This window comes from Ostrinia nubilalis, chromosome 24, assembly GCF_963855985.1.
Source record: "Ostrinia nubilalis chromosome 24, ilOstNubi1.1, whole genome shotgun sequence".
In the NCBI taxonomy this organism is placed as follows: domain Eukaryota; kingdom Metazoa; phylum Arthropoda; class Insecta; order Lepidoptera; family Crambidae; genus Ostrinia; species Ostrinia nubilalis.
This window is the reverse complement of record NC_087111.1, coordinates 7,907,974-7,968,921: the sequence shown is the minus strand read 5'-3', so window position 1 is coordinate 7,968,921 and position 60,948 is coordinate 7,907,974. Positions and strand designations below refer to the sequence as shown.

The 60,948-nt window shown below is 37.9% G+C and overlaps 2 protein-coding genes across 2 annotated transcripts; one reads left to right on the top strand and one right to left on the bottom strand.

The window, feature by feature from the left end:
* The first annotated feature begins 842 nt into the window (after window positions 1–842).
* Window positions 843–49,859, top strand: LOC135083753 (equilibrative nucleoside transporter 1). The gene is made up of 10 exons (XM_063978493.1): window positions 843–996; window positions 11,638–11,803; window positions 25,153–25,263; window positions 32,644–32,884; window positions 38,918–39,063; window positions 40,920–41,149; window positions 43,237–43,429; window positions 44,189–44,304; window positions 44,972–45,168; window positions 46,860–49,859. The coding sequence occupies exons 2-10, from the start codon at window positions 11,710–11,712 to the stop codon at window positions 46,990–46,992; spliced, it is 1,461 nt and encodes a 486-aa protein (XP_063834563.1). The 5' UTR covers window positions 843–996; window positions 11,638–11,709; the 3' UTR covers window positions 46,993–49,859.
* A 5,904-nt stretch (window positions 49,860–55,763) lies between these two features.
* On the bottom strand, window positions 55,764–57,166 carry LOC135083740 (uncharacterized). Its single transcript, XM_063978476.1, has 3 exons — window positions 56,692–57,166; window positions 56,429–56,617; window positions 55,764–56,191 (listed from the first exon to the last, which is right to left on the bottom strand). The coding sequence occupies exons 1-3, from the start codon at window positions 57,083–57,085 to the stop codon at window positions 55,896–55,898; spliced, it is 879 nt and encodes a 292-aa protein (XP_063834546.1). The 5' UTR covers window positions 57,086–57,166; the 3' UTR covers window positions 55,764–55,895.
* Window positions 57,167–60,948: the final 3,782 nt, after the last annotated feature.

Genomic DNA, 60,948 nt, shown 5'->3' with positions numbered 1-60,948 from the left:
GCATTTGCAAGGACAACATCAGTGTGCACCAGATGTATTCGATCCTTAGCACCACGACTTGCCAGATGAGCAGATACAGAACACCAATCATAGAGGGAACTGTTAGCAGCACCGAGAACATCACTGGCACATCTGAAAATAATGGTACGTTATATTAGTTTCATTTTCTTATGAAAACACTTTTAGGTATGTATAGAATAAATTTTTGTGAGTAAGAAAATATGTGAGTCATGAAAAATATTACATTGATAAACTAAAATTTAATAACTTACCTCTCTCACTGAGACTGCCCTTTCTGCCTAATATTAATCTGATCGCCTCGATCACAAACAAACCCAATAAAACACCGTAATCTTGGCCTAGTTTGGTTGGATCCTTGTCGACTCCATACTTCTCTATAATCAATACGGATTTCAGGATCAGCGTTCCTAGTTCACATGTTGCGAATAGACCGAAATAAAACGAATTTATGTAAAGTAGAATTTCGTATGCTAAACTTGCGTTCACCATTTTATTCAGTGGTCACTACAAAATTAATTACGAACAAATTAAAACAAATGAAAGAAAATGAGAAAAAAAATATTTTAAAAATAGAACCGGAAGGGACTGGGCAAGGCAATGACATTTGAAGTGAATGTTACCACATGTAAATAGTTTTTCTTCTATACAAAATCAAACTTCTCCTCCCTCCCCATAGTCATAATACATCCGTATATGTTCAGAATACATTAATTATATTCTGAATATTATATCAACTATTTTAATTGAGATGGTTTTCTTTTAGGGGCAATATTAATCATTAATTAATATTGACACATGACAACACCGAAATTGAAGTGCAATGAACGACGCGGAAGGGGGAGGACGTGTTGCACGTGTTTTTAATTTTTTACTCCAATGCAGGGTCTTCAATGAAACAAAAGTTTAATTTCGCGCTCTAACTTTCCTGTTATGAACATCAGTGGATATTTTTTATGATCATTGGACTATGATTTGGTGAGTGTTGAGTTTTTATTACATTGTTTAGTTGGTGCAGCGGCCACGCGCTCTTGCGAGCACGAGTTTTTTTGTAATTTAACCTTATTTCTGATAATAGTGTGCTTTCGTATTTGGTACCATCTGTTTTTATATTACTATTCGATTTATTGTGAAGGTGCGGGAGCGGGGCTACACAAAATTTTATTCACTTTTTTCTTATCACATGGCTACTTCCTACATTGGAATGTGGTCCGGTATTCCGGTGGTTCTAGTAACCCGTATCTTCACTCCAAGCAAAGAGCTATGATTAATAAAACCTCATTGTGGTTTAGAGATTGGAACTGGAATTTATGTTATTAACAGTGTATAATGAACCCAAATAGTAAGTCATAAATGAATAATAACATTTATTGATGTACTTACTAAGTATTTGAATACTTAGGAAAAACATTTGTACAGATTCTTTACAATATATTGGGTCCTTCCTTGATAAAAGTTTAGAGTACCTTATTTATTTATTTATTTAAAATCTTTATTGCACACATAAAAATACAGTGGTACAACAGGCGAGCTTAATGCCATGTGGCATTCTCTTCCAGCTAACCAGAAAATTAAACAAAACAGAGAATTTAAGTATTATTTACATTTACATAGTTTACTTACCTTTCTACACATAGGGAATTAGTTAATCTTAATTTTATATTTTCCTTTGCTTTTGTTTATCTCCATATTTTTTTTACTTTTTTGTTTTCTTTGTTGTAGCACATAATGTATTATTTTTTATTTATTTAAAAGAACTAATAACTGTTAAGTATTGGACAATTAATACTTTACACAACACTAACACATACAAACAGTAGCATCAATCAATGCAGATTCTGAGAGAGTAGTGCGATCAAAAAGAAATGAAAAGAGTTTCGAACAAAGAAGTTCATATCATTTATGCGGTGTCATGGTCATATGAGCATCCTGCCCTTTGTACGGAGAAGTGACTCATTGTAAATGCTTTCCTTTCTTTATTATTTGTTGTAACATTACTTTAAATGGCTCTGTACAATTGCTATTCAGTTTTATTGAACTTACTTAAATGACATTACTTACCTTTTTATTATTACTTTCTTTTATTATAACAATAAAAAACTGGCAGTATAAAAAATATAGATGCTTATTTGGCACTTGCACACTGACCAATTAACTAATTTAAAAAAATAACAAAACAATTGATAATATTAATTGCAAGCAATTTTTGTGTTCAATGGAGCCTTTAAAAAAAGACAAATGACAAAAAGGTTTAAAAAACAAACTTAAACCCATTTTATATTAATATATTTTTTTCATGCTCAAGGCATCTTGAATAGATACATCTGTTTATCTATTTGATACCCATCCATATCTCTTTGCTATGTCCTTACAGAGGTAGATTTCAGATATTTTATCTTAGTTGAATTTTGATAGTATGTTGTATGTGTTCGTTCGTCGATATCGACGAACACCCCGAATACGAATAGGTATCTATTACAAAAACTTTACGAAGGTACCTACCTACAATCTAGAAGCGATGGTCGGGTCGTCACAAAAAAGTCATTATCGCATGTCCTTCGGCAGCGTAGATATTGTCGGGTCGGTCGGTAGTCGTACTAAACATAGTATGTAGGTAGGTACCTATCTACCCGTGGACTTGGTATCTAAATGAACTTTATGTAGGTAACTAGCTTTCCGCCCGCGGCTTCGCCCGCGTTAAATTTTGTCTGTCACAGAAAAACTTCATCGCGCGCCTCCCTGTTTCAAAAACTGCGACAAAAACTATCCTATGTCCTTTCCCGGGACTCTATGACAAATTTAATCAAAATCGGTTCAGTGGTTTAGGCGTGATAGCGACACAGACAGACAGTTACTTTCGTATTTATAATATTAGTAGGGATGAAATGTCTTTATTATAGCCTACATTTATGTGCGTGCCATTAGTATAAGATAACATCGTGAAGTTACATGAAGATCCGGTCCTTACTTACCTACTTTGGCGATCATCATACTTATACGATTTTGAATTAGGTTGGGTATTTTAATTAGGTATTTTAACCTACAAACGATACGAAATTGTTTCGATTCAAGCTTCGATCTCCTAGCCAGTAATGTCTTTTTCAATGCTCTTGAAGAGTTAACCTACTTGTTGAACTATCATAAATCATAACAGCGATGCAACGCCCGCCTGCGCAATCTGCCTCTAATCGCTGGCAGGTCAGCATTCAATTGGAGGTAATTCAATCAACAAAACATGCTATACCAGCTATATTAAATTTTGCTGATACGACTTGTCATTGCTAGATGGACTCATTACGAGTATGATGACAAATTACATAGTCAGGCCACTTTTTTAAAATTATTTAACTGTAATTTAACTCTCCGTTAAATACGGAAGCCTAGAAAGAATATTCTCAGACGTGATACCACAACTTTATTCTAGGTTCATGGCGTGTCAAGTACCATACTCATTAGTTCCCAACTTCCCACTAGGTGAGAATATGACCACTCAACTTTAGTGAAAAGACCAAGATTTAAAACGCTCTGTCAGCCTAGGCCTGAGGCCTAGGCGCAGGCCACCGAATTTTAGTTGGCCGATAGTTGGGCCCGATTCTAATTTGTATGAAGAATCGATCGATACCAAATCGGTGTAATGTACGCACTTCCATACATCTCCATACTGATCAACAGCCCGACCCAACTATCGGCCAACTAAAAATCGGTCTGTGCCTAGGCTTACTAAATATTATTCAAAAAACCGACTCCAAAAAACCTACACTAAAACGTAGAAAAATAATTACTAATTACCTACTTATTTATTAGGACGAATTATTAATATTTATGTAGGTATACCATGATTGATACTTCTGGAGTCGGTGCCAAGATTATGAAACATGTAAAGTTTGCCTGCACCGACTCCAAAAGTATCAATCATGGTATACCTACATAAATATTAATAATTCGTCCTAATAAATAAGTAGGTAATTAGTAATTATTTTTCTACGTTTTAGTGTAGGTTTTTTGGAGTCGGTTTTATTTTTTTTTTATAAAATTTTACTTATTTCTTGCTTTTTAGTTAACTAATTATTACCTTGATGTTACCACTGAAGGTAGGCAGTACATTGAGACCAAAAAAAATTGGTTCATAATCGGCGGAGATATTGCGTATAAAAAAGTTCATCCCCAATTTTCCACCCTTGGTGGTGAAATATTTTCTTCAAATTCGCATGAAACCACCCTTTTGATAATACCTATTCAACAAAAAAATAATCGTTCAAATTGGTTTATAATCGGCGGAGATATTGCGTATAAAAAAGTTCATCCCCAATTTTCCACCCTTGGGGGTTGTTTTTTTTATTATTAAATTTAAATGGGACCACCCTTGAGGTATTACCTATACGCCGAAAAAAGATTTGTTCAAATCGGTTCATAATTGGCGGAGTTATCGCGTAACAAACATAGAAAAAAAAAAAAAAAAAAAAAAAAAAAAAACATACGGGTCGAATTGAGAACCTCCTCCTTTTTTGAAGTCGGTTGAAAAGATAGTCTGTCTAGTAGGATTATGCTGAAGTCGATATCGAGTCGACCTTCCCATTGTTTCCAAACACCTGTATAAATAATCCTATAGTTACTTGTTACAAAGACCCAAAGTACACATATCAACGTTACTACGCTTGCCTTAAATTGAACAATGGAGTTGTAACTTAATTAATTATCGTTCATAATGGAAAGAATGTGTGTCAATGACATTAGCCCGGCTTCACTGGGCTTAGTGAAATGTGTCTCGTCGATCGGAGCCTGTGATACAACAGCTAATTTTATCTCCAAGCTTCGTATACCTGATGTATTCAGCAAGGAGCTCCGTCCAATCATAGACAAATAGTTTTCTATGGTTTAACTTCGTTGTCTTTGAAGGTTGATTTAATGGTTACGACTTACGACGTTACGCATTCCATTAAAAATCTGTATCTGTGTCTGTAGGACTCTCCTACCCAATTTTATTCTCATGGTTTGATCACAGCTTTAAAATATTCAAAAGGCGGTACAAAAATGTTGGAATAAATCCTACTAACTAACATAAAATGCGGACTGCATGTAACGCCTTCCTACACTCACACCATTAGATTTAATTCTGGTTTCGTCAATAAATACAAAGATCTTTAACTTTTTCGTTCAAAGCAGCGTCCTTTTTGAAGCATCTGACTTTCAATTCGTTTATGAATTCGCGCTATGTAATAAAGAGAAATGGTTAAAAAATACTTCTACTTAGATATATTCGCGAGGGGTTTATGTTATTTAATACAGAAGCATAATTTATTATTAATTTTTATATCTACATATACTTATGCAGTTTGTCAATATTTACCTACTTCCTTGATAACGAAAAAAATACGTGGTCATATTATAACACCTAATTAAAACTCGCTTGTTTGTTCAATGTTGATAGCATACATACACAGTAGATCATATATATACTGTGATACATACACGTAAACTGCAAATGTTGACTAGCCACGTTTTAGCAAGGTTTCATTTTACACATATTGTTTTCTGGTTAAGTTTTGTGTTGGTTTTGACCTCCTTGTTCTCTTCTAGCTCATCATCATCTCAGCTATAGGACGTCCACTGCTGGACATAGGCCCTCCGCAAATGTTATCCATTCCATTCGTCGGTCTACCTTGTGGGTGGACGTTCTACGCTGCGTTTTCCGGTACGCGGCCTCCCCTCCACCAGAAACTTGCCGCCCCATCTGCCCCATCTGCCCGTCGTTTCTGTGTACAGTTGACAGCACATCAAGCTATACATTTTCGTTGCAAACTCGCCCCTATCGCAACTATGTAAGATACCGCAGTGTTTACGTTGACGTGCTGTCGACCGTACATTCTTCTAGCTACAGTAATGGGTTTTGGAAGTCTCACAGGTTTTCTTTTGTCTAAAAAACTAACTTTTACTCGTGACTTGTACTTCGTGGATTTCAGTTTGTCTTACATAATCCTGCGTTCAACACTATCCAACACTTTTCTTATCAAAAGTTTCGGAAAACTATTAATTAATTTGTGGTTTAATTAAACTTTATCATCAAACAGACTGGCATTGTTTGTCTGCTTTAAAACAAAGGATCATAAATTATCTTTGCGTAACGCTGAATTCTTGAAATGCAGAATCAAACCTTAGGGGTTCTGCCAGGAAGTATCACGTGTATCTTTAGGTAGTATTAATTGAAGGGAGGTAGGTAATACAGCAAATTTGTAGATTATCAAATTGTTGATAGCTCGATAAGACAACAGTTTTATAATTTCAGTAAGTCACGATAACTAAGACTATTATTGCCGACAATGATTAGATAATCGAGGACTTCCAAGATTAATAGTATTTGCTTAGAAACAGCGCGCAGGTACACCGGGGCAATTCCCAAAAACGTAATCCGAAGATCGAATGTTTCCATCCCTCCCACACAAAGCGAGATACCAGCATGAGCGACAGTGACAGATACATCCGAAACTACGTAAACGGCGTTTCGGAGTAGCCATACTGAACTAGATACGTGCTTAGAAAACTTATGCCGTTTCTCATCAACTAACCGAGCAAACGTAGCATAATCTTTGTTGTTTGTTTAGTTGCCTTATTCATACGTGATTTATCTTTGTTAAAAACTTTCCATCTCTGCAACTTACAGGACCTACAGCTACTGCTGCTCGAACAATAAAAACCCAACCAGATAAGGATAAGCTAATCCAAGGGAAAGTTAAACTATGATTGAACTCGCCACTAAGAAAATCTTCAATTCTGAATTTTTCTTTTAGGAATAGATACCTACTTGTTATGGCACTTTTCTCCAAAAGGAAAGGACTACTTTGTGCGTGGTGGATGCTGCCTAATTGACTTAAATGCACCCCACGCTCCTGATCCATTTAGTTCCTTCCTCCTTAATACACATAAGGTCAGTTATCCTATACAAATACCAGATTGAAGATGTCGAGGAAAAGGGCAAATGCCTTTACTCTGCAGATATCCTCGCATTCGGAAGTTTCGTAATCAAGTTACAAGCAGTTTGGGAACCCTTCTGTTATCGAGTTATCTGATCAACGAACTAACTCGTAATAACCTGGTACTGGTAGGGTTGAATTTATCTCTTTAGTTGGGGATATCACGCTTTCGATTGTTAACGTGGGTTGTGTTTTGTTTTGGGAAGCAGGCAACGACGATGTAAAAAGGTTGAAAGCAGCTGACTATTGAAAAATAACGTAGGATAATAAAGCATTCCACTTAATAGGTTTTGTGCATCAGACTACTGGAGAACTTCAGGAATTTCAGGCTTGCCTAGTTAGTATTTTTGAAGGACTTACTTTAGAGAATTCTAAATTTTTATGGTCGCTGCCATTAGTGAATATGACCAAAATACTTCCAAAATATCATTGATGCTTGCATCTTTATTTTTAAATGCTCCATGTTTCTGTGTGACCTCATCTTTTATGTGCATGTCATCGATATAATTACGTCGTATTCAATTTGTCTATACCTACTCAAATTAATTCAAAAGCCGTAACGATTGTTTTTTTGTATGTCTGGCATTACCGGTAGGTAGGTACTTGACAAGTTAAACTTCCTAATCAGTAACCACTATCATGTTTATCATCTTACACAAACAATGGTAGCAAGATGCTAATACCAAAACGGGTGCGATTCTTATCAGAATTTCATAAGCTGGTGTACCGTTTACTGACGCACGCGCGGTCTATTGGTATTCTAACTTAAATTGTATTCTGTATAGCTTAATGTTAATCATTGAATGAAGCGTACAAAATTACCTCATGGCTATCTTCATTTTGAACACACATGATGATGTAACGGCATGCATATCGTTCACTTGTTGACATTATAAGATTTATGGTTCAAAAACGAACCCGGATGGCACACCGTAAACAAAGATTACGGAAAACTTTCAGAATATTAATTGGCAATTCCTTTTCATCTTTTAAAAAGTAAAAGTTATGTTACATCTACGCCCGTATAGGCGTATATCACAAACGATGCTTGCTTAAGTGAAGCAGTAAATCGAACGCACAGCGTTGAATAGAGCTCTGTGATTGGTTCGTGTGTCACCCTGTGCGTCCACGCGCACTGTGAGACCTCATAGTAATTTTTGTGAATACGGGCGTTAGATTTTTCTCTTAGTGAGTTACCTAATTTATTAAAATAAATGATTGATGACTGACTATACTATCAGAATAAGGTTCCTTTTGTTAATAAATCCCGCCATTCCCCGACGGAACCATCCTGGTATCTACAGTGTTTGAAAATACATTTAAACAGCAAATCGATGCATGAGTGTATGTTTGTTCTAACAATCATTAGCCAGATTGTAATGCGAGACGAACATTCCACATTGACATGGCTCGCTGGTGCGTCATCGATGTTTGCGATTATCTCATCCTGCCTTTTTGGTTTTTTTAAATTATGTGCTTCAAAGATCAAAAGCTATCGGTTCACCAACCTTTGGTGTAAAATTGAATCTTTTTTTAACCCAACCCACCCAAAAACGAACAAAGTGAGTCAATTTAGTTGAAACCTAACTTTGAAACATATTTATTGCTTTGTTACTATTTAAAGCACTTTGTTGACGATATCCTCGATACGCTATTTATTTAGGATAGTCATAAATATTCCAACACCGTTATAAGACATGTAAGAAAGACGAATAACCTATAAATAAAGAACACATTTAAATCATAAATAGTCAAAATAAGTTCTCACTTATGGAAGTTTGGATCAAATCTTCGCTTCGACGGGTCATAAGAATGGTGTTGTCCATCAGATAATGTAATCCCTTAAAGAACTGTAAGAATCGAGGGAAACGCTTTATGGCACTTATAAACAACAATAAACGTGAAGGTATCGCGTTTGTTGCTAAGCGAGATTACCGGCGATAAGTAATGCCTTGAACTTGCCGAATGACAGCATTGGCACAGTCAAAGAAGGTGCAGTAAGTCGTGCGATAGCATAATCTTATTTTAATCATGTTTGTTGCAAAATAACTCCTATTATTTATCTGTAAGATGCCCCATTGCACTTATTGATGTTTGCACATCTTTCATGATAACATAAACGTTCCAATCAACATCATCATAGGATCAAACTAGTAATTCATGTCTAAAACAAATCATTAGTCAGATTCGCAACAAAAAGGCTTTGAGGAACTTTCTTCATAATATCAATTATCCATTTCATTTAATTATAATAAAAGAAACTTATCTATTGAGACGTATAATCGAATTTTGCTTCGATAACCTCGTGAAAAACGTGCGTCATTTGTGTCGCGAAGGACTACTTCACTTGTGTTGTGGCATTACAGCTACAAAGACCGACTGTCCACTGATCGAATCTCGGAGTCAAATGATTGTCCATTTGTATTTCGGAGACCGGCCGTACCGCTCGCGTCGTATCACCGGAACCCATATTTCTTGGTCGGTCAGAAAACCCTCTAACTCGACTTAAAGTAACTAAAGTTTTCAAGTGTCAGACAAGTTGCCCGTGAACTTTAGTGAAGTGTTTTCCTTGGTGTTAAGGATATCTTGTCGCGAAGATAAAAGGCAGCGTGACTAAAATGTACGTATTTCGGTTGAAGTTTTAAGTGCCTTCCTGCCTAGATAATCTTAAAACGATGTTTGTCGACGATTTTATTTTAATTTTAGTGAAAAGTAATTGAACACTCATCATGAATTTTCTTTACACACGTCGAAAAAGATTTTAAAATCACACCTTTTGTCGAATTTAAATTACTTTCGCTTTCAAACCAAAGCCGTTGCGAATTGATCGATCGAAAACGATCTTAGTTTTTGTACGGACGGCAGCACATCAAGCTGTGCCTACATTAATTTGTGTAGCAAAAGCCCACTTATTACGTCTGCTTATGATGCAACAACGTTTTGCTTCACAAGCAATGGCTTATAGCTTTGTGTTGTAGGCACGAAATAAAATTGCCTGCCTAGATCATCAGAATCGAACTATCAACGTGGAAAGTCGCTTAGCCAAATCGATTTCAACGCTTTACATAACGTACATTTGAGTACGATATCGACGGAATTGATATTCGATTCACATTTTCACGTATCGAGTAGCTATTTAATTCATGTGTGGGAAATATTCTGCGGTCGGCATTTCTATTATGAATAAATAATGATGTAAGTTATTGCAAGGCTATAATATTCATGACTGTACGACTGAAGGTACATACCCACGTGAATGTTGTAGACTACAGCACATCAAGCTAAATTCTCATCATCATCATCATATCAGCCTAGACGGGCTGCTTGCCTCCTGGGGGGATCTGGGGTGGTTGAAGTAGGAAGATAAACCACAAATCGCGTACAATGGCCCAATCATGAGGCTAAGTGCGGTATTCGATTGCCCTGCAAAACTAACTATCAGCCATAGTACGTCCACTGCTGGACATAGGCCTCCCCCAATTATTTCCATATAATCGGTTGGTAGCGGTCTGCATCCAGCGCCTTCCTGCTACCATTATAATCTAAACTCGGTGGACTTTTAAACATGCGCTTGCAATATGGGCGAATTTGCATTAAAAAAAGTTCAGTCTGATGTACTTCATACATTTTATTATGTTGGTAAAGAACGCAGACAACTGTAGTAATCTTGATCCTGTCGCAACATCAATCTCCATATTCTTAGCCCTGAGTGACAGCCCAAGGAACTTGTAATATAAACCCTCATGCTTCTACATTGCCTTCTGTATTGTGTATGATTTATTCCTTGTCTTATAATACCCATCACATGTGTCTGTTGGATTGTTATTTGTTGGAGTCAAATTAATCTGGTATAATAATGCCTATTACATTCATTTCCTACTAAATACGCGTTGTTTCATTATCACCTACAAGTTAAGTCCGTTAGCTAGCCCACTGCTGGACCTCCACTAAAAGGAAATCAAACAGCTGTCAAAGCCACATTTAGCTACAAGTAATATAATCCGTCAAGACCAAACCCCGGTTATAAATTTTACAATCGCTACTGTCTACGCTACATCTTAATCTTGCTGGGGGGCCCCCCACGCTGCGTTTGAATCGCAGTTACTCAAGAACTAAGAAATTTTCTAAACTTAGCAATGTTACTCTATTATAGTCCTCGTAAACTATAGACTTTTGTCTGTCGATAGTTTAATTGATTTTTTAATCAGAAAAAGTTGCACATTGCACTGTTTTTATATCGATTTCCCATACAATATTAGAAGCCGACTAAACTTTTTATTGGTCGATAAAAGTCTGTATTCTGCGAGGTCTTACACGTCACTATTTGTCCCAACTTGAGATTTTTTATACTAACTGTGATGATAGTATTCTATCCATCCATATCATGCCAGCTCAAACCCCAAGTGATTCTTTTATGGAAGAATTTTCCTAAACCCTTTATGGTGCGTTTCTGACAGCGGTTGCGGGAAATCAGATAACGCGACAATGGAAGATTACCTTCCTGTCCTGTGTTCCACTTTACAATACCTTTTACTAGTGACACATTTTTTGAAAGAAAGGAAGATTTTTTTTTATTTAGTCCAAATATCCGTAGTCTTACAAGACTTTAGCCTTTTTTCCCCAAAATAACCCAAGTTTTCTTTGTCTCCAGACACGCGCCCACTCGGCCACGAAGACCACAGATGTCCGTGAGCAGGTTATGATATTGGTGCACGCGTGAGCCATGGAGATGTCTCATCAAGGAGGGGCGGAGGCCGAGAGCCTCCTCAGGCCCGATCAGCGCCCGGTCGTCATGCCTCAAGGGAACAGGGCTATTGGTGAGTAGTTTTCTGTTTTGTTGCCTTTTTTTATGCATTAAAAGGTGAGATGCAGTCTAGGGTGGCATATACCTTCCCAGATTATAATTTTATACCATATTTTCCGGTTCAGGCATTGTTTTCCGCAATCATACTTTGCTAATAGGCGTGTAAGGATGGGCAAGTTTTTCTGTTTATCAAATAAATTTTACTTCTCTATTTAACAGCAGAATGAAGAGAGTATCATCTAGATATCTAATACATTTGAATGGTTAATGTTTATATGGGGCATGCCATGTTCTTGTTTTTATGTTACTTACCCAGGATCATATTATAATCTTCAGCTTGAGCAGTTAAACTCATACAATTTCAAAAATCAATCTCATTTTCTAGGATAAACGAAGTCTTGATTGAATTGGTTAACAAGTTCAACTTTCTACTTACCATACTAGTGTGGTTTTTTATCAAGTTTGAATTAAAAAGCGATAATTGGATTAGGTAGGCAAGGAGAACTAATTAGCAGTTCACACGAAAAGTTTTATTAGTTTAAGCAATCTGATGTTTAGCGGTGGCGGTGGCACAAGAAAAGTTGAGGCGAACAAATACACTGCTGTAATATTTGAATACAGAACACACATCAGTTAGAATACGTAAAATGTCAGCGTGACAAGCGTATACAGTGGGTCTAGACAAAGTGCAAATTATAATCGCAAACCAGTCGAAAAGTGGTCGAAAGCCCCTTTTTTGTATGGAGTTTTGACGGATGCGATTTTCGATTCGATCGACTATTCGACTTTTGTGATCTCAACACTCTCAAATTTCGTTTTTTTTTTTTTTTTTTTTTTTTTTTTTATCCACAACGAGGAAGCTCTTGGCCTGTATCTCACCTCGTTCTATGTTCGTTACGCGAACTTTATAGCCTGACCAGGAACATAAAAACCCTGGCATAGAGGCGCATCAATTGCATTTGATAGTGCAACACTGAGTACAGTCGTACCTGTGTTAAATTAATAGGCTAACTTTATGTATCAGGATTCAGGATTACGGACTAATTTAATATTTTCATAAATTAACGAAAACATATTATTATAGGTAACCTGGTTTAAATAAATTAAATGAAACCATCAATCGAGCTAGTAGGATTTATTTTATTATTCATCAATAATCAAATTCAGAACTTGAATATTCAACTGCAATGTCTGCTCATGAACGCTTCAAACTCGGTACTTCTTTCCCAATTCCATAAAATTCAACACTTAGAAAGTGACAAAAAACTTTAAAATAGGTAGTTGAAACAAACCACAGCTAATTTTCATAGTGGACTGTACTATACGATAAACATGTCAGTCAATTTGACAACCTTTGTTGGAAACATTATTCAATGAAAATATTGTCCGAACCCTTGGTATTTCTCTTCGACAAATACTTTAACACATTGTGAACCACTTTTCTTTCACGACTATAAAAAGATTTTAGCAATTTCATGCACAAAATCAATTGCGCACATTTAAAATAAAGTTTGTTTACACTTTGACAGCAATAGACTGACATGCAAGGTGACATGTCAATGAAGTTTTTAGTTATTGTTGCCATTAAAAGAAATTAGTACCATTAGATTTCCGCAACATGGCGAGGGTTTTTATGTTCCTGGTCAGGCTATAATAATTATATTTTTATACAGTTCTTTCGAAATGTAACCTTCACGTATATGAAACCTTTGTCTTAAGTCAAAGTCTTGTTATTGAATAAAATGTCAAGTTTTGTCAAAAAGTCGCGGAAAATAATCGCGAAAGTTTCACGCATTGGAAAATGCGAATATAGTGTTTCATGTTTAAAAATAAATTCAAAGCAGTGAAACCAATAATTGTAACTTACTAGTTAATGAGTGTAAAAGAAACTATTTTAAGTGCTCACATTGCAAGAGAAAAGCTGGTTAGTTGTTCGGCGAATTTCACAATAGTTGATTGTATTGTTATACATGTTGAATAGAAATATAATTATTATTCTAACATAATGCGGGTCGTACATACGTCGTAAGCACTTGTATTGTAGCTTTTTCGGTCCCTGTACTGTACAGTTTGAAACTTTGAACTTACATGGCATACCGTAATAGCTGTAGCTTCACCAGTAGACGTAGAATAAAACTTGCCTTATTTGTTTAGGATTTGTATATTAGTGTTGATACATAGAATGACTAGGGTGTTAATACCTACGCCAGGTGTTATAGGGTTTTCCATGAAGAAACGCCAGTAAATAAACAGCAAACCTCAATCCACTCATTCATTCACTTAAGGAAGTTTGTTCCTTAAAACCTTTACGGTATACTATTCTATTAGACATTCTGCGGTATAGACTTATAACTGTTAGGGGGCGTCCATAAATTACGTGAGACAATTTTGGCTATTTTTCGACCCCCCCGCCCCCCTTGGTGAGATTTAGTGAGATTTTGCCTGACCCCCTCCCCCACCCCCCTAATCTTACGTGATATTTAATAAAATTACTATTTTGCAATGTCTATGCTTCGCGAGTCTATTAGATTTAAATATGAAAAAAATCAGTAACCCAGTGTCGTGCCACGCGCAGTGCAGGGTTCCGTAGCTTCCCGTCGTTTAGTAAGATAAGCAATTGCTTCAACCTAGAACCAGTTTTTTGATTAATAGTTATAATAACTAATTGTTAAATTTTGCTACTAATGGTTAAATATTAATAAAATGTAAACTAATAGTAAAAAAATGTACTGAAAGTCAAGTTAAACATTGTTATAAAAACATTTTTTTCTGTTATTTAACCACTTTTCATTTGACATCTGTCAAATTTGACTATTGGTTACTTTAACTACGAATACATAATATTTTCATACGTATGTAATGTCATTTTTTAGGGTTCCGTAGTCCTGACAAGGAACCCTTATAGTTTCGATATGTCTGTCTGTCTGTCCGAGGTTTCGCTTGCAAACTATTGGCACTGGGGAGCTGTAATTTTGTGGAGGTATGTATATTAATCACACCGACAAAACGGTAAAATAAAATTTTGAAAAAAAAAATTTTTCTAGTGTAGCTCCCCTGCATGTAAAGTGGGGATGATTTTTTTCAAGGAAAACTATAACGGTTAAGATACATTACTTAGTTTAAGAGTAGTAATAGTCATTTGAACATGTATTATACAATATCTTAACCAGTAAAAATTCCTTAGAAGAAAATATGAAAAGTGACTTTAGATGAAGTAATTGCTTGCTTCTGAAATATATTGTGGTAACGACAGACAACTACGGAACCCTACACTGCGCGTGGCACGACAGCACTTGGCCAATTTTTTACGCAATAGCGAAGCCGATGGCGCTTTTTTTTTTAAATTCGAATTTTCTTAATTTCGACATTTATTCTGCATCTTTAGTGTTCACAAATGCAGATGGAGGCATTTTTAGTTTAATTTGATTAGACGGTTTAGAATAAATTGTCATTATCATCATAAAAAAAAACTTTTTTTTTACTTCAATAACCCAGTTTTCTGGCAATTTTACTCTATTTCTTGCGGGAAAAATTACGTGATAATTTCCGAGACCCCCCCTCTCCCCCACGTGAGATTTAGTGAGGTTTTCGTTGACCCCCTCCCCCCCCTAAAAGTCTCACGTAATTTATGGACGCCCCCTTACATTAACAGTATAAATTAGCAAACAATGATAACTATTTATCACAAGAGAAAGTGCGTGGGAGATTCTGTAACATTGATCAATGTTAAGTAGTGTTAATTATGAAAAATCTAAAACGTTAAAATAACGGTATCGTTGTGGCCAATGAGATGCTGTCATAGTGACATTGACAATACGTCAATGTCACGCTAGCATCAAACGTCAGAATAGAGGGACGCGCGGAGACGACTCCGCGCTCTTCTGTGCTAAGTGATGAATTGTATCTAAAATAAGGCAATATAATGTACAAGATGAGTATCCAGTGTTTTATTTATGAGAATAGATCGACCGGCCTCTAATAGTAGGTACATACTTACTTCATTTTATACCGGTTATTCGAAGTGATTTACAGAGCCATTGTTACTTTATAATCTACTGAAAGATAATTATTATTATTGACGGAATTGCTACCATGTACAGTCACGAAATGAAAAGGTTCGTCAGTTTTCAAATTGGTTCCTTCAACGAATCGCGAGCACTTATTACCTTTTGAAACTATGTTACAGAATAATCTCGAGTTAGAGAAAATAATCTTTAACTGTTCGTCAGTAAAGTTCAAAAGTTTTCAGATCAAAGTTGTTTGACGATTTATCTTGTGAAGAAGATTATTATGATTGATAAACTAAAACCTTCTTGTTGGTTCAACCTGCCATTATTATTTCTATTAAATAAAAAAAACTATTGTCAATTGGTCAATGTCATCATTGCATTGCACTGATGGGATAGAAAAATAAACAAGCAAAACCTTATTCGTTAGCAAACGTCATATTTATTTAAATGTTAGCAGCACTGTTTCTTGCACTGTTATGTTGGCAGGTTTGACTCTTACAGTACAAGCGAAAACCGACACTAAGGTGACGAACCTTTTCATTCCGCGACTGTACTTAATTTTGAGTTTTCGATATTTCGGCACTGTTGCAAGCTTGCAACAATTATGTAAGTGAGTTTAGTGACCATGAAAGTTTAAAACAATCTACTGAAAGATGTTCAAAAGTTAGTTGTATTATACACGTATTTACATCCAAAAGGTAATATTGAGATCCAGGTAGTAGAAATAATTTTGGTTTCTCTCAAAAACTTCTTACATTTCTACAGCCGCGCCCATTACGCATTGCAGGAGAAAACTTCCGCAAAGAACATTTTTGCCTTATTAATTTTGTGTTAGTCCTACCTGTTTGCAGCGGTGGACTGTCCAAGGCAAAATCGTAACTGTATAGATTTTTTATTTTAGTTGTTAATCTACAAACATGTAAGATGAGTCATCGACAACACGCAATAGAGTCACCCTGAAACGACATTAGTATGGCTAAGGGGTCACAAAAAGTGCGCAAATGTCATTTAGGTATTGGCACTGATTAAAAAGCAAGCAATGTATTTTCACAGATTTGTGTAAGTTAATAGAGTATGTGAATTTTAATTCAGAGATTGCAAAATGCACCTTCTGTCCTCCTAGACCAAGTAACAATGCTGATGGTGACAGAATCAGCTTCGCGATCGTTTCACGGAGCAAGAAATAGACGGAGCGAAGCGATTTTTAATAATAATTAAAAAAAAATAACCGTCCAGTTATGCCCATTTTCACCATCAATCCCTAATTTTTAAGTGACCCCTATGGTGTCAAATAACAGGAATTTTGTTTTACTTCTTACAGGGATACTAATAGTCCAGTTATGCCCATTTTCACCGTCCAGTTATGCCCATTTTCACCATCAATACCTATTTTTTAAGTGACCCCTATGCAAACAAACAAAATTCCTGTTATTTGACACCATATGGGTCACTTAAAAATTAGGGATTGATGGTGAAAACGGGCATTAGTATCCTCATTTCCCTGACCACTTAAAAACACACGAAAGATTCGGAACCAGTTTCGTTCGCTGCATGTGTCAGCACTATGGACTTCGACATGTTGATTTCGATAGACAGATCCTTGGGAGATAAATGTGCTTTTAAAAGCAGCGTTTACATTCTTAATACATTTTAGTTCGAAGATCTCTCATTATAATTTCGAACTCGCATTTTGTGTGAAACAAACATTAGCATTAGCTTAGCCATCAGTCAAACTCAGAAAATTTCCTTTTGGAATAACTGAATTCTCTTGGGAATGCTAAGATGAAACGAAATCAATCACAAGCAAATCTCTCCCATGAGTTCTAAGTATTTACATAATAAACTGAGGGATTACTATGTTAGTACCATTCCCATAGATTTGTTGCATATTTTGAAGATTTATTCATTTTAAATTTTCAGTATTGCAGTTTCAGAAATTGAATGCAATTATTGGAATTTAAAAAGTAAATCGCGTGTATATATATCGTGTACCGTATTAATATTTTATTAGACTGGATGATCAAATGTAGTCATTGGGAAAATTGGAAAAATAAAATAGTGGCGGCAGCTTTATTACCATCGATTTCCTAAAAAGCTATTAATTATAGTAATTCAATTTTATTAATGCTGTAGATTTGGATATCATATCAGAATGTTCTGTTTTTACTAGTCTGTCTGTTGTTTCAGCTAACCTTGTTTTAACTGCACCGTACGATATCACAAACTGTTAACACGGTGCATTTGAAATTAAAATGTCACTTGGCGACACAAACACTCGTAGAAACGTAAAAAGAATTGAGGTCAACGTATTTTCCCCTCGCGCTAAACTTGTTCAAGCTACATCTGCCTAAGACAGCTTGTGAACACCCCTCCTTACCTTTATGAAGCTTTGTACTATCTTCGCTCGTGAACTGGGTAAATAGGCCGTCGTAAATAAACTAGTGGTGGATAAGCAGTTATCGATATGCATTGGGACTCTAATCGATGGGTAACTAGTTCAGGGCGGCTAAATCTGGTTAAGACAGCTTTGATTGTGGACGCTAGATAAAAATGGGTTATTGTGTTACGTTTCTATGTACTTACGTAATATCGTTGTACAGTTAAAAATTTTAGTTATCAAACAAATAAACAAAACTTATATCCTAGTCCTTCATCTCCGGCTTTAAACAAAACAGCAGTATCGTAATATAAAGAAGTCAATAATGTTGTTCTTATGGTATACTATTACTTATTAATTGAGTCAGTTATTATTGTAATCAACGAATTCCGATAAAAAAATATTTTTTTATATCGCTACCAGTTATCTGTCGATAAAAAACCTATCGATAAATCTCCATGGCAGCACTACAAATCTAGTAATAGTTTTATCGCATAATATTTTCGCTAAGATTTTATTATTCTAAGAACAAACATTCACAAAACTGTTATGCAATCTGGTGCAGACAGAATGTAGTATCTCGAAACTTCATTGTAATTACTTTTTCCGTATTTATGAGTTAGATTTAGAACCCCTGGAGTAAGTTGGGATGTGAGGATTTGTGGGCTCTGTAATCTCCTGTACATTCGTAAAGATTTGCTTGAGAAAATATCAAATTATGTAGTATATTAGGACTTGCCTGGCAGCTGAAATTGATTCCGAAAATCAATTTGCTTGCAATGCGATTTGGCACTTTTGGCGACCATTTCAACTTTGTAAAATTTATTAATGAACTTTAACCAATTACTGTTCGTCAAACATTTCGCTCTTGAAATACCCTAAAACAAAAGAACGCAGCTCAATGCATGCATCCCCAAGATTTAAAATTCCTCCACAATGGTTTCAAGTTTCAATCCAAAGAACTTGTTCTTATAACTCGTTCGTTCTAATAACGTCATTCAAAACAACATTAGCATTTATTTGCCGATTCAAACAACGTGGTTGAATTTGCATTGCTTTCAAATAACTTTTCATTACATTGCAGACACAGTTATTACTTTAATATGGCGTTTTCCCGCGGCTTTGTGCACTGCGGTCTGTCGCAGAGGGATTATGACACATCCCTTGGGAAACTGGTTAAATTCCAGGCTTGGAAAGTATGGAATTTAACGCATTTGGAATTTGGGAAGCTTCTAAATTGGCGAATGAATTACCAAAGTAAAATTAGTTGTTCTGGAGAACATGTTTACTATAATTGGTGTAACAATAGGGGGATGCTGATGATGCTTTTGCAAGAACCACATAATTTGTAGGTGTGGCTAAGATGGGATATTTAATTCCAATACGTTGGTCAGTTGACATCAAGAAAAGTGAGGTCATAAACCGGTATTTCCAATTTCCATAGACCATAAAATTACGTTAATTCTAGGTTTGACATGCCTATTCTCCGATTAAGATTAAAGTTACATAAAACAATAATTTATTTCGTCATTCTTTAGTAGAAGTAGATAATTGAGTATGCATTTTATCATAGTACGGTCAGTCCGGATTGTATTGTGAAACATCTGGCTTGACCTCAATGGATAAATCATTCGTGTGCCATTCAAAGTCGAATTAATTCATACAGTTTAGCCATTTTTACTTTATGGGATGGTACACAAAAACACAAGAGGTCAGAGAGAATCTTATTATGCCCGTATTTTACACCGACACTCAAGCATGACAAGTAAATTCAAATACTGCTTGAGGAGCGTATGTTTAAGATACTCAGGTGAGATGCAGGCCATGAGCTTCCTCAACATCATCATTTCAGCCATAGGACGTCCACTGCTGAACATAGGCCTCCCCCAATGATTTCCACAAAGACCGCTTGGTAGCGGCCTGCATCCAGCGCCTTCCTTTCCTCCTTCGCCTTCAGCTTCCTCGGTGTGGATAAAAAAAACTATGTTCAAAACTATTCAAGATCATGCATTGATTTCAGCATGTGATTGGTTTTTCAATATCTATTCTTGAGCATTCGTGCCTATTTCAAAGTCGTTTCAGAATACATAACACACATTTCCTTTATGTATTTTCCGAACAAACGGAAATTAGTTTAGAAACAAAGATTTACTTAAAAAACTAGCAGTGTATATGTCTACAATGAATATTGATGATAATACAATTTATTAAGTCCATAATTTATTACTAACTACTAGGTAGATAACCTTCGTAACGGTATTTAAAAGTATCTCCACTTGGGTTTCCACAGAATTCGATAATGAGCTACATACTTTGTTTGTTGTTGCCCCAAGATAAATTTATCTAGCGGTGGCAGTCGTAACGCAAGATAAACACGTATTGTCCAGTGACCTATCCTTTAGTTCAAGTCAATTTGACGATAACGACGTCAAAGTTGTAGTCAAGAGTTGTTCTTTCGTTCTTTGTGGAAATTACAATGGTTCCCGGGAACCCCCAGAAGTACATAGAGCAGACTGACCTCGATAAAATTATACACGAAGAAAATAGATACATCTGTAACATTAATGTATAATCTAGACAAGTATGACGACATAATCACAAGGCGCTATGTACACATTACACTATGAGTGTTGATTCGTACAACATAATTTTATCCCAACCTCGTTTGTCATTTTCCTTTTTTGCGATATAAATCTGAAGTAGTACCACCTTTTCTGTTTCATAGAATTAATTATCTATGTTATAGTGGGGGACGCGTTTAGAACGTTATCGGGATATGCAAATTCCTGTCTCTTGCTTGGGAGAATAAACATATCATCTAAGCAAAGCAACTCCCAAACAATACACGCTCAAAGATGAAATTCCAGCTTTGACTCACTGTGCCGAGTAACGTAATAGGATTTAAACTGGGGAGACTTGAGGCTGCTACTACATAAGTAGTTGTGTTTATTGTTTGTATGTTTTTATCTATCTCTTTCACTCCACTTGGTGGGCTGAGATGAATCATTAAAGAGCCGGATAAAGAAGATGTATCAGTTCTTTGAGAATACGCGTTGAGGAAGTCTTGTTTTTTTGCAGGGTGATTTTCATGGGTACTGACATACCCTTTAAATTCAACTTTGTAAGAAATGAGTTTTGAAAATGGTTTCATCCTTACGTATAGTACTTTTAATCTTAACTTCTATCTGGTGAGATGCAGGCCAAGATCTTCATCGTTGTGGATAAAAAGTTTCCTCATAATTTCATTAAATGTTTTATTAGTAAACTTCTCTCCATGATGGCATACTTTTCTAAGGCCTGATAGGTCATCGTTGTCAACCTTTGCTATGATAACACGTACTTTCGCTGGCGAGTCACTATCACAATATTTACTTTTCCTTTAAACATTCCCACGTCTATTATAATATCTAATTTTACGAGTATCGGTAGTGATTAATATTCGGTTAGGTTTCGAACATGTTTGGTTGTCAGTTGCAACTTTTTATAAGCCAGCTTAACCTGTTGCTGACAGGATTGTGTTCAGTGTGCTATTGGCCTTAGCGTTGGTCTACCGCAAGGAGGGCCAATGTCACTCTCATTAGTAATCCTTCGATTGATTAGTAAACAGAGATTTGTGGAGCTCAGTAGAGTTAGAAGTGACAGCAACTGACTATGGCCGACTACGGTACATTTGAACGTAAAAATGGTGAGTTCTACCAGTTATCCTCAGTTATTTCTGATTTGGTTATGTAAATATTATAGTTTAGATAACATTGTTTACACGGCGCTTGAAGCTGATTACTGGGTTAATAGGTGCTACTAAAATACGGGTTTTCCAATGGAACCAATGTGTCGGCTGATAAATAATATCTTTTAATTAGTATTATAAGTCCAAATTACTGAGCGCAATTGTTCGTTAGTTGTATTTTAGATTACAATTACGTTTTCGGTTATAATTACAGCAATATTGTATCTAATTGTACAGCTCTAATTGTTCTAAAAATATCCAGCTGTTTTTGCCTGTTCGTTAATTCGCCATCTTTTCAGAATCTGCCGAATTATTTATTTATAGCGTCATATTTTGGAGCCGGCCGACCTTCGAGCGAGGTTTGCGGTCCGGTTTCGCGCAAACGTAAATAATATTGCTTAAAAGGCTTCTTTAATGAAAATGAGGCTTGAGGGATTTTGCCTCCGTGAATAAGTGCTGGTGTACTCCATTATTAAAGGTTTTGTTTTGTAGATCACGCTCCGGTGGACTCGAATAAGGGATTGATGGCAAAAAGAGGAGGCATACGGTTTCGGTTAACCGTTTATGACTGAATCCCCTCTTGAACGTTGACCCAATTCTTCTAAATACCTTGACCCCTTTGTAGAGAAATTTCTTTTTAAATAATAGGTCCATTCTGTCCAAGCAATTGATTTCAGATTACTTCGATGTCGCAAGTGTCGTTATTTAAACAATTTTAAACGTTATTTTAGATTTTCTGACACCATTATTTTCGGACGAAAGCTGTTAATATTTACGATAATGTTCCCACCTCGATGAAAGTTTTTTAGCATCATTATCTACGTCATCTATTAATGAATTCGCTGATTAATTGCCTTCAAAACCTAGATAATTAATCATCATCTAGGTTTCTTTTAGGCACAGTTTTTAACAAGTGGCAATAATTATGTTTTTCCACGGACGGACCCAATTTGTAACGCAATAAAAATGGTTAATGGCCAGTGCGATAATGGAGTATTGTTGATTAGTTGATAGGTTTGTTCACGATAGAGCACAGCCTCCGTGGGCGTAGTGTTACAGAATCTCGGTTCTGTTTGGTTTGGTAACGGTTGGGCCATACAGGTACTGTTTTGTCATTTTTTAGCTGTTAGGAAAGCGACCTACGTAATGCTTTTGATGTAGAATTGGTGAAAGATACCGTTGGGTGTTGCTGGAAAAGTAGAGTTGAAATATGGGTGTGTCGAAATTGTTTAACAATTGAGATTTTTTCCATCTCTCTGTCCCAGTGACACAAATTAGGTTGTGCTTTCGCAGAGTACATTGAAGTACAATGAAAATGATAAGAAAATAACAAAACTGTTTTTTTCCAGTCGGCAGAAAAAAAAACTCATTGTTCAGATCAAAAATGTTGCAAATCTGTGCCATTCTTTAATAATTTATGTAATCAAAACCAATACCAATCATAGTGATCCTTGTCTTGCATAGTGCATTTCTGACAGCATGGGTCTTTTCAAAATGATTTCGAAGTTCAACATTAATTTGAGGCTGCTGTTAATTATTACCTCCATTATATTTCGCACTCCGATGAAATAAACACCTACTTAGATAAGCCAAGTCAAGCCTAAAAATAGGCATGAACCCCTAAGCAGGTGAGAGTCTCGGTCCACTGGAGCGGAGTATACGTGGTCAGGTGTAAAAATGCAATAAACACTTGTAGCACATCACTAGCTCGTGATGTGCAAAAGTTAATCGAGACTGATCAACCAAGGAACACGGTTAACTTATGTGCGGAGATGCATTTCTCTTACCTGTGAAACAGTTGGTGTTGATATCCGTGGTAGTTTTATTTGAAGTGGAAAGGGGTAAGTTCCTTGTTTTAGATCTGTTGTCTTCTAAACCAATAATATTCTCTCTAGGCCTTTCTGAACTTTTCTTTTACACCTCGTTATTTTGCTGTCTTCTAAACAAATCAGATTATCTCTAGGCCTTTCTGAACTTATAGTCCAGGAGGCTGTTTTCTGCCTTTGATTTCATGTGCGTGTTGAGTGTTCGTCTTAAAAATACTTCTTCAGTTTTTAACTCTTATTCTGTCCAGAATTATGTTTGAGCTTTCATTTTATGCGACTTGTAATTAAAAATATATTTCCTACTTCCTGTTGGCAGTAGATTATGGTTTATTCAGTCAGTTTAATGGCTAAAATAAACTGAAAACTGGATGTAACAACCTACAACATCGATTGGCGGTCAAGCTGTATAGACTCGACACCAGTTGAACCACTATTGGGTTGATCCTGACCAGTTTTATTCAGTCGTTTTTGATGACTCATCTCCATCCATTCAGTAAAACCACAATGTATTTTTAGGTTTGCTTAAAGCCGCTTAAGTTTCCGAGGCAATCCACTTTAACCACATACCAAATTGTTATCGTCAATTTTAAAGCAATTACGTACTCAGTCACTTGACACTACCATTGTCTGCTTCATATGAGGACACAAGCGTATATGCCTCCGCCATTGTTTTGGCCATAAAGGATGGAACTATGCGACTTGGCTCATAAGCATTGTTTTGGCGTTCCAATTATCTGAGGGTCTGTAGTCAAAATTCTTTACCAGATTGGATGCGGTAATTAAATGTCGTGATGAGTTATGAAGGTCTTTGTGGTAGGATATGATTTTTAATGAGTTGAATGCTTGTTCTAAGGAGAAATATGATTCTAATATTTGGAGAGCATATTTATTCGAAACCATGTTATACCATAGGTATAATAGTATAGAAGAAAGGATTTGCCACATTGGATGCGTTCTGCGGTCAGGTCAAAGTGAACGCTGCCCACATTATGTATGAACAATAATGTTTGTATCTACTATACAATTTGTATTGATGAGATCTGACAGTGCGGGCACGAGCAGAGAACGAAAACTGACTGGTTGCGTTCATTTGACCTGAACGAAGACCGCATCCAATGTGTCATGCTGAATAAGTAAAATTTCATAAGCTACTTTATTTGATTTCACTGAGCTGACCAGGAAACCATATCCGAAGCTGACCAGCAAATCTATAGCCACTGTTATTGACACAAAGAATTTCGAACACCATATTTATAGTTTTCAATGTCGTTCGAAAACCTAGCCGTACATTCAAAAGCAAATCTGAACTCTATTCCAAATGCTCAAGATACACTGATTTCCAGATTGGGTCGAGAAAACGAAAATTTTAAAGAGCAATTCTGAGCCCTATTCCAAATGTTTAAAGTACATTATTCCTTCCAGGCTGGGTCGAGCTGGAGGGCGAGAAGGCGCCGTTCCTCCGCAACGAGCCGGTGAAGCTGACGCCCGCGTGGGAGGGCTCCAACCTGCCCAATGACACGCTCAACTTGAAAGGTAATGTGCCGTGATACTTAATACAAGCTATGTAGGGTTGATTATAGACTGATTTTGGTCATAATCCAGTTCGAAATAGCGAAGAAAAGAAAAGAATTTGCCGTTAACTAACTAGGTTCTAGTGGTCTCGCACGGTCAAGGTAAAATTAAAGGATATCCTTTCAACTCCTGGATTTGAAGTATTATTGACACTGCGGCGTCGTATTTAGTTGATAAGGTGCTGTTTTGCAACAAAAATACATAGTTTAATGTGCTGTTGACTGTGTACACGAATACAGAGCAGCAAATGTATAGTCAGCGCGGCAGCGTCAAATAGTTCGTGTCATCCAAAGTAGCCAAAAAGTTCGCAACACGTCTTTGTTACGATTCGAATAAGGATGTGTTGTCAACTTTTAGGTCACTTTGGGTGCACGAACTATTTGACGCTGACTATACTCGTTGCATTTGGTAGGATACATGACTAATATTAGTGTAACTACTGTACTGTATTCGTTCCGTTAGTCCGTAAAATTTATAATATTCATAGGGGGCAAAAGACCTAAGGGCAGTTACAAAGGCTATCACATTTCCATTTGGAAATTTCCAGTAGATAAACAGCATTCATTACGGTCACTTGCCTACAGAACGATCTATCATAGGCATGTCTAAGTTTATTGAGATTTTCCGGACCCATTCCGCGATTGAAGTTGATTGCTCGACCTGTGTTGTGGGCATTTGTGGCTAATCGTAAGCAATACTGTGGCGTTTCGAATTATTATCTTTGGTATTGAGTTGCAAGAGCATCTTCTTCAATCATACTTCTATGGTCTTATTTCATGCTACTCTTCTTTTTCGACTATTCTCCCAGGCTGCCCAGGCAAGGATCTGCACCGTGATAAAATCTAATCGACTAATGTATGGGAATAATCGATAAAATGCCTCGATAAAGTTTTATCGTGGCGCGCATCCCGGCCCTATTGGTCAAGTACCTACCTAATTAGTTTTTTCCGGACCTGAAAAATACGGAACATATCATATAATATGTACCTATTCATTCTCACTCTGTTGGCTGTCAAATACCACTCATTCGGGACAGTTATGTGGGACAAGTATATGGACCAGTGTTGAGAACATTTTTATTTTAGCGTGACAAACTTAGTCACACTTCCAAGTGCTTCCAACAAGGAACAGGGAAATTAGAAATTAACGAAAATAGAAACTAGAAAATGGAACTGTTCAGCAGATTTAGACGAAAACGGATCGTGTCATGTATGTATAAAGAATTTTGGCAGAAGTTTGACCCGGGAAAATTCACACTCACAGCACCCGAAAGATGTCAAATTTTGGGATAAGCCATATTACACTCGGTTTCATAATCTGATTACCCTCACGCGTAATTTAATATGAATATTAGCTTTTATTGTCAAATAAAAGCTGTATCCTTGATGTTATCATCAAGTATCCTTGGAGCGATTACGAAGAGTGCGCAACACGATTTTTGCTTAATTTTTTCAAAGCAAAATGAACCTTATTTGAAAAACAGTCGGGTTATTTTACCGTGATAAAAGCAAGTGGTCACTTTAACATCATACTCATCCCTTATCGCGAATGGATTAGCATAAAATAAACGCCATTGTTGTGGTTAATATGCAGTGGACGTGCTATAGTGGTAATTAAACGCCACCACAAGCCTTTGGTGTTCCGTATGCAAATTTTGCAATCATATAAGGGCAGTGTGTCATGTAAATAACAGACTTCCTACAAATAAGATTAGTTTTGGTTTTTATGAAACGTAGTTTTTTTTTATCTGAACTGAAGACGTCCTATTTCTCCAAAATGTGATGGTTTTATTTTGATCAAACTCCCTGAAATACCACTAACAATGTCCTCCACGGTTGCTTTCGGCATTCTTGCTTCCTCAGATATTTAATGACCAATATGACCATATGCAATAAACGAATCTTATATCAGATTTCAGCTTCCTGAAATTTTTTTATGACCATAGCAGCAAACAATATTCTACCAGATTCCTGCTTGCTGAGATTTATGTTTAGAACTGTTTTCAGTGGTTAAATACTTTTCTTGCGGTTTCAGTAACTTTTCTCAATGAGGTCAGTTCCTTGGATTCTTAATTTCAGCCACTGACTACAATGTTTAGATACGTTTATAAGATTTTAAGATTGCAAGAAACAAAAGGATTAAATACTCGTTCTTAAAACGTTTCGAATAATTACAGTAGGTAAGTAGGTATTGGGACACTCAATGAGGATCATTTCGATTTTTAGCTGTGAATGCAGATTTATAGGGCTAAGAAATCCTTAATATACAGTCCAAAAATTTTTGTTCTACGACAAAAATTGACGAAGTTATGGCCAAATTACTAAAAAAGTTCACTGACCGTCCGGCGCGGGAACGATGACGTCACTATATCCGATCCGAACGCTGCCGGCGTACTGCGTGGATAGAAAATATTTTTTTCTAGCCAAACTATCAGTTTTAGAGAAAAACTTGTAATGACATTTATTCATCAGAATAAAGTAAGCTATCGATAGGTAATTTTTTAAAATAGAAATTGTGAAAAATATCGCCAAAAAATCCATATGCTCATACGATTCAATGGAACGCGGAGACGCGATTGGGGTCTCCGCGGTGGTATATTTGGCGATTTATTCAAATAAAGTGTTCATAAGTGTTGTTAGTCATATCTTCTTCCAAGTAAAATATTAAAATGTATAAGTATTAATTTATTTACTTCTAACAATAAGGTATAGCTGAGGCAGATACACTCTGCCTAGGCTACAAGCAAGACATTGCTATGAAGATCATTTCGATGTACACGCAATACCTACCTGTTATTTAGTTTTTCTGAGTTTAACCTACCTATCTATTCGCCGTTCCCATGGGCGGGCCAGCTGCTGCAGGAAAGGACAGCTGCTCCTGGAAATTATTTAATCTTAGCCTTAGTCATACCCAGCTTGGGTATGACTCTCCCGTCCCCCTCCTCTCCCCAGGTCATAAACTGGGCATGACTTCCCCCTCGGCCAGAAGTTGGGTATGATTTACCCCCACTTCCACGCCAGAAACTGGGTATGACTTGCCTCTCCCCCCTCCCACCAAGGCCAGAAACTGGGTAAGGCTTGCCCCTCCCCCCAGGCTAAAAGCTGGGTATTACTTATCCCCCCCCCCTATCCCCCCCCTCTAGGCCAGAAACTGGTTATTAGCACTCATATTATGTATTATTATGTTCAATACAAACAATCATAAAGTTACACTCACCCCAACTGCGTCTCCGCATTCCATCGAATCCTATGAAAATGTGGTCTTTGGACATAGCGATACTTATTTTTCACAATTTTTGTTTTTAAAAATTACTGGTCGATGGGTTACTTTATTTTGATGAATAAATGTTATTAAAACTTTTTTTCTAAAACTGATAGTTTAGCTGGAAAAAAATATTTTCCATCCCAATAGTACGCCGGCTGCGCTCGATTCGGATATAATGACGTCACGCGGCCCTGCGTACGTTGACTTTTAGCGGCAAAAACGGCCTATGTTTATTACTTAATATCTTCGTAAGTAATGGTCCGATTTGGATAATTCAAAAAGATATATCTTTCTTATGTCTTAAAGATTAACGTAGATACTAGTTTTATTGCATTTTCTACAACAGTACTGATCCTCATTCGCAAAATGCCAACCTGAATGTTTTACTACAATGTCTTAAGTTGCTTCAAATTGCAATTGCGTGCATTGTTCTATCGCAATTTATCTAGCGGGTTCGTTGACCCCAATTCTAGATACCGTGAAGTTAGTCTGATTCGGACTTTTTACTGTTTTACATAGTCTAGATTTGATTGCACTAGAAATCTCAGTTAAAACTATACAGGGTGTTAAGCAAAAACTGTCTTTTCTGTCCTAAGGTTTGTAATTTTAATTAGAGATGAAACGGATAGTTGTTTGGCCGGATACCGGATATCCGGCCAGCTGCTAGGCCGGATAGCCGGATATCCGGCGGCCGGATAGTTGGCCCACTGTCTCGTTGCATATCGTGAAGAGTTTAGCGCCGCACAGGCGGCACAGGTGCTTCGAACGCGATCATTGGGTCTATTAGTAGACTAGACTAGTCATACTTTTCGAAAATCGAATCAGTCCGAATAGAATGTCAGATTTTGCCACTTGTCTATAGGGGCAGATCAATTCGGCTGACTTCGGTTGCCATCGTGAGTGTGTGATTGAATAGCGAAAATTAAATTAGTTTACTTGCTGCGTAATCTGACTGAACTGCATCATGACATCAGACCAACTCAGTGAAAAAAAGATCGCCTATTTCATTTGACAATATTTCGAAATTAACAGATATTTAATATTTATTTATGTATTCGTCATTAGAGTGAATAGCCCAGAAAAAGAAATAAGTTTTTTTAAAGGCCTTAATATGGCTTTTTTGTAACTTTTTGGACTTTAAATAAAAGCCGTTATTATTATAAGCCGTTTTGTTGATGTTTACCTCAAAGATTAATGTATTTCATGTTATTAATAGGAAATTATCGTATTTTTTTAATATCCGGTATCCGGCCGGATAGTGAGTTAGTATCCGGTATCCGGCCGGATAGTAAATTTAGGCCGGATATCCGGCCTACCGGATAGTTACCGGATATCCGTTTCATCTCTAATTTTAATTACTGAGATGCTCTGATGTCAGACATAATGAGCTTTAGGCGTCTGATATAGCTTGTAAATAGGAGCAAGCAGTGACTACAAATAACAACATTATCGAGAAACTTTCCCAGTAAGAAATACCACTGGGCGCCAAATTATTATGTTGTTACCACTGCTTATATCCCGAACACCGAAGAACGAACGAAGAATATAGGTATATTCTTCTGATTAAATTTGTTGCGTAATTCAAGACAGTTAGCTATCCCCTCAACCTTCAGGATCCAATCAGGATTTCATTGGAGACCAAGCAACCCAGGATTTGCAGTGGTGGGAAAGAGTCGCCACATTTTCCCACCACTGCAACTCCTGGGAACATTCAATTAAACATTCTTTATTTGAGTTGTAACTTACATAAGTTTTAATTATAATTAAAATATCTGTCGAGCAAATGCTAATTTTTACACTTCATTATCACTTATGTTTATTGAATGTACACACAAGCTATTTTAAGCTTTATATCTACGCACTAAAGTCTATATCTCCTTGTTGAAACACAACTGACACTAAAAGGTTATCAAAATTACGATGTTTTTATTTTTTCCAATGTATGAATGGATACTATTTATAGCCAAAACAATATTAACCAATAGTTATATAAAAACTTCTTAGCGTTAAGAGTAGCATCTCACACTGGCCATTATAGCGTATTACCACTTGAAATTTCGACTGGTTCATCCAGTGTCTAAGTAGCTCAGATGTAAGAGCAGTCGCCCGGAAATCTAAAGGTCGTGGGTTCGATTCCCACCTTAAGCAGGATTTTTTCAAGTTATTTATAATATTATCCCACTCCCAACGCAGTGATCTCAGTCAAATATTGTTATCACATTTATTAAAGTGGGTAAATAAACGCTTTACTAAAACACACGCAGGTTTTCTCAATAAGCCTGTGTGCACCTAAGTATTGCGACACTTCAACTTTAAACTTAACTTTTTATAATGAAACTCAAAAGTGTGATTGGGCCTTCATGCACTATCAATACCTACTATTGAGAGTGTGGTGATTGAAATGAAGAAATTAAAAAAAGTGATCCAAGGCTATTTATATGGTGGGGAAATTTAGAATGTCAAAATACTAAAGGACAATTATTAATTTTTCTTTATTCATTTTTTTTCTTATTTTTTCTTTTTACAATGTAATTTCATTATTAATAGTGCCTAGTTCGGTATTCTGTACAGGATTTATGTTCCAACCCTATTTTTTATCTATTTTATATTTTATTTCGGGACTTTAGTACGTTATTCTTATTCAAAATTCATTTCTTTACTTTACTACGTACCCAAACTCAATACAATGGGTGTCAAAGCAGCGATATTGAATAATTGAATAGCCTTGTAATAACAAAGATGTTAATCTATACCATCTATACTAATATTATAAATGCGAAATTAACTCTGTCTGTCTGTCTCTCTTTAACGCCTAAAAGACTGAACCGATTTTGATGAAATTTGGCATAGAGATAGTTTGAGTCCCGGGAAAGGACATAGGATAGTTTTTATCCCGATTTTTGAAACAGGGACGCGCGGAATAAAGTTTTTCTGTGACAGATAAAATACCACGCGGGCGAAGCCGCGGGCGGAAAGCTAGTAATGAATAAGTTACATTGTAATATCAAAGAGGTATACATGCTTCTCAAACAATAAAAGTTACTAGCTTTAAACCTAAGAAATAATATACAATGTCGATTAAATGAAAGAGTTGCCATGGTTGCGGGTTATGACCTTAGGATATAGAAAGATGACTTTCTTTACTTAGTCTAGTCTACGGCACTATTCCCACCTCTCGTTCCCACCGCTGCAACTCCTGTGTAGCCAGGACCTACAGCTCCCAGAGTCCAGTTTTGTGACTATGGGAAGAACTTTTTTCAATCTCTTTTTAAGGTATTCAAAATTATTTTAATAAATTCCTTGTTGCCTAGTTGATAATATCTTACTTATTTGACCAGGAGATAACATTCCAAATAATTAACATTGCCTAGTTTTTAGTGTGTTTTTGACGAATACCCTTTTCCGCAGTGACCGTAATGAAGATTTAATTACACATAACATTCCACACCCTTATTTTGGTTAGTCGAAACGTGAGTTCGCAAGGATAAATATTAGACTGTACAGTGTACACGTTCGTTGCAAAATCGCATTTATTGCTACTGATATAAGGTCTGTGTTAAGTTTTCATGTGCCCGGTCTGTACAGTCCTTGAAAATTTCACTAATTTACTGCTCAGTTATTACAACATCGGGCGATTTGTGTTAAAAACTAGTATTTGCTTAAAAGAAGTGCGAACTGGATATGTGTTGGTGTGGTGTTGAAAAAAATCGTGTAAAAATGTGAATAAGTGTCTAGAATAGCTGTGTTTGTGTTGAAAAAAATAGAATACTGTAGCAGAAATGAGTTAACGTATTAAGAAGTCAATAAAGTATGTCATAGATAGATGATAGTGGTGGGTTATACACGCAGTAACCTGATTAATTTTAAAAGAAAAATGATTAAGCTGCCAAGAACAATGTAACGCTGAAGTGCTGACCAAGCAATATTTATGAAAGGATGTACCTGTATCAAATACATACTTTTTCTTTCTTATGAACTAAATGATAAAAGAATAAATAATAAAAGAATAAAATCTATAATAGGGCGTGGTTGCTACTCTTCAGATACAGAAAGTGATCTTTCATTTCATCTTTTCAGGAATCGCAATGGACCTGGTACCGCCGAAAGACAGATGGAACTTGATCTATATCATCCTAGTCATCCACGGCCTGGGCACCCTCATAGCGTGGAACATGTTTATCACTGCCAAGGATTACTTTGTGAAGTACAAGCTGGCCAACGCTCCGGACTATGCGGAACATTACCTGGCGTATGTGGGATGGGCCGCTCAGATACCGAACTGCTTGTTCAATTGGATCAACATCTTTGCGCCGATTAGGTGAGTTACTTATAGCCAAAATAAGTATAATATACCGCCTACTTTATTCTCAGTTTGGCCCTAAGGTTGACTGGAGGAAAATGCCGAAAGGCATTAAGCCCGCCTTATGTACACCGTTCTATGTGCATATAAGTTTAAAATAAATAAATATTTAACGGTAAATTGTTCTTGAAATCTGCCTCTGTAGACTAGTAACAAACGAGTCAGTTTTGATTCCGAAATCGCTTCGATCGGGCGTTATTTGGCTCGTACAAAAACATATTATTCGGTATCGCTTCAAAGAGCGAAGAAACTGCGTAAGGTTCTTAATTACTAAGTACTTCGTGAAGTAAAAGTTCAATAATACCTGGGCCCCGAATGCGCTAATTTATAATGTCTTGCATTTCAATCTCGTTTCATCTACAGTCTACACTCCAGTCACACTCCAATTTCATTCCAGCTGATGTGCAATTCGGTATCGCGGTAAAGTTCACCCGCAAACAAAGGATTTATGCACCTGATTTTTGAAACTAAAATTACTAAAACACTCCAAATGTTGGTTAAGCGTTTGACTTGCGTGTGAGATAAAGTAGCTTTCTGTCAGCTTTTACTCAGAGGCGCCAGTTGCGTTCCGTTTACGTTACAACATCGTTTGAACTAGCTGTCAAAGCGACCACCGCGATAAGATAAGAATTTGTCCAAACAGCTAATTTTCGTTCGTCGTCCAGTTGCGTTGCAGTTGAAAATATTTAGCGCAATCGGGACGCAGGCGTATGTGGGCTGGGCTTCTCAGCTACCGAACTGTCTCAATTGGATAAACATCTTTGCGGCTATTAGGTGAGTTATGTGCTGTGTGACTATCGATAACTCGCCTCCAAAAAAAAAATTGAAAATTGCCTCCTTAGACAAAGTAACATGCTGTGACAGTTTTAATTCCGAAATCGCTTCGTTCCGGCGTTCTTTTGTACGTACAAATACGTATTGCGAAAAGAAACTACGTATCTAGTTTCTTATAGACTACTTCGTGAAATACAAGTTGGCTACCCGAGTACATAATCATAGTCACTGACACACTCATCACGAAATCTCAGAAACTATATCACCTACAAACTTGAAATTTGGCAGGTAGGTTCCTTATAGGGTGTAGAACACATCCACTAAGAACGGATTTTACGAAATTCCACCCCTAAGGGGTCCACGCGAAATATAGGGCGGCCGCTAGTTATGTACACTTTTTCCCACTTCCAACGCAGCGATATGAACTACAATGGCATAATCGCACTTTAAAGTGGGTATATCAAAGCTTACTAAAACACACGCCAATCCGCCACTGGGTTTGTGTGCACCTAAGTTTTGCTACAAAACTACAAAAAAGACTACCAAATGACTAGAAAGCTACTACGTATTTTATATTGATTTAGGTAGGTCTAACAAAATCTCGGAGAAGGGTAGACAAACAAAAACCACTCACAAGGTTCAAATATGTAATTCCAACTATAGGTCTATCGCTTAAATGTTGCGCGCCTTCTTGACTGGTAGCCTCAATAAGGTCCCGGTCAAGAGGGCGCGCAATCCGCAATCTTCATCGTGTTGGTTCCCGCTGAAAACCAGCTTCTCGACATGGCGCTTGTTATGTCGCGAATATAGCTGAGCGGACGCCTCTTCAGCATAGCTTGTAGTTTAATGTTTAATATGTACTGTATTTTTATTTTACTTTTCTATGCTGAATAAATTATTCCTATTCTTAAATCAGTCAGTGCCTGAGGTATGGAAGCGGCACGGGAGAGTTTTTGAGACGTCTAACAACAGCCAGACTAGATTTTCAGATTTTTATCTCTGTCACGTCATAATATGTCAATGATACCCCTCCCGTGGCGCTCCCATACCTCTGGCACTGAGTTAAGCGCTAGAATTATAGACATGTTAATTAAAAGATAATATCTAAATCTCGATAAACTAAAGTAGATAAAGCCTGGTCCGTGAGCACGTGGCATTTTGTCCAATGACCCCAAGCTACCCATCCTTATCGCTCGCGCGTAATTATGTTGCTGTCGCGCTCGCACACTCACTGCGGGCGCCCGTCGCACAGTCGCGACAGCAATAAAATTATTTTAAACTATTATGTTGCATTTTTTTACTATAAAATTATCACTTCACGGCAATTTTTTGCAACAATATCTATTTTAACGGTAAATAATATTTACCCTCCCGACGTTTCGGCTCGGTTGCACTAGTCATGGTCGCGGGCAGACTGAAGAGATGCGGCGTCGTCTGCTCCGGCGCGATGAGTTTTCTTCACCCACCCGCATTTGCACAATATTTTCGTCAGTGGTACAGTCAGTCCGACAAACTACACTAACAGTGTCCGGGTTTCTCTGAGACGGCCTAGAACGCGATTTGTACTTCGTTATCACCGGATTCCACGCTGATGATAGGTTAAATCCATCTTCTCGATTGAAATTCTTATGCTTTTTAATTTCAATGGCTTCACGTATCAACCTAACATGGTAATGCCTATCAGTTGAGAGGATTTTCGGGTCATGAAGTTCCATCCAGTGATTAACGTCCGAAGTTAACAAATGTTCAGCTATCGCAGATTTGCACGTCTGTTGGTTCTTTACAGCCGCTATGTGTTCTTTGACTCTTTCAGCTATAGACCGCTTAGTTTGTCCTATATAAGAACTACCACAGCTGCAATCGATCTTATAGACACCCGGCGTCTGAAGAGGTATAATATCTTTTGGCGAGCGAATTTCCTTCGTTACTTTTGACAACGGACTATATACAGTCTTAATGGAGTATTTGTTGAGTACTGTTCCAATTTTATCCGTTACCCCTTTCACGTACGGAAGGAAAGCTGGTTCCCTGCTCACCATTGGTTGCTTATCCCTCTTGAGCCTCCTCTCCATTTGTCTTGTGGTAGCACTGTAGCCATTCCTTCTTAGTACCTCCTTCACATGTTTTAGTTCCCCTTCCACATGTTCAGGGTCGCATAGGTTATATGCCCTATTAACCAATGAGGAAATAACTGCTTGAAGATGACGGGGATGGTGATGAGAAGAGGCGTGCAGATATCTGTCCGTGTGAGTCGGTTTCCGGTAAACAGAGTGGGCCAAAGCCCCATCCGGTCTCACTGTCACAAGAACATCAAGGAAAGCCATGGATCTGTTCCTCTCCATTTCATACGTGAACTTAACCTTTGGATGAACAGAATTTAAGTGCTGTAGATATTGTTCCACTTCTGTTTGGTTTCCGTTTATGATGCAAAATATATCATCAACATATCTCTTCCAGAACTTAACAATACCGGGGCCGCTCGCTAATGCTTTTTGTTCGAAATGTTCCATCCAAATGTTGGCAATCACTGGTGCTACAGGACTTCCCATAGCAACGCCATCAATCTGGAGGTAATATTGGCCTCGATACAAGAGATAGTTTCCGTCCAAACAGTTTTGCAAAAGGACAATATATTCATCGGGCAGCTCATTGTCAAACAATCTGTCCTTGATGACTTCCAGGCAATCCTTCAGTGGCACATTGGTAAACAGTGACTCGACATCGAAACTTACCATTATGTCACCCGGCTCCACTGAGATATTCTTGATAAGCTCAATAAAATGCATCGAGTCTTTTACGTAGGACGATGTCTTCCCAACTAATGGCTGCAACACTCCAGCAACATGTTTTGCCAACTTATATGTAGGTGAATCAATTTGACTCACGATCGGCCTAAGTGGAACGTTGCTCTTATGTATTTTAGGCAGACCATATAGTTTTGGTGGCTGTACGTTTTTTGCTTTATGCAAGTATGTATACACGTCTTCTGTAAATAGCTCTCGGTGCTCCTGGATAAGGGCGCGAATGCGTCGTGTCACTCTGGCAGTAGGGTTGTATGACACTGGTTTGTATACTGTCGTGTCAGCTAGCATATTTCCAATTTTACTGGCATAGTCCTCAGTATTCATAATTACAGTGGCGTTGCCTTTGTCAGCTTTCAGAACGAGTATATCCTGGTTCTGTCGCAGGTCTTTAAGTGCTTGGCGCTCTTCTGCAGTTACGTTACTTTTTGGGAGCCTAGACTTTCGCAAAATCACTGCTATATCCTGCCTTAAAATGTCAGCATCCGTTGGCGGAACTTTATTGCGGATAATAGTCTCCTCTACGCCACAGATTATGCTCTCATACGGTATTCTCTTAGGAGTTAAAGCAAAATTCATCCCCTTCGCCAACACGCTTCGTGCAGCACTGTCCAATGAAGTATTCGACAAATTGATAACTGTGTGAGTATTTAATGTGTCCGACTGTACCTGAGTGTTCGCACAAATCTCATTCCGCGAAAAATTATCACGAAGTTGGCGGGTACACAGCTTTTCTTTTCCCTCTTGACCACAAGACAAATGGAGAGGAGGCTCAAGAGGGATAAGCAACCAATGGTGAGCAGGGAACCAGCTTTCCTTCCGTACGTGAAAGGGGTAACGGATAAAATTGGAACAGTACTCAACAAATACTCCATTAAGACTGTATATAGTCCGTTGTCAAAAGTAACGAAGGAAATTCGCTCGCCAAAAGATATTATACCTCTTCAGACGCCGGGTGTCTATAAGATCGATTGCAGCTGTGGTAGTTCTTATATAGGACAAACTAAGCGGTCTATAGCTGAAAGAGTCAAAGAACACATAGCGGCTGTAAAGAACCAACAGACGTGCAAATCTGCGATAGCTGAACATTTGTTAACTTCGGACGTTAATCACTGGATGGAACTTCATGACCCGAAAATCCTCTCAACTGATAGGCATTACCATGTTAGGTTGATACGTGAAGCCATTGAAATTAAAAAGCATAAGAATTTCAATCGAGAAGATGGATTTAACCTATCATCAGCGTGGAATCCGGTGATAACGAAGTACAAATCGCGTTCTAGGCCGTCTCAGAGAAACCCGGACACTGTTAGTGTAGTTTGTCGGACTGACTGTACCACTGACGAAAATATTGTGCAAATGCGGGTGGGTGAAGAAAACTCATCGCGCCGGAGCAGACGACGCCGCATCTCTTCAGTCTGCCCGCGACCATGACTCGTGCAACCGAGCCGAAACGTCGGGAGGGTAAATATTATTTACCGTTAAAATAGATATTGTTGCAATAAATCCCGTGAAGTGATAATTTTATAGCAATAAAATTAGGCGTGACCGATAAGGATGGGTAGCTTGGGATCATTGGACAAAATTCTACGTGCTCACGGATCAGGCTTTAGTGAGGAATCACTCAAATAATCCCAACTAACCCATAAAAATGTATGTATGTCAGTGTGCCACGGAAATTGCTTACATGTTTCGTAAAACATTGTTCCCTTTTGTGCATTATGACTAGTTACAAGTAATTATAATAAACGCTGCAGTTTACATTTACGACGCTAAAACACGAACATTGTATAGAAAGTGGGAAATGGAAATTGCAATTTGAAACTATTGTAATGCATTTACAAATAAACGGAAAACAGAACAACAATCAGTTTCTGAATCATGCTCCTGAGTGTTTCGTTTCATTAATTAGCAATGATTTCTGGCATGACTCCAGTTTTCTTGGCTTAGTAATATTGCAAAAAGAGTATTTTTGTTTTTATTTTATTTAGGTACTCTGTCTGTATACATCCGATAAATTGTTATTAATTGATGCAGCAGGAGCTACTTACATACATAGCTTAATGGTTTGTTCGAATATACCCACCTGCAGAATCGATAGCTTGCGTGCGAGTATAAGACTCAGAGCATCATTGAAGGCTTTATCCAAGATCAATAGCATAGCATCCTCCACAAGACTTTTGGAACTCTTTAAACATCTATAATCATCTTCATGCGAACAGCCAGGGAATTGAACTTTAACATCTATTTTCTTGCGTCCCATAGACCGTGCGCCCAATACTGCTTTAAAAACTCAAGATTAAAACTAATTTATGACCAAAGACCATTCATCTAAGACCTCTTATCACTCACCATCTAAGAAATTTGAGTTCAAACTCCGATTCACAATATAAAACGAACATTCCATCTTCCACAGCGGCAACCTGACGACGCGTATCGTATGGTCGCTGATGATCGAGGTGGCCATCTTCGTGATGACCGTCATCTTGGCCATGGTGGACAGCTCGGAGTGGCCCGTGGCTTTCTTCTGGTTCACCATGATATCTGTCTTCGTCATGAATGGTGAGTAGTAAGGTTTCTATGGCTCGTTTGTATTTAACTTGGCTGATGACGTAGCTGATGATCGAGGTGACCATCTTCGTGATGACCGTCATCTTGGCCATGGTGGACAGCTCGGAGTGGCCCGTGGCTTTCTTCTGGTTCACCATGATATCTGTCTTCGTCATGAATGGTGAGTAGTAAGGTTTCTATGGCTCTAGCTTGTACTTAAATTGCCTGATGACGTAGCTGATGATTGAGGTGGCCATCTTCGTGATGACCGTCATCTTGGCCATGGTGGACAGCTCGGAGTGGCCCGTGGCTTTCTTCTGGTTCACCATGATATCTGTCTTCGTCATGAATGGTGAGTAGAAGGTTTCTTATAGCAGAAAAATATTGGAGAGGCTACCACGGGCTGGAAGATGCGTGGGCAGGCCCACCACTAGGTGGACCGACGATCTGGTGAAGGTCGCGGGAGGTGCCTGGATGCGGGTGGTGCAGGACCGGTTGTTGTGGAAATCCTTGGTGGACGTCTTAGTCCAGCAGTAGACATCACTTGGCTGAAACGAACAAAGGTTTTTTATGGGTCTAGCTTGTAGTTAAGTAGGCTGATGACGTAGCTGATGATCGAGGTGACCATCTTCGTGATGACCGTCATCTTGGCCATGGTGGACAGCTCGGAGTGGCCCGTGGCTTTCTTCTGGTTCACCATGATATCTGTCTTTGTTATGAATGGTGAGTCATCATCATCATCATCATCATTTTAGCCATAGGACGTCTACTGCTGAACATAGGCCTCCCCCAATGATTTGAATGATTTCCATGTTGATCGATTGGTAGCCTGGCCTGCGTCCAGCGCCTTCCTGCTACCTTTATGATGTCGTCGGTCCACCTTGTGGTGGTATGAATGATGAGTAGTAGGTTTTTATTTATCATCGACTAAATCACACTTTGATTTCACAATGTTGATAGATGAGATAGATTGGTAACTACCGGTTGATTGACCTTTATCAGCCTTTTTACATTCCAAGTGTTAAAGGGGTGTAAATGCCCCATACATTGATATTAATAGATTCTCGCGTGTTTTCACGCCCACTACCCAACGTAGTGGTTTCATCACAAATTGGTGTTGCCACATTATTTAAAAGTGGGCAGATTAAAGCTCTCTAAAACACACGCACGTTCTACCATGAATTTGTGTGCACCTAAGATTTGCTACATTAAACCCTGATTATAGATCGTTTCATTCACCAAGACGACCCCCACCGTTCTTCCGCTAATGTTTGAGTGTTATCGGTACACGCTAAATCATCCATGAGTGCACACGCACACTACAATAATGACGCTCGGATTGCTCGGATCAAACTCCCCGCACCCCGCGCTTCCCTCGACCAAAAGTTGGTGGGGCGTGTCTTCGTGGATGTAATGATCTATACCTCTCTAACTGAGCCAAATAATAATATATTGTTAGGAGTGGGCTCACCTCAAGAGTCCTGTGGATCCCGAAATTGGCAATAGGGCCATTGATATTATCGCCTTTAACAATAATTGAAAATGATAGTGATAATAATGTGGGACAAAGTTCTACAAAAGGCCAAACAGGCCTAGTAAGTTCTGATGTTTTATTGTTGTTGTATTTTATGACGGAGTAAATAAGATTCAAAATAGTAGAGTAACTGATTTACTAATGTTGCCAAAGAAATTTTCTTCTCTCACAGCAAGCGTGTTCCAAAACTCGTATACGAAGTCGCCGCGCGCTTCTCTCTTCAATAGCGGTGGTTATATTTTTGATCTTAAAACCTTATAAATAGAGAATGAGATTCACAATAATGTAAATGCCTGTACCTAGCAGTGTTTTAAAGATTTTTTCTCATTTACAGCCTGCAACGCGATCTTCCAAAACTCAGTCTACGGCGTCGCCGCGCGTCTGCCCGTCAAATACACTGGAGCCGTGGTACTTGGCTCAAACATTTGCGGCACACTAGTGGTGTTCCTATCGTGGTCAGCTGAGCTGTTCGATTCAAGACGAACGTCGGCTATATACTACTTCATCACTGGCATCTTCGTGCTGCTTATATGCTTCGATACTTACTTCGCGCTGCCTCTCAATGTAAGTGTACCATTTTTCCCAAATTTCTAAGAAGTTGGTCGATGATTTGTCGCAATCTTTTGCCAACCTCTTGTCCAATACCAAACTACCTAAGTGAGTGTTGGCTCCAACATTTGCGGCACACTAGTGGTGTTCCTATCGTGGTCGGCTGAGCTGTTCGACTCAAGACGAACGTCGGCCATATACTACTTCATCACCGGCATCTTCGTGCTGCTTATATGCTTCGATACTTACTTCGCGCTGCCTCTCAATGTAAGTGTACCATTTTTCCGAAGATTCTAAGAAGTTGGTCGATGATATGTCGCAATCTTTTGCCAACCTCTTGTCCAATACCAAACTGCCTATTAGTGTTGGCTCCAACGTTTGGAATATTGGCCCAAACTTAGACGGGCGCCGTAGTACTTGGCTCAAACATCTGCGGCACGCTGGTGGTGTTCCTATCGTGGTCAGCTGAGCTGTTCGACTCAAGACGAACGTCGGCCATATACTACTTCATCACCGGCATCTTCGTACTGCTGATATGCTTCGATACTTACTTCGCGCTGCCTCTCAATGTAAGTGCTACCATTTTTCCCAAGATTCTAAGAAGTTGGTCGATGATTTGTCGCAATCATATTGTGCCAATCATGTGCCCTTGTCCAATACCAAACTGCCTATTAGTGTTGGCTCCAACGTTTGGAATATTGGCCCAAACTTACAAGGGCGCGGTGGTACTTGGCTCCAATATCTGCGGCACGCTGGTGGTGTTCCTATCGTGGTCAGCTGAGCTGTTCGACTCGCGACGAACGTCGGCCATATACTACTTCATCACCGGCATCTTCGTACTGCTCATATGCTTCGATACTTACTTCGCGCTGCCTCTCAACGTAAGTAGACGAACGCTGTTCCCTTACCTAAGGTCGTTGCCCCCCCCCCAACTCCTGAATCCAGAAACATACTTAGCTATAGTCTGGTCTGCGAGCACGTAGAATTTTGTCCAATGACCCCAAGCTACCCATCCTTATGAGCTATGTTGATGTCGCGCTCGCACACTCACTGCGGGCGTCCGTCGCACAGTCGCGACAGCAACATAATTACGCGCGAGCGATAATGATGGGTAGCTTGGGGTCATTGGACAAAATTCTACGTGCTCACGGACCAGGCTTTACTAAACTGGCAATTACCTAGTGGTGTTCTCCCTAAGATCTTCGTTCGCTCTTGGTCTCTCAGCTTCTGAGTTCTGACGGCTTCCAGAGACTTAAGAATAGGGCTAGCTCGTAGTATATTGGACTTATGGCTGGGTATATCATTGATGCTATTGTAATTTCTAAGACGTTGGTCATTGGGTAATAATTTGTCCCAGTCTTTGGCCAACCTCTTGGCCAATACCAAACTGCCTACTGGAGAGTTGGCTCCAACAGTGCCTCAAGACTGAGTATCTATTGATTTGGAGATACAACTGTTCTAGAATTTATTGATGGTTACATTTCTATCTAAATAATTTTCTCACCTCAACGCTGTGGTATTGCTCAATTATTGCATTACCACATTTTATCGGTGGGAATATTAAAGCTTTCTAAAACACACGCTGGTTTGTCAATAAATTAGTGTGCACCTAAGACTTGCTACATTTTAATAAGTCTACATTTAAAAATGACGTTCTTCAAGGTTCTATCTGTCTATAATTTTACAAATATTTCAGAGATTTAACCATGAGAATGTAAAAAACATACAGAGCTACTGTGATTGGATTAACAATAGGGAAAACGTGTTTATTTTCCATAATATGAAATGTGTACTTCTTACCCATAAGTTTAAGTTAGGTGTGCTCGCTAGCGACTGCGTAAAATAAAAGGCATTGAATGCATGACAATTTGTACAACGCCCCTGCTGGATACTTTCAAGAACTAAAATCTTCATAGAATTTTTTGACGCACTAGTTAGCGAGTACACCTAATGTAAACTCATGGTAAGCATACTGAGCTGGAAACCGCGACTTAAGACTTCGTAATGTGAAATAGAATTATGACGTCATCTTACTACTTATTGATTTTTGGTTACCCGCTCAAAGAATCCGCGATTGTCATTTGTTCTATTTACATTTCCAGAGGTTCTACCGCTACCACGACACACTTCAACAGCGTACGATGCGAGTGAACCCAGCTTTAGCGGCGACCAACCAGGCGCCTGACAAACCCAACGTGCCTTACGGGACCATCTTCAAGCAATCTTGGGTGCAGCTGTATAACATATTTATAACCTTCTTCGTATCGCTGGCCGTGTTCCCTTCTGTACACTCGGGTGAGTTTTTGCGATTGTGTAGCGTGTGACGTCAACCGACAAGGTGGATTTGAGTTGAAATGTCGCGTGACGTTACTGTTCAGTTAAAATTCTATACCATCGTCGTGACGTCTCGCGACATTTCAACTATAGTTAAAGTTGAACGATTTTGAAACGTCAAATGGCAAAGATCGGATATAGTACCCGGTATTGATGGCAGCGCCCTTCTGCAAATGACATTACAATGTTTTCCAACGTGGCAAAAATCGGTACTATGACCCACGCTAAACTGTCCCACCAAACTCAAAGACAGGGGGGCGCTACCATCGTTCAACTACATACATATTATGTGGTTTCCAACATGGCAAAAATTCGAACTTGCGATCCGGTATTGACGGTGGCGCCCCGCTTTCAATGTCATGGATAGGACAGTTCAGTATATTGGAACTATAGCGATCCGGTATTGACGGTAACGCCCTCCTGACGATGTCACTATGACATTTCAGGAGGGCGCTACTATCAATAGTGGATTATTAGTTCCGATCTTTGCCACTTGACGTTTCAGAATAAACTGTGATTATTTGATTATGAAAAAAAATGTCTCCAATATTATTTATCTGCCTCAGACAAAAAATTAAAACAATGTCAATCAGTCGATTTCACCATCAATCCCTAATTTTTAGTGACCTATATGAAAACAAATTCCTGTTATGTGAACACTTAAAAATTAGGGATTGATGGTGAAAACGGGCATTGTTGTAACTTTTTTATTGTTTGCAGATATCGAGCCAATTCAGAAAGGGTTCCTAGGTAATATGTTCGTGGGGATCACCTGCTTCTTGACTTTCAACGCAATGGCCATGATTGGAAATATCACGGCTAATTTATGGCAATTCGTAAGTGTTTTCTATTTATTTTATTGAAAAACATACCGGGTTGCAATCTCTAGTAGGCACGTAGGTTACGGTGGGTGCCTAAAAGGGTACCGGACCGAGGCGATTTGTAATCTTTGCTCAAAGTATTAAAATTGAACCAACCAAAAGTCTCACCCCCTTATTAATAAAAAGTTACACCTGTGATGAACACTGGATTAAAATGATATTTCAATTTACTACATGAAAATGTAAACCAGAGTTAAACTAGGGTGTGACTTTTATTAATAAGGGTTTCAATTTCAAGTAAAGACTAACCCCCTTGTTAGTCTTTACTTGAAATTGTATTGGGTTTGGGCTGCGTTCTATAATACGAACCTAAGAGACATTTACTTGTATCGCTGTAATGTAAAAATATCCTTAAATCTGGAAACTGCTGGAGTTGTTAATTTCAATTGATTAGTCAGTTTCTTTGTCAGTTGTTTTTTTTTTTAAATATTATTAGTAATTTGTTGTTACACAAATTACTAATACTCCCGTTAGCCCCTCGTACTACACCACAATAGTCGAGCGGCGGCGGGGACCGAACCCGCGTTCCCCGGATCACGAGTCGGAAAGTCCGTTCGGCTATTGTGGCTTAAAAACAATTCAAACAAGACATACTTTACTAATAAAAATCTACCACTTCCAGCCGTCAAAGCGTTGGCTGTCCCTGATGACGACACTGCGCATCCTGTTCATTCCCTTCTTCCTGATGTGCAACTACAAGTCGGCCACGCGAACTCTGCCGATCTGGATCAACGACGATAAGCTGTACTGGGCCTTCGCGGCTTTGCTGGGATGGAGCTCCGGCCACTGCAGCTCTTTAGGCATGATGTATGTCAGTGGGTGAGTACTATCATACATTTAGAAAGAAGAAAGAAAGATACATTTATTACAACGGACATCACACAAATACAGCCAATTACATAGACATGACAGTGGCACATAATAATAAAAGAAGAAAAAATAAAAACAAGAGCAAACTGAGCAGTGCCACCCATTCACCAACAAGATGCCCACTGCAACGGGACCCCACTCAGCATATGCCGTGGCCCACGGTGACGAAGGCCACGGCGCTGGTTTTCAGTGTGCCCCATGCCGAGTGAGGGTCACGGACCGATCCATTTACTAAATAAAACACTAGCTTATCACGAGGGGTTAACGGGTCTAAAGTAATTGTGCAAAACAAGTTTTAATTTCTAAATCGCTACACAAATCGAAATAACTATGGAGCAAAGCAATTTTGCAACAACTGCTCCGTTTTTAACTTTGTCTAAGCCCTCAGACACCTATTACTATTTTTATTTGTTACATACTTCCATAATTCTTATGTTTGTCATATAAAGTTAATTAGAGCCTCGGAATACAGCAACAACCACAAGCTGTCAAACAAAACCTATTTTGGATCACACTTTGGATTTGGTCAGGATTATTACATGTTTTGTACTAATAATAAATCACTGAACAGCACGTTTCTGAAGCACTATTTCTCATAAACATCACCATTTCACTCACATAAACACATCTCTTTTTATCACACAGTGTTGCTGCTATTGACATCTCGCTCGCTCAGTCCTTTGTTGCTCTATTCCACTAGGTATATTATAATAACTTTATGGTTTATCCCACTACAACGCTGTGGTTTTGCTTAATCTTAGCATTACCACATTTCATCAGTGGGTATATTATAGCTTTCTAAAACACACGCTGGTTTGTCAATAATTTAGTGTGCACCTAAGACTTGCAACATTATACTTTTCTACTTAAACAGAAATGATTAGGAATAAGCGAAAAAAGGTTGACAGTAAAAGTATTAAAAAACTCATATTTTTTTATTTTTGCAACTAGGCTTTTAAAAAATACTTACACGTCCCAGTATTAACCCTACCACTGCGTCGGGACAATAAATGGGTCCAGTGCTGTGAAGAAGCAGTGCAATAATTAAAAGTCTCAACCAAAGATTTCTTAAAAAGTCATACGAGTATCTTAGGCCTCAGCCTCGAACTTAGCGGGCAGCGGGGCGGGAGCGGCGGCGGCGCGGGAGCGGGGCGGGCAACGCAGACCCGTTCTCGAAACAAGCGGGCAGCTCGCGCGGCGCTTTAGCGGCGAAGTGTTGTGTTCGGGGTTGTGTTGTCGAGATATTTGTTTTTATTCGCAAACGAAATGTCTGAACAAGGGCGACAATTTTATTTCGATTCAAATTTATTCCTAACGCTCGATTTATTGTGGGCAAAAGAAGGAGTGCGCTGCCCGCTCGTTGCCCGCTGCCGCCCCACTGCCGCGCCGCTGTTTTCGAGAACAGGTCTATTTGATTTTACGCATAAGATCCTGCCGCCGCCGCCGCCCCGCTGCCCGCTAAGTTCGAGGCTGAGGCCTAACTGCGTCAGCATCGCGTTAGTCGCATTTGCAACGCACTACAGAAGTGAGCGCTACAGCAGCGCGACTGCATCGCTACAAAAATTCGCCGTGGGCGAGGGCCCTTAATCCTGAAAATGAAGTATTCAACTTTTACCAATTGTTATTATTCTTATTTCCAGGACGGTAGCGCCCGAGAACGCATCAACAGCCGGCATGATCGGCGCGGCGTCTCTCGTCACAGGCATCTTAGCAGGCCTGGTGTTCACACGCGTCTGCCCGCTCATAGTGACGGCCAACTACGCGGGTCTCTAGCGAGTTGCCGCGCGCGCCGCCGCCGCGCTACGCCTGTTGACAGGCCTCTGACGAACTGTCAGTGATCAGTGACAGTGATGAAACAGTGAATAAAGTGTTCTTTGAATGAAAATGATGTTTAAAGTGGATAAAGTGACATGTCTGTGAACTGGAACCGGTGAGGAAAATAGTGAGGAGGCTTGGATCGAGACACTTGTGCTTCACTATGTTTCACGACTCACTAAGGCAGTGAAGAAAATAGTGAATTGTGGATTGGATTGTTGGACGTTTGTGTAACGCTGTGTGTTTCACCACTCACTGAGAAATTGGTGAGCACTATCCGCAGTGCGGTGAAGTTGACAGCATAGCATGAAAACTTGAAAGTAAATGGTGACAAAGAGGCTAGAATTGTGAGATCAGTGACAAGTGATTTGATGTACTAAGACTACCCAGATCAAGCATGTATGATGATTATAGTTATCAGATGTAATATATCGGTGATTATCCGCTACAGTAAGTGCCTTTTTCCTCTGATGCGGATTTCGGCGCGGATCTGGGGGGCAACTGCGAAACGTTATTCACGTAGTTTCGGGTCTATCTGTCACCGTCGCTCTTGATGGCATCTCGCTTCGCGTGAGAGAGATGGCAATATTCGGAACTTCGGATAACGTTTTTTGGAGTAACCCCGCTGGTCTCTAATCACGCTGCTGATTGCCTATCTTGTAATAGGAAAAAAACCCATGAAATAATCAAATGCGGACAGCCAGACGCAAAATGCACGTGCTGAAATCCGCATTATAGGAAAAAGGCACTAAATCTGATCTGATATTTAAAAATCAAAATATTTATATTGTAAAGTGAGAAGAAATCGTAAGTAAGTACTTTTGTTGCCTTCAAGATCCAAACTAGAAAAGCTGAGATTAAGAAACTTATTATGAATCTATATTTATATAAATAATTATGTATTAGTGATTCTGACGAGTCTTAAAAGTGAATGTGGTTAAACTTTGACATTGTTAAAACTTACTGCGTTTTCAAGATGTCTGACAAACTATTTGTGAATTATATCTTAATGTAAAAGCAAGATTTTACATTAAGATATCGTAGTGTTCAAGGTCAACATTTTACATCATTGCTATGGTGTTCCAATATGCTACTTCAGTTTGGTGCAAGTTACTTTGATAAAGAGAGAATAACATGTCATCAAATATGATGATGAAACTTAACCATTGTTATCAAATTTAATCAGTAATAATAGTGTTAAAGAGAAGTATGTGTGCTAAGAAAACAAATAAGTGCTACATGAGTGCTTTTTAGCTTGTTAATTTATTTTATCAAGATATTATATTAATGTTTTTGCCTGAGCTATTATGTATATTATCTACAAGTTATAAAAGTAATAGTATATGTATTTTATAAATAGTGAATTGAGTATAAATCAGAAAGACAATAGTAAAATGTTTCAAGCTAGTACACATTTAATTTTTCAATCAAAGGAATTGAGTCTCGAAAGAATCCTGATATTATATTATACAAATAATATATACCTTAGCTTATTATATATTGTGTTGCACAATAAATATAGTATATTGGTATATTATCTTACCTATAAGTATCAACATTGCTTATTTCTATAATAAAACGAATGTTATGAAATAAACAATGTCTAGATAGGTATATGCTATGTAAAGATATACATACTGTTAAAGTTTTTAAGTGTATAAAATATATTTATATATTGGCTAGTACAAAATGGTTGAAGTATAAAGTCCGTTAAGTTTTAGGTCGATATTTTGCAGTGAACACTACTATTATACAGTTTGTATATTTAATTATTTGTATGACAGAATCATTTAGCACTAATAACCACCTTTTTACTTTCACATTCACCTAAAAATTGAAATGTCCATAAAAAAATTGTTTATATTAAGAAAATACATGTTTTCAATTTAACGCACATCTTATGTAGGTTTAATCTTTATTTAATTATCTTCTAGCAATAATCTTCTCTTTGGTTAACCAATTTTTTACAATTATAAATGACTATTATTATTAATATTGACATCTGTTCTACAATACCATTATCAATTTTTTTTTTGTCAATATATTCCCAAATTGTTTCCTAAATTTTATTATAATGAATGTTATTATAAATATTATTGAAAAATGAGTTCTTCCGTCTTGTAAATTCACAAATTAACATTTTCCCTAACAAACTAAATGTAGGTTTGACAGACTGAAACTACTAACATTGTTTTAGGTTAGTTTGTTTACGTTAAGTGATGTTTAGTCGAGCTAACGGGTGTTGAGTGTCCCTGTTGTTTGTAAAATATTGATCTGACGAAGCACAGAATAATTTTAATACAAATTAAACCAAGTAGAAATCCATGTTACGTTAAACTACGGTTGTTCAACACAGTCGCATTTTGTTAATGATTGTTCATTGTTTTCTAATCGTTAATTCCTGCATTCAATGAGGGCTATCGTTTTAAGAAGCTGTAGGAGGAGACTCTCATTTGCTTACACCAGGATGGCGCCACTGTAGAGTCATGTCAATCACCAGTGGTGCCAACTGGCAAGTATAAAAACGATAGGCCTTATAGTTTGCGGTCGTTTTGGAGTAGATACTCGAAACCGAATACCTCTTCTACAAGAGGTGGTTTACACAAAGTTCCTTGGTATTTTGTGTTTCAATCATATCAATATTAAATGGGGCGTTTAGTATAAAATCATAGCAAATGATATTCTGAAGCGCTCGTGTGTTCAAATCCCGAAACCAAATAAATATTGCTATCAACGACATATTCCGAACAAAGCAATCGGCGTCTTATGTTATTCCTAATACGGTTGTTAGTCTATTTATTTGATAGTAAACATTTTTTTTATTACTTTACATTCTTTTATTTTATTTTCTCCCTAGTAGTATAATGCCTGAACATTTAGAAGGGTCAGTTTCACCGATTTGTTTCCTGATAAAGTCCCTGATATTATAAACTGTTTCTGAAAGAGAACTTAAAAATAAAACGAGTGAACGATGAAACTGACCTGAAAAAGAATATTTAAACTTTAACTTTTTCTCGTACATATTATAATTTGCATTAGAAGTACAGGCTTGTCGAAAAGTCTCAGATATGGTCACTCGGTCTCTCGAGTTCGTCTATCAAATTGATAATAATTGCGCTTATCAGCTGGCGCCACTGTCGAGTCAGGACTATTGATGTGCCGTTCCCGAGAACGCTCTCCCAACTGAGAATATTCTCGGGAGTGTTCTCGTTTCTCGAGAATATTCTTACTGGGAATATTGCCGGCAACGAGAACTTTCTCAGCGGCACATCTCTAGATAGAACTCAAAAGGAGTGCATTACCGCAGCAAAATTTTTATAAATGTTGTGCTTTAGAGAGTCGAGAGTATAGCAGATAATTAGTCCATCGTGAGCAGAAATTTGTCCACTAATAGCAAAATTCGTTCAAATTATAGTTTTAAAGTTATTAGGAAAAAACAGATTTTGCTGGGGTAATGTTTGAAACATTACCCTGGCAAATTTTTTTTTTGAGTCGTTCTATCCAGGAACCAAATACATGGATAGATAGCTTTTGTTGCGTAGTAATTTGTCCACGAATAGCAAAATTTGTTCGTGTTCCGGTTTTCAAGTTATTCAGAATTTTGCTGGGGTAATGTTTTGTGATGTCCCAGATCTCGTAAATGGCTCAACGCAGAAGTTTAAAAAAAATACCAATGATAGACCTTGATATGTCCAAATTAGTTCAAGCATTAGTCATTGATTTAAATGATAAACACCAGTGTAATTAAATGATTTCGAAAATCAGATAAAACGGATTTGTGAGTAAACCAGTACTCTTACAATCGAATAAAAAGGTGTAGCATGTACCCTTGGTACACCTTTATAACTACAGTAAATATAAATGATGTGGCTTTGCGCAAAAGAGAGATTTCAAGAAATTTAATTTATTTTAACAGTCTTACTTTCGTGGCCGAATACGCAATTCCCTTATAACAAGGGAACATGGCATATAATGGACAAATTAAAATGTTCCTTGAATAAGCTATCCTGTTAATTTCAGCTTTATATTACGACTTAAAAGAAAGTTATTGAACTGCAAAAAATATCAGGAATTCTTCTATAAGCCAACCAAATTATAAAGGTTACAGAAAAGCGATCACTCCATACATACTGTAATGTAATGCACTCACTCAAAAGTGGCGCCATGGTGATTGCAAGCTTTAGCCACAAAATATAATTTGTGCTTTAGCGCTCACCAGTTGGCGCCACTGTCTTAGCCACACTAAAAAAAATGGATTCAGGATTTTACTCGCTAGTGGCGCCAACTAGCGGGCACAATAATAATGTTTTCAAGATTTGATCAGTTTTATAGACGCTCTAGAGAAAAACCGAGTAGTGAAACGTACCCTGGTGCCTTATCCATCTTCCATTGGTTTGTATGTCATCGAAATAAAGCTTATTTTTGCATGGCCTGTGCAAGTACAGTAGAAAAGTCCATTTCATATACACCACTTGCAAAATGTATTAAGAAATAGTAATAAGTATAAAATATTAAAAGGTAGGCTAGTAGATATAAAAACGTAGGTATACATGATAATATGTATGGTAAAATGTAAGACTAACTAATAAAATCATTAAAGGTAGATTACCTTTTCTTTCTTCACACTTACCTTATAGGTAGGTGTTATAAGTACAGTCGCAGAATGAAAAGGTTCGTCACCTTAGTGTCGGTTTTCGCTTGCACTAGGTACTGTAAGAGTCAAACCTGCCAACATAACCGTGCAAGAAACATTGCTGCTAACATTTAAATAAATATGACGTTTGCTAACGAATAAGGTTTTGTTTGTTTATTTTTCTATCCCATCAGTGCAATGTTACAAAATGTAGTTTTTTTATTTAATACTTAGATAATGGCAGGTTGAATCAACAAGAAGGTTTTAGTTTATCAATCATAATAATCTTCTTGACAAGTTAAATCGTCAAACAACTTTGATCTGAATAATTTTGAACTTTACTGACGAACAGTTAAAGATTATTTTCTCTGACTCGAGATTATTCTGTAACATAGTTTCAAAGGGTAATATGTGCTCGCGATTCGTTGAAGGAATCAATTTGAAAACTGACGAACCTTTTCATTCCGTGACTGTACTATACTATTTACCTACTTGCAGTTTTTTTTTAATTAGTAGCTGTGTCCGCCAGTGATAAAATAATTAAAAAATGGAAAATCATTACTTACTAAGATTTAATTTAAATACTTTCAACTCGTTCAGTTTAACGTTATGGTGCCACTACACTAGTAGTCTAAAAATCATTTTAATTTTTGAATAAGTCTCATTAATAATAGCTACATTTTGTATCTTCGAACGGATACTTGTCGTAGCGAATCGATCACGATTCGAATCAAAAGACATTGTCTACAGGCAAGGAACAATCAACCTCAATAAATTTTAATCATTAGTTAACCTATCCGATGACAATAAAGAAGTAGGAATTTGAAAATAAATTAGGATTTCCATATTTTGATAAAAGTAGCGATTAAAAAAACAATAACTTAAAATCTATTTATTCAGGAGACGTACTGTCGCTCCTCGCTCGCAGTGAATTAGCACAAAAATTCTTGTGCTTCAAAAATACCTCCTCAGTCCTTAAAACATATCTTTTTACTCGCATTTTACACCAGTATGTGCTTGTACTCTTCATACAATAGTTTAATTTCATGGTTCAATAAATAAATAATTTAAAGATACTGTGACGATTAAAAATATAAATTGTATGCCTACCTTCCAACTGATTTGTTAGAATTTATGCAAATGGGAGTTCATAATGAAAATCGACACTCAGTAAAATCAAGTAAATAAGTTAGTATTTATTATTTATTGAATCCTGAAATTAACTTAGAAGTCTTTATCTTTATCATATTGTAATCTTTTTCATGTCTTGCTAATCACTTCTTCATTATTATAGGTCAACTATGAGTCGGGTGGATTCTGAGATACTTTCATTTAGAATATCCCAAAAAATCTGTGTCACTTCACCAGAAGTTAATTCTTCAAGCAATGTTAAAGGGACCAACATATGGACGTGAAGAGCATGTTAAAATTAACATATTAAGGGTGGGTTGCACCATCTTACTTTAACTTTTACAAACGTCAAAAATCTGTCAAACTCCATACAAAAAACACCGGTTATCGTCATAGTTACGGTCAAAGTTAGGTGGTGCAACTCAGCCTAAGACGCATGGTTGTAAAACAAATTGTTTTATTACTACCATACGTCTTAATTTATTGTGCAACTACTTGTGGATTTTCTTGGAGGAAAGTGTAGATTTTCCTGGTTTATGAGATCTATGATAAAGTCAGCTTTTCCAAAAGTTGCCGCCTAACAAATTCACTAGTATGAGCAGTGATACAGCACCATGAATCACTGCGTGGCGACCTGCGCGCTTCAGCGACAGTCCATCACAAAAAAAAGATACCTTGCTTGGCCCTTGAATTGCCCAACACATAATCAGATTGCTGGGCCCTAGAATTTTTGAGACATTTCTCGTTTACCATTCAGCATGTCTGAGAATCCACACCACTACATTTACACACTCCTTAGTCGAAGGCTGTGAAATATAGCTTTAACCTTTCCAATTTAGATACCTCCTCTATCAACAAATTTTAAATGTAAATAGGATCATGTGTTACATACCGTAGTATATTATGTATTTTATGTTCAAAAATGAAATTGTTTACCCACTAAATATTTCGTGGGAAAATCTCTCTCGATTAGATGTAAATGCAAAGCTCCAGGCTTTGTGATGCATTTTCACACCCTGTATACTTAAGTACGTACTTAATCTAAAGAAATATTAATCCATTTTACCATTTCACTTCACTATTCTGAAAGTCTATAAACGTTTATTACCTACCTATCTTCGTAGTTATAAAACTTAATGAAATGAATTTTATAAATCCAAATCGGCTTCTATCCTAATTGTTTAACTCCTCTTAGTACAATAGGTACCTACGTATCAGCTACATAAGTACCTATTTACAGTTTGGGCACTAGACTAATGAACTATTCAGTACCTAAGTATAAGGTATTAATAACTATTTTAAAACTTAAACTTCAGGTCTGGAAAAATCTCACCAAATCTCACCAAGGGCGTGGGGGTTGAAAAATCGTCAAAATTGTCTCACGTAATTAATGGACGCCCCCTTACCCGTCTGGACCCGGCTTAACTGAAAATGATTGTAGGTATTTTGAGTTAAACGGTTAGGGGCTGATACACTCGTGACAATAATAGCAAAACCTTATGACACCATTCTAGAACCATATTTTTCCACTTTTTCACATTAATAACATGTTTCGAAATAATATTTTTACCACTTCTCTAACACTATCTACCTATAAACCGGTATGTAATCAAGTATTGAAATAAATAAAATAAAATATTTATTAAAGGTGATTCATTTGTTTTATTCTCCTAATTCTATTGTGAAACTTAGCAGGTGACTGAAGAATACTGTAGACTTCAGTTTCAGACGTAATGTACCGTGATAACTCTAACTTGAAGCTTTCATTACAAGGGGTTCCCTCAGTTAAGCTCTATGCCTATTATTCTGTGCTATTAACACTTTGGAAAATTAAGCTTTTCTTTCTTTCTGTAGGTGACTGTAGAACAAGTAGGTCTAAGCGACTAGGCTACATTAAATCTAAACTGTGAATAATTTTCTTTAAACTTACACGTTGGTGTATTGGCTATCCTATAAGTCCTATCATAATATTTTGGTGATAATATAACGAACGTGATAAAGGTAGTAGGGAGGCGCTGGATGCAGGCCGCTCTACCAACCGTGCGATGTGGAAGTAATGGGAGGAGCCCTAGTCAGCCTGTGGCTTAATGATGATGATAACTAACCTCCCAAACTGTCTGGCCAGCTCAGGGAGTGTATGTCTCTGGTACATTGACTGACTGACTTGATGCTGGCCTGGTAATTCAACGTTGGACACGCCCTTACATTGCATTGGTCCTAAAAGGCAAAGTGAAAATTATGACCGAGTCACGTTTACAGACAGCGTTTCTCAGGAAGGACTCATTAGTGTGAAAATGTGTCGCTGATTGGTAGTCACAGGGTGGTCTATTATCGAGTTTCATTGACCCTTCCGTTTTCTGACTTAAAGACTTTTGTTAACTACCTAAGTGCCTAGTGCCTAGCCGCAGACTACAGATTTTTCGTCGGCCGATAGTAGGGTCGGGCTGTTAATCGGTATGGACATGTATGAAAGTGCGCAATCGAACGGCCGATTCTTCATACAAATTAGAATCGGGCCCAACCTCAGATCATAGATCTATGATCTGAGGGCCAACTATCGGTCGACTAAAATCGGTAGTATATGCGCCTATTAATTAAATAGGTAGCAATATTATGGTCTGCAAAAGAATATCGCTCAGTATCCATCCAGCCAGAATGTGGTTAAAGAAATTAATGTTCTGTATTTTATGTCACTGGATAGGTTTTCGGTATAGATACAGTATATATACATTCGGTATAGCACATGCCTGTAGACGTGACACCTACGTGGTTTTGATTGATACCATTTTATCCGTTTAATTTGTATTTTATAAGGGATTTAGGAGAGTAAGAGGCAGGTTCTTCAAAACAATTGTTTCTATATTTTTAGGGGATAGTTTCTGGCCTCTGTTAAAGTGGTGTCTGGATTTTGATATATTTTGGATTCTGGTGAATCCCATTGTTAACAAGGTATTGAAAAACACAATGAAAACAACATCAGTTTATTCGTGTTCAATAAATAAATTAAATATCGTAATAAATAACTAACTAGACATAGACGCTAGCCATTCGTTCGTGTTCTATTTACAGAGGGAGTTATTTATGAGGTATCGTTGGTTTAGTAGGTGGGTGATGATGATGATGACGAGCTGGAGATGGACGCTACGCTGGAGTATGAAGGAGACTGGTCAGATGCAGCGGAGGATCCTTCGCTAGGGAAATACGAGCTGTAGGCAAGCTGGGAGGGGTCCCAAACGCGAGCGTAGGGTCCCGAGCTGGAGGGTTCCCAAGGCGCGCCGTAGGAATCCTGAGGAGCGGCAGGAGTGGATTGCGGCGGGCCATACTGCGACGCTGGTGGGCCGTATTGAGGCGCTGGCGGGGCAGCCTCGGTGGGGGCCATCATCATAGGCATACCTGGAATTTGAATATTCATTGTTATTATCCTAATTACCTACTTTATCATTCATCATCATCATCATCATCATTATTTCAGCCACAGGACGTCCACTGCTGAACAATGACTCCCCCAATTACTTCCACATCGCACGGTTGGTAGCGGCCTGCATCCAGCGCCTTCCTGCTACTTTTATCAGGTTGTCCCGCTGAACTTTATCATTGCAGGATTTTTAATGGTGTTTTTATGTATCTTACCTCCTTTCTTCATCAGCAGATTGTAAACCAAGAATCCGATGACGAGAGTGATGGCCAGCTTGCTAAGGATGAGGGCCTTGATGGCCTTGATGCCGATGAGGGCGACGAGGATCGGCATCAGAGCCTTCATCTTCAGCTTGAGCAGAAGAAGGACTGGCAGCAGCAGCTTCTTCTTCAAGATGCCACGAGCTGAAAGGAATATAGCGTTATTAGTCCTGAAGGAGAGTATTTTAGAGGTAAGATAGCTTAGAGTTAGATTTTACCTTCGCCATTTTCACTGTCAGTCTCAGGGAAATCCACATCGAACCCGCGATCAGCTCTGTAAGAGACCTCGGCACTTTGGAAGAGGAATTCCGGCAGTTGAACCCTGAATTCGTTGTTGTTCAGGATCCTTCCAACGCGTTCGAAGATCACCTTGTCGATGTTCTTCTCATCCATAGCCCGCGCAGACTCCGAGCTGACTCCCAACTTGGTGTCCAGGAAAGAGAGAACTTTCACTTTGAGGCATGACATCGGCGTGTCAGACCCGAAACAATCACTGATAACACTGTCTAGCAAATCATCACTGGTGTTCAATCGAGCGGTCTCCACCTCATTGTCCTTTAGGGTGTAGCCGTGCACGAGAGCCGCGGAAGCGAGAACGATGAGCCACTTCATGTTTTTATTTTTCACTTTGACATTAGATATAATTAATTGACGTTCGGCCCGGCCGGTTAATGGAACAACAATGATTTAATTTTTCAATGGGCTTGGTTTTTATACCGAGATCCTTTGGGCGGCAAGGCACGCGGCGCCTGCGCGTGACCGGACTCCCGATGGCTTTCATACTTGGCAAAGTATTTATTTTCATTTAAGAAAGTCCAGGAGGTGAGAGTGAGTTAAGCTTTATGACAATAATTATTGTTTTGTGCGACTGATTGGGCGCTAATTGTGTCATATAAATCAAGCTAATAGATACTTTGTGGTGTACGAAGTTATTCAATCAAAAACTTCTCGAGTGCTTGGATACGAGCTAGTTGAAATGCTTGTTTTACGCTATGGGTAGAGTTGATGCAACTTACATATCGTTAAGAATTGGGGAATAATTTCAATGGGCATTAATATTTTCTTAAATAACAAATAAAACAAATAAAAACAACAGTTTTTTACCTTTGTATTCGCTGGAATGTGATACCAATTATGTGTCTTGTTTTACTTAGTACGAGCTTTGCTTAGTTTGGGACTAAGTAGAGGCGCAGTGTAAAATGTCCAAGGATATTTATTTATTATTTGAGGCAAGAAACTCCATATCTTTCAAAATATTTGCATTGTAGTGTATTTTCAAAAGTATAATTACTTGTCTGCAACTTATCTACCTAAGGGTGGATTCGACCAAATAAGAGTAAATATTAATCTCAGAATAAATCGACAGTTTTGACATAATTTTCCCATACTGAAACTGTTAATTTGCCAGTTATACCAGGAGTTATTCTCGGATAAAAGTTTTTTCGAATCGGGCCTTAGTATTATTCTCTGGAATCAATTTAAATAGATACCTACGTTACGTCTGACCAGACATTTTAACAATTTATTTAACTTGCGTGAAAGAGAAGAACCTTCGTTTGAATGGAACATAACATAGTAGGTAATAAAAATACGTGTTTTCGCTAACATTTCCTATAAATCAAAGCATGGCTGTATAAATGGGAGGACCTGTAATATGATGAATTATGATGAGTTCATATCTCTCATCTCCCAACAACCATTTCCCTTCAGTCAGACAGTTACTAGGTACTTTATTAGCTACATCCTGCAAGTTAATGTAAAGTTAATCTATACTTTAACAATGCTATTTAGTGCGATATTACGACAGAATCCACGCGTGGACTAGCAATCCTTGGATCGTCGAAATTGTGTTGGTAAAAATCAATTGGTATTTTTAGTGTGCTCGCTGCACGCACTTTGATACATCAATCAATGGTGTCAACCTGGTAATAAATCAACTATCCTAACCAAAACATTATATAAATGCGAAAGCAACTGTTTGTTTGATCGTTATTTATTTAAAACTGTTTGTTTGTTTTGTTCACGCCCTAATCACTCATTTTTTAATTAATTTTCGTATAATATTACTGACTTTACCAGCTACGAGTTTCACACTTTGGGACAAAACGTAGCTATGTCGTCACAAGTTATAAGAAAAACAAACTGGGGCATGAAGCGGGATGTAGGTTTGTGAATCCATTATTTCCTGAATCATGAAAATATTCAGGATCTCTCCTGAACTAAACTAACTAAAGGCCGGCAACGCACCTGTAACGCCCCTGGGACTGCGGGAGTCTATGGGCGACAGTAATCACTTACCATCAGGTGATCCGACTGCTTGTTTGCCTCCTGTCCCATAAAAAAAAAGAACTGCATCATATCGGGCCTGCACCACATCACATCCTCTCGGATGCTACAGGTTATGTTAAACGTGCTTCAATTAATTAATTATGTTTGTTTAGGTCAAATAACTAATCGATTTTAGACGCAGAACTCGTGAATACTGTGACAAACGGAAATGCAAGCGGGTGAAACCGCGGTCACAAGCTAGTCGGTACATAAGTATGTTAGTTATGTAGCCGTCTGGACAGGTGTTGGGAGCCTGATGTTTACTAATGTCCGGTTTTGCAACTCGCAACTCATTGTTCTGTGCTAGAATTTCCTACCGGTATTCTTAAATAACTTTAATAAAAATTCCAAGTCATTATGTAATAGACAGTCTGGTACTTGTGTCTTTTATAATTATGGTAATTTATGTTTTCATGTACGAGTATAACAGGTAAGTAAAGTGTTTTGCGTTTGCTACTCTGCTGGCATCATTATTGCAAATATACTACCTACTCTTAAAAAAAGTCTTCACAATAAGGTTTCAGGCGTCCATTTAGAGAAAAAGTCTTCAACACGATATTTTCCTTCACATTACAGTATTTTTTCCTCACAAATAAAAAACGTCTACGAGTGGCAAGTCGTAGATGCTACGAAATCCGCGTAGCCGAATTTTCTCGTGCCGTAGTAGGACGTAACATAAATAATACTGTTTCTTAGTGATGTAAGCTCTGTTAGTGAATCATAATTTGTTCAAATGCATATCTACCTATTATTATAAAATATTTTGGTAGTAAATCTTAAAAGGGTATATACTTGGTATCAAAGTAGGTACTCTAAGCTGTTAGTAGTACCGTGAAGTACTTAGTAGAAGATAATTTAATGTTTCTTTACAGTAAAATGAAGACTTCATTGGCCTTATTACAAAAAGTTGCGTTGATCACTAGTTTGAATTGACATTCACCAGTGTTCATAGCTCGTTTAACTTTTTTGTAAAGGCACTATGAGGTGATTTTTTCACTTTAGGCGTGTATAAAACCTGATTTTCCAGTGCTTTAAAACTGAATAACAGATCTACTCGCATTATTATTTAGAAGTGGTGGTTTATCATCAATTCTATTCCTATTCTCACTTGTAGTTGTAACCTAACATGTTACTGTTTGTTTTTATAATTCGTGCCGCTATTTCGTCCGAAAGTGAAATTTGCTCTGGTTTGGCAAAAAGCTCGCGTCTTACTTACCCAACGAGTGACGCAATAAGGGTGGCGCATCGCGTATGCGCGCGCGCACGCAGCGCCATGTCCGGATTGTGAAATGGATGTTTCACTTCCGAGTAGCGGGCAGGGCCGAAGTTAGGCATTGCTACCTTAAAATACTATTGAATTTAACAACTACCATCAAAATATGAATTTATTTATTTATTAGGTACACCAACAAAGTCACATACAGTTCATACATTTTGACATGGTTTAACACATGATGAGTATCATTTCTTTTCGCAATGAATTGTTCATATTTTGACGGATGAAAATAAATGAATCGAATTACAAATTCAGACGGATCGATTTTTTTGTGGGACACTGCAAACGGGAAGTTCGTGTGAACGTCAATATTAAACCACGTACCTATACCATGGTACTATTACTTAATCTGTGCCTATACCTACTACCTACTAAACGGGATTCTGCAAGAAAGAGTTCCTGCAAAAAACGGGAACAAGCCCTTAAGGTAGCGTAGGGGCTTTGAATAAATAAATGTTTTTTGATCATCCCTCTCCCGATTATTAAGAACTTAGTTACTTACATCTTTTTGCTAATTGCCTTACCGCTATCCTAGGCATCTTAAATTTAACTCTACTACATCCCTGTTAACTGCTACGCGCGCGCATTTCGATGGCAAAAACGATTGTTTCAACAAAAATGCCGCCGGCTATTATGTGATGATCGGAACGTTTCGGACATACTAATTCACGTAGATGATACAATGTTATTGCTGTATTATGCAGCGTCTGTGTCGAGTTAATTTATCTACACTGTAGTGGTTATTTATGTGTATTTAAGTGCGTGTAACTGTCAGTTACCAGACTGCTTAGACAACGACAAACGTGACAGTTGTAAATCCGAAATCGCTTCACTCCGTCGCTTTTTTATGTAATTCCTTTGCAGATAGGAG

Excerpts from the sequence above, each read along its gene's own strand:
- LOC135083740 (XM_063978476.1), bottom strand. The coding sequence starts at position 57,085 with ATGAAGTGGCTCATCGTTCTCGCTTCCGCGGCTCTCGTGCACGGCTAC. Across the intron at positions 56,618-56,691 it reads TGACAGTGAAAATGGCGAAG|CTCGTGGCATCTTGAAGAAG; the intron begins GTAAAATCTAAC and ends TATTCCTTTCAG. Across the intron at positions 56,192-56,428 it reads TCTGCTGATGAAGAAAGGAG|GTATGCCTATGATGATGGCC; the intron begins GTAAGATACATA and ends TTCAAATTCCAG.
- LOC135083753 (XM_063978493.1), top strand. The coding sequence starts at position 11,710 with ATGGAGATGTCTCATCAAGGAGGGGCGGAGGCCGAGAGCCTCCTCAGG. Across the intron at positions 25,264-32,643 it reads TGACACGCTCAACTTGAAAG|GAATCGCAATGGACCTGGTA; the intron begins GTAATGTGCCGT and ends TCATCTTTTCAG. Across the intron at positions 44,305-44,971 it reads CGGCTAATTTATGGCAATTC|CCGTCAAAGCGTTGGCTGTC; the intron begins GTAAGTGTTTTC and ends TACCACTTCCAG.